The sequence below is a fragment of the Brachycentrus maculatus genome, unplaced genomic scaffold (genome assembly GCF_059751285.1).
Source record: "Brachycentrus maculatus isolate JH-2025_06_01 unplaced genomic scaffold, ASM5975128v1 h1tg000220l, whole genome shotgun sequence".
Lineage (NCBI taxonomy): Eukaryota > Metazoa > Arthropoda > Insecta > Trichoptera > Brachycentridae > Brachycentrus > Brachycentrus maculatus.
In genome coordinates, this window is record NW_028280971.1 from 951,457 (window position 1) to 1,023,545 (window position 72,089).

The 72,089-nt window shown below is 32.6% G+C and overlaps 1 protein-coding gene across 1 annotated transcript; it reads right to left on the reverse strand.

The window, feature by feature from the left end:
* Positions 1–3,832: 3,832 nt before the first annotated feature.
* On the reverse strand, positions 3,833–36,770 carry LOC148306933 (protein APCDD1-like). Its single transcript, XM_088264189.1, has 4 exons — positions 36,497–36,770; positions 27,996–28,152; positions 6,577–6,818; positions 3,833–6,045 (listed from the first exon to the last, which is right to left on the reverse strand). The coding sequence occupies exons 1-4, from the start codon at positions 36,549–36,551 to the stop codon at positions 4,664–4,666; spliced, it is 1,836 nt and encodes a 611-aa protein (XP_088120315.1). The 5' UTR covers positions 36,552–36,770; the 3' UTR covers positions 3,833–4,663.
* Between the last annotated feature and the right edge of the window lie 35,319 nt (positions 36,771–72,089).

The window sequence follows — 72,089 nt, forward strand, 5'->3', positions numbered from 1 at the left end:
TGACGGGGTGGGAGAGGGGTAAAATTTTGAGGTTATATGTTCCGAAAGGCGATTTTTTTTAATCCTTGAAGAAAGAGTGCTTGTTGAGTCCAGTGTCAGTGTTAAAATATTGGAATGTTGGCTTTCCCCATTGATCTACCCTAGATCGCCATTGATTTCTCCTTGCTTTTCAGATACCATCACCAAAAGGTCTGGTGGTGTCGAATAGGGAGAGCTAGGTGGCCATTTCGAGATGACACTTCCCCGATATAAATGACGAAAAATTGTCACAAAGCAATTTAATCATTTCCGCCCTCTTTTTAGCGTATATCGCTTCATTACAAATTGTACTGTCTGTCCTTCACGCACTTTAAAAAATGAAAGCGAATGGAGAAATGTCACGAAATACAAAAATGACTTACGCTTTTATCGTTCACTTAATTTTTGCTCTTCCTGTATTACATCTACCTCTGATTATTCTAGATCCGTCCAGCGCTTCTTAAACTTTGGTATAATACTCAATATTGTCATGTTCTTCGTATAAAACAAGGGCCTATTCAAAAAGGTTCAAAATATCACCTACGAGTGAAAGTTTTGTACCGTCCAAAACTCGACACTTTTTCAGTTTTTTATGTTTTAAATGCGCTTTTCGAATATATGATAATACAGTTCAAAAACTTACAGCAACTTGTGATATCAGTTTAGTTAATCAATTCATTTTTATCAGACGTAGAAAGAAAGTGTCAGTCCAAATTTAAAAGCGCAATTCATTGATCTGCAAAATCACTGTAAAGCCAAAATGATATTCAATTCAATTCAATTCTATTTATTTAATAAAAAAATAATATATACATTACAAACAATATTCAAGGCGTATATATTATAATAAAAGTAAGCAATAAGACTTAAAGGTGTAGAAGAATCCCGCTTCGGAAAACTCCTTCGGACACATGGAACAGATCAATATCCAATGTGATATTGTTCAACATAGCGGTAGCTCTTCCTGCAGGCATAACCATCGGCAGGTTGGTCCTGTGTATAGGAATGTGAAACAATCTATGCCGACGCTGTCTGAGGTAACTATCGGGAACATACAGACCAATGCTCTGGATAATTTCAGGATTATCGATCATACCGCGCAACAATCGATAAAAATGCGTAATCAAATACACTATTTATTATATTAATTATATTAAATACGATATTTAATCAATGTGGTTATATTGATATTTGGATACGTTCTCGTCATCAATACTCTCTTCGGAAGAATTAAAATTACCTATACTTAAAAGCCCTCCATCTTCGTATGTAGTTGAGAAGGGTTTTAGTGCAGTAATGCATGTATATATTTAAAAAATCACAAAATCGATTACAAATAACCGAAAGAGGAGATTTGAGAATGTTCTTAACTAAACTTTAGCCAAACATAACGAAATTGGCGCAATCTCATGAGGCCCAAGGATCTCGTTCACTTTTTTTTTAAATAAAAATATTATTTGTAATTGTTTTATAATACACGTTTTAAAAAAATTAACAAGGTGTTTTATTTTGTACTTCGCAATTTTTTTTTATTTGGAGTAGGAAATCCATTGCATAAAATACATACAGGTAGGTAGGTAGTGGGTATGTAAATACATACATTGAGAAAAGTGTTTTTTTTTTTTTTTTGGGGGGTGCCTTTGATAATTTTACTGTGGAAAAGGGGGCGATTCTTTCAAACGGGTTAAGAATCACTGGTTTACAGCTACAAACTTACTTCTCATTCTTATACACATATATTATATTATCTACTTGCGAATAATTCACATTTGTGAAACTGAATCCAAAAATAAATAAATACACAAAAAAGAGTGCACGCAGGTACCCGGTACAAAAATATGGATGGCTGTTTGCCTTTCAATCTAAAAAAGAAATATGTTTAAATTTGCTTGATGTGACATCTAGCGATTTATGTAGGAACTATAATGTACATGCTCAACAATTACACCTTACTTACTGATTTTGAATAAAGCTTCATAAAAGTGTCGTTAGATGGCATTAGAGCTCAATAGCTTTGTTTTACAACCGATCGAGATCACTTTATTTGATGTAGGTAATATTATTGATGTACCTACCCTTTTTCGCGAGTATTGTTTGCTGGTAAAATTTAATGAAATCTTTTAGTTTTTTTTATTTTAAACTCTTTATTGATATTTCACATGACCCCATTTTTCTACTCGACTGTAAGAAATTACTTAATAAGTTTCTAACCATATTAATAAAACAGTAAATCAGAATTTCTTAATAATTTTTTCTTCATATTTCTAATAAACCTTATCTGCACCCAATGGTGCATAGGGTACTGCATTGTATTCACGCAGAGTTATCTTGATCGTTACTTACATGAAGGCAAGGTGATCACTCTTGCTCTTCAGAGACCAATCCGGGGTAATATTAAATAAATATTATAGTGTAACTTATATTTATTTTCACTCCCCCCTGGGAGTCGAACTCAGGGCCTCCAGCACAGTGGCTAAACACGCTTACCATTATACAACGCAGGTGGACAAAATGGCTTATATATTGTACATTTATGGTATCAAAAATGTTCATATATAAAAGTTTATAATTTTATTGGGATGCAATTAGAAAAAAATATGTAAAAACAAACACAAAAATATTTTTTCTCTTTTATTATAAATAGGATATCTGATATAAGAAGTACATTGCATTTTAAACTAACTAACTAACTAACCATCACGCCGCTTCCCCGCAGGGGTAGGCAGAGAGATTAGAGTGCCACACCACTCTGTCCTTGCAAACATTCTTCGCCTTTTCCACGTTCATGCATCTCCTCATACATACCCGCCGATTGTTACGACTCCTAACCTGACCACTTTCAAGTATTTGGCATACCTGATCGTGCTATGTTTTTCATTGCATTTTAATTGAAGAAAAGAAATAAACAATTTTTTTCTATAGTATGTGTCAGGGAAACATTTTTTTTTTCATTTTAATACGTTACTCAGGAAAAAATAATTGTAATGATATTGTCTGAGACATTTGATCGCTTCAACATTAAATCATAATGTTTTTTAATTGATTTTACGTTTCAAATTTTTAATAATTTAAAGGTTAAGAAGTCCGATATATAAAACATTTATGTCAATTAGATTTAATATAATATAATAATAAACCCTTATCCGCACCCCAATGATGCAAAGGGCACTGTGTCATATAAACGCAGTGTTATCTTGATCGTTTACACATGAAGGAAAGGTGATCAGGCCTCCGCTTCAGGCACCAGTCCAGGGTAATATTGAATAAATACTAGAGTGAAAAAATCACATATATTTATTTGACCCCCCCCCCCCTGGGAATCGAACCCGGGACCTCCAGCACGGGCAGAAAATGTTGTTTTTGTATTTCGATGAAAAGGTATTGTTTAGTTATTTTTAAAAATATAATAAATATTTTTCAAATGGAGAAAAAACCTTCATGTTTTACATAAAAAGATCTGTTGCATAGTAAAAAGTTCAGTAAGTGGCTTCATATTTATTTTTAATACATTGTATTATATTTTTCAACTTTAAAAACGTTTTAATAGATTTATATTATCCACTGACACTTCGTGATGGAATTGCATTTTAATATATTATTATATTAAAACCAATATTTTTAGCTTTTCCACTTTATTTTTATTTGACCAGCGACCGGGTTTCGTCGTTACCGACGTCGTCTGATGATGTCGGTAACGACGAAACCTGGTCGCTGGTCAAATAAAAATAAAGTGGAAAAGCTAAAAATATTGGTTTTAATCTAATAATATATTTAAAAACGTTCTCCTGAAAAATCAAGTTTTTTTTATTTATAACGTTCTTGAAAGGAGTGAGCGATATGTACATTTTTTTAAACTTTGTAACAATTAAAATTTCCGATGACGAAATAAAATATATTTTAATAAATCCTTTAGCAATAAATACATTTTACATTTGCTAATATTAGTTTCTGTACATACATAAATATCAAAATATTTTTACACATTCAATAAAATTTTGCTTAACCTAAAAAATAATTAACTTATGTACAAATATTATATAAATCTACATTGGGTATATGTATTAGGTTTATCACTGGGTATACTTTGCCCTTTTATTATTATATATACAAACTAATTAAAAGATAACATAGTTATAATTTTATTTACAAAGTTGAATCACTGGTTAATTTGCCAAAAATTATAGTAAGGTACTACTTAAGTAAAAAGATCACACGAAAATAATAAAACAAAAGAATCGTTTTAAATGTTTTGAAGACAAAATTTGCAGAATCAGTAACAGAAAATATAAAAAGGCATAATGTTGAAATAAAATCTAGCTTAATTAATTATTTATATAAGGCACAAGATTCACGAAGGGTGGGGATAATTTCGAAGGATTTAGTATCACAAGAACGAATTTATTGGTAAAAACCTTTTGAAAGTAATGAAAAAAAGGCTTGTTATACTATAACCGACGATTTAAAAAGCTATGTTACTTTAAATTTTGTATTCATAATTTACATTTATTAACGGATTTTTAGACAAAATACTTTATAAAAGAAGAGATAGTATTTACAATATTTACAAAATATAGTATTTATTAAACAGTTTCTCATCAAAGTTTCTGAGATCAAGAATTGCTTAAGATTTGACGACTTAGATAATTTACAAAAAGTTAGCCAATAGCATTGTACAAAAGACAGTGAAATGAAAATTTGACAATTTGGTAGCCGAGCTATCGGTATTCATAGCCAATATTCTGAAGTCATAATTACTGTAAGCATCATCGCTATACAAGGGACTACTCAAGATATCTCTCAAGCTTTCTGAATAGGATGGCAAGTCTTGGCATTGAACCAAAGGAGGCTGGTAAGCGGTGGGTCTTTCCTTCGCACTTCTTCTTCTATTGTCCGTGTCAGCTTGTCCCATGTAGAGCAGAGGTGATCCCTGGAAATCTATTTCCATCTTCATGAGTTCGTACTCAATACTTGGGACAACCAATCCCAAGGTTTTACAGCCATGGGTGCTGGACATTTCTCGTGGAATTCCCAATTTCCAGGGACCTAATCCGCAATCTAGGTCTTTTTCCAAGTGGTTCATCATATGAGGATCAAATACTGTGAGGGAAGCTCTTTCTAAATGGAAGTCCACTTCAGAAGCACCGGGTAGGTGAGGGTTTGATTTTCCTTTCTTGAAGTGGCCAGCTGCAGTGACAGAGAAACTTGTACCAGAACAGATGGTGTCAGAATAAAATTTGTATTCTACGATCCAAGTGTTGTCCCCTGAGTAAAATTTGAAATGTCTCGTTAAATATAGCCCCATCGGTCTGTTTTCACAAGTCAGAGAAACCCATTCGCCAGCAAGATATAGCGGTAATGTGGGTTTCGTCATCAAATATGGAGGAGACTTTTCGTTTGCAGCTGAAATTGTTGAGCAAACGGGGCAATGGTGAAAGATATCTAGATTTTTCTTCAGAACCTTTTCACTCATTTCTTCCTTTACGTTCTTGGATGACGCTATGGAGTCTATATGCTCAATTTTTCCTGCATCGAAGTGGCCGACAAAACTCTTTTCAAATACACGTCCCCTCGCGTCTTCCACCCCCTTCGAGTCGAGGTTAAGTAAAGATTCGCTACGGATGAGGGAGTCACTTTCCAATCCGAAGGTATCAGCAAATGATGTATCAACTTTAAGTAAAGGTACTTGGTATGATGTGGGCTTGTATGAAGCTCTTCCGTCAATCCTTGAATGTATATCTCCTAAAAGCAGCTCTTGCCGGTAATGAGAAACTTCGTAGTTACTATCAGTTCCAATTTTGATTTGGACTTTGTAATGTTGCAATTCGTGGAAAACCAACGAAATGGAGTTGAGACAGTTGAAACTAGAAGTATGACCTGCTTTAAACCCTTTTTTGTTGTGCATTTTTTGAGGGAATTCTTGCCCATTGGCTGAGGTAGTAAATGGTCTCAGATTGGGAGTTGTAGATTCATCGGCTAACTTGAGGATAAGGTACTCATGGAAAGGCAGCCATCTTTTTCTAGCAATACCTGAAACAACATATTAAAAATGAGTTATCGCTTATTGTTTTTAATGAACACACTTACAAATCATTTAATAAAATAAGTTAATCAAGCTGATAACCATTCCCTTTTATCAGGTCAAGTGTTAGGGTGTCCTCAGTGTATATATTTTTTTTTAAGTAGTATTACATAAAGTGAACGATGAATTATAAGGAGAGGGTTAAAGTCTAATGAGTCTAGTCTACTCTCCTGTTGTAAGACATGACCCCACAAGAGAAACCTCTAAAATTTTGAGATATAGATCTTGGGAGAATAAAAAAGCGTTGGAAGACCTCAAAAAGATGGTTCGGCGACATAGCCGCTGTGGGAGAGGTAGAAGCTGGTTGCAAACAATAACAGATCGGAAAAAAAATAAGGATATGGGAGAAGCCTATATCCAGCAGTGGAGGTCAGAAGGTTAAAGGAGATTTTTCCATACCACAAAGTTAACAATGGTTTTAAAATACAAAATGTATTATAACAATTTGATTTACATGGTAAAAAGTGACGAAATCTCACCTGGGCAAGTGGAGAATATCTTGGCAGCAAGCTGCTGCGCAACTGCTGCTGTGTGAGGGACCAGCCCAACTCTGTACAAGGAGTATTGTCCTCCTTCGCGGAGACGTCCTCTCGCTACTGCCGTGTACACTGGACTGGAGCAAGACGGATCCGCGTAGTAGTGTTGGACCAGCCTGAATGTGGAGTTGGCGTGGAAGGTGTACGAGCGCAGCAAGAACTCTGGACCAGGGCGGGTCTCGCATCTGAAAAAACAGATAAAATAAATCAGTTTATTATTCACGACATTTTAAGTGTTCAAACACTTGTTCGCAAATCTAAGTTTCTCCACATAGGATATATAAGAAGTAATAATTGGGTATCTATGTATATATGTTTGAACTCGTATGTACCGAGGAATGAATAAAGGGATATGCGGATTTTTCGGCACACGAATTTTGGGCACAGATTTTTGAACATTGATTACTCAGCATTTTTCATGCACAATGTCTAGATTTTTTGCTTAAAACATAATAACGTCAATATTATTGTCCCGTGTTCAATGTAGCATTCTAATTTAATTTAGTCCAAAAGTCGTATTTTTTTCAATTCTGAATATTATGTTTCCAGCAGTACATAAAGTTAGATTTGTTTATTAAATAAAGTATATTTGTGGCCATATTTAAATTATACACATTATGTATGTGCGTAAAAATATTGTGCGCAGTATAATTTGTCCCAAAAAAATGTGTGGAATAATCCCTTGGAGCAAAAAAAAATCACCGAACAGACTATAAAGTGCAAGTGAATACACGTATATTATATTCTTATATGAAGGCGGATTTTTATGTAAATTATGTGAAAAAATATATATTATAGTGCATTATTCATTACAAAACATGAGATGATGTTAAATATTTTGATCATGTATTTACTCTTTACATAAATCGTACGAGTGACTGGAATATACAAAAGGTTCAGAATAATAAGGCATTAACTTAAATATAATAAAATTTTAATAAAATAAAAAATCTCAAATAAAGAAAAAAAAATTATTGGTCAGAAGTTTTGGTATATTATGTTCGAAGGTCTCATAAGAATTTTTAATTTAATATTTTTTTATGTATGATAAAATCAATAGGTAGATACTATGTAACGGTTAAAATAAGTTTTTGGCTTTTTGTTTTTTTTTTTAAATTTAATCGGATTCAACAACCGTCATGCCTAAGGTGATCTTACCAGCTCGCAACTAGCGCACTAAATTTGGCGATCGTGCTTTTGCTGTTGTGTGATCGATGACATGAAATGCCCTTGAATGCTTACTTAATAAATTAGCAAAATAGCGAACCACATGGATAAGACATAATACTGTATAAGACACCCATGCCTGCTTCTTACGATTGCAGAAGGCACAATTTATAGAGATACAGACGAGTGGAGGATAGATATGGGTGGAGACTGACCATGAAAGAAGCAAAACAATCATCACAAAGATTGAAACTTAAGATTTTTTGGTAATTTACGCATATAGCGGCATTTTCGTAAATATAGAAGTTATTTTTCATTTTATTTTTTGTCATCTCAACATAGAAGAACATCTTCTTCATCTATGTTGAGATGTAAAAAAATAATGTAAAAAATAAGTATATTTAGTACAGTGATAAATTTGCAAGTATGTAACAATAATACTATGGTTCGCTGACTTCATATTACCTCAATCGTGCTTAATAACTTATAAATAAAACGATAAAAATAATAATGCACTAATTTATGACTTGGCCTCTTATAGTTCTGGTTCCACGTATTGATTGTCGAGTCTAGACTTTTTCTGGCCATAAAAAACTAGACACGAAGCTCGTTGGTTTTTTGTTATTATTTTTTTTATTATTGAGTTAATACAGCGCTAACTGATTGAAATGACAGGCGGTGCCTAGTCTTGTTAGCATATAAAATATTATGAATGCTCGTACGACTTGACCCTTTGTTGCTGTGTTTACCCACGATTGGTCGAGCTCCATACCACACGTCGTTACACACCGAACCGGTGACCTCCGTATAAACACAATCTTTTGATTGATCACCGATGATTGATTTAGAGCTGTTACAAAAATGATTTTTTAAATTGGATCCGGTCGAAATGATTCTTTTGCATATTTACAATTGTATCGCCGACTCGTAATGGCTTTATTTCCATCGAAGATCATCATGATGAGTGAATGATTTCATGAGAAATATTCGATTAATCCGTTCACTACGGTCAAAGTTGCTAAATACAAGTGATTTCATGAGAAATATTCGATTAATCCGTTCACTAGGGTCAAAGTTGCTAAATACAAGTGATTTCATGAGAAATATTCGATTAATCCGTTCACTAGGGTCAAAGTTGCTAAATACAAGTGATTTCATGAGAAATATTCGATTAATCCGTTCACTAGGGTCAAAGTTGCTAAATACAAGTGATATCATGAGAAATATTCGATCAATCCGTTCACTAGGTCAAAGTTGCTAAATACAAGTGATTTCATGAGAAATATTCGATTAATCCCTTCACTAGGGTCAAAGTTGCTAAATACGTATTTTTTGCGTTATCTCTTAAAAATTGCATACTACAATACAAATATTTATATTCTTAATCTCATCCTTAATGAATCCAAATGGTGCATAGGGCACTGCATTGAATTAATGCAGAGTTACATTGATCACTAATATCTTCGAAGCAAGATGATCGATTCTGAGGTTAAATTATATAAATGCATATGTGCATATACATAGATGCCATTATTAGGAAAGAATGCAAGGCTGAGGTGAGCATTATCGATCAAATTAAGAACAGTGTGTTAAGATGGTTTGGACATGTGGAACAAATGAGTGAGGAAAGAACGGTAAAACAAATTTCTGAGGCGAATGTTATTGGAAAACAGAGCAGAAGAAGACTGAGGAAAACTTAATAATCAGGTATGTCAAATATTTGAAATCCGGCGTGGTCAGGAGACGAAATAATCGGCTAGTATGTAGAGGAGATACATGTGGAAGATGCGACGAATGTTTGCTGCAAAGACAGAGTGGTATGGCGTTCTATTCTCTCTGCCTATTCCTGAAGCTTCGTGAAGGTAAATTAGTTAGTTTTCATAAGTTACATCGACTAATCGGATATCCAAACTCAAAACACAGTAAGAGACATTTTTAAGTAGAACGTTTTTTTTTGCATTTTTGGACTAAGTAGATTCTACTTAGTCCAAAAAATATATATACTGCAAAAAAATGTCCCTTACTGTGTTTTAAGTTTGCACAGCCGTAATCCCATATATACTAGATTTTTTCGTGATTGGTTGGTACCTTGAAATTAATATTTAGAAAATTGTAAGAAAATATCGAGTTACAAATTATCAAGAGAATTTGATATGATCAAAACTACACCGATTTCCGAAAACATCAATCACAAATAAATATTTATAAGTCATCTGTAAAATATACATTCACGTGTCCCCGATATATTCCCAAGATCAGTCCAGATAGGGCAAAGTATGTAAACTAACCCCGTCCCAGATAAAATGAAATAAATATCGCTGCGGAGAACCACACGCCACAAAAAATAAAGATAAATATCGTCCCTTGTCAAAACAAAAAAGTGACAAGTGATTTAGGACCCACGCTCTTAAAGGAAAAGAAAAATGTCATAACGTATTTGGTTAGATGAAAATCCGTCATAAACGAAGTGTAAAGCAAACCGAGGTTCATAAAAGAGCAAGAAACTTGAGACGCTAAAAATAAACACCTATGTGGAACGAAAAGAAGCATATGGCTTTGAAAGGGGTGGAGAGTTTCGTTATTCATTAAAGGATTGAATGGAGCGCAAACAATAATTTATGCCGAGGTGTCGGGTTGTGTATTGGATTGCGACGCCATTTTATTGTCAAGCCTTTTATTTACTCATTTTGGCTTTTGAAGTTCAAAGAATATTACTAAAGCTTTTTTACGTTTTTTTTTTATTTCTGGAATGTGTTCTAGTTGTAGGTATTGAAATGAAGATAGGTGTCGTACGATTTGTCGCATTGTAAATACATAATAATATGTACTTATAATCACGCATAGAATGAGTGCAGAAAGGATAAATATACAAATTTGTGGAGCGAATGTGATTGGTAATAGGAGCAGAAGAAGACCGAGGAAAACTTGGCACGATCGAGTATTACAAATACTTGAATTATTGAAATACTTGAACTTATCGGCGTGTATGTATGAGTGTGGAAGATGCGAAGATTGTGCCCAAAGACAGATCAGTGTGGCGTTCTATTCTCGCTGCCTACTCCTCAGGGAAGCGGCGTGATAGTACGTTAGTTAAAATAATAGTAATAACATTTGGCTAATTTGAATGGGACACATTTTTACAAAAAAATTGCTTCACGGGCGCTTTGCATTTTCTATATCTTATGCTACTTCTACTACTGCCTTCACGCTGTTTTCCTTAAGGGATAGGTAAAGAGGATGAAACGTCAAATTCTTCTATCCTGACGTTTCCTTCACGTCCGTACATCTAGTCATACATGCCTTCCGATTACGTAGACTTTTGACACCACCAGATTTTAGGTTCTGATTGATCTGGTTGTACCAAGTTCAGAAAAATGGAGATATATTTATTGGGGGAAAGGGCTGTAAAATGCAACATTGAATAAAAAAAATGTGATATAAAAATATCCAATCCAAAAGCGTCAGGGAGTATGTAAACAAAACCATTGTCATATGTCCAGTAGCCAATTTTTTCTGATATAATATTATTGAACAAAAAACGCAGGGATTTATTTACATCGCCTTTCTATTGTTGCAAAAGTGGATTCAATTATTTACTGTAAAAAAATGAGATCCACAAATATCTTATCTAAAAGCGTTAGGGAGTATGTAAACAAAACTATTGTTATATGCCCAGTAGCCAATTTTTTCTGATATTATATTATTGAACAAAAAACGCAGGGATTTATTTACATCGCCTCTCTATTGTTGCGAAAGTTGATTCAATTATTTACTGTGACATTGATTTATGTACAGTTATATGTGGAGCTTGTTACAGACAGACCCCACGCAAATAGAAAAAAAATTCAATTGCAAAAGCTTCTACAAAATCCGATTACTTATAATACTCGTGGCGTGATATCTCAGGGATGGCAGATGCCTTCATTGATAGCAAAATTCACAGAATCGTCCCTAATTCCATGGGACAGTTCCATTGTCCTTCTAAACCACGGGTGGCCAACCCGCGGCCCGCGGCCATGTATGAAGAACATATTTTTAAATACACGGTGTGATGCATCAACAAAATTTATGCCCTCAAGTATTCTATGAGCCAAGTCATGCACGTTGTTATAAAAACAGTGGACAATATCCGTTCGCACGCTCTTCAGCATTGCCAATTTGACGCAATCTCAAAAAATCTCGAAAACCAGTTAATGTGTGCATCTTCAACTATTGAAATAGATTTAAAAAATTAAGTAAGCGAAGAGAAACTCAAATCTCAAACTGAGTGGTCACATAAATGAAACAATATTAAAATAACGTTATTATTGTTTCATTTATGTGTTCAAATGTTTGTTACTATACAAATACATTTTTTATTGGTTCATTCTATGTTTTCTACTCACCTTTGGTCGTAGTAATATTTTCTTTCTTCACAATTACCATGATTTTACTTTCTGATTACCTCCGCATTCTATTTATTCATAATATGTACTTACAAAAAATCAATAAGTATGAAATTCGTTGTTATAAAAAAAAATCTATTGTATATATTGATTTGGCGTTTAATTTGTAGAACTCCATTTTAATTTTGTATTAATTTTAAATCAAACACAGATTTTTTGAGTCTACTAAGTTGTATTTTATTAACAAAATCACATAAAAATTATACTGTGACAATTGTTTCGCCTTGTTAGGGCATTATCAAACTAATGTCCTAACAATTGTCACAATATAATTTTTATGTGTTTTCGTTAATAAAATACAATTTAGTAGACTCAAAAAATCTGTGTTTAATTTAAAATTAATAGATAAAAAAATTAATACACAAGTCAAATAGATAATTTTAAAAAAAACTCGCTCGTTGGTGGCCTAACTAAAATATCAAACTAATGTCCTAACAAGGCGAAACAATTGTCACAATATAATTTTTTATGTGTTTTTGTTAATAAAATACAATTTAGTACACTCAAAAAATCTGTGTTTAATTTAAAATTAAAAGATAAAAAAAATTAATACACAAGTCATATAGATAATTTAAAAAAAAAAACTCGCTCGTTGGTGGTAAATGAACGAAAAAATTAACAAAAAATCTGTGTTTGATTTAAAATTAATACATAAAAAAAAATCTATTTTCTGTATGCGGCCCTTGGGAAAATTTTAAGTCATCGATGCGGCCCGGTATGCTATTTGGGTTGGCCAGGCCTGTCCTAAACAAACACGCATTCCCTATCTATTGAAGCGGATTCTGCCCTTGTTGACTTTAGAAAAGTCAAAAAAAGACGAAAAAGGCAGGAAGGTAAACAAATGCGAACGAACAAGGAATTTCGGACGAACCCAAGCTGTGAGGGAAAATGCACAAGGCATTTTGAAATTTCAATTTAGGGTGCCCCGTTGCCTTTTTTAATGGAGAGTCATGGCTGATGTTTTTGTTAAGACGGACGGTAAATTTATAGCTCGGGTTTCAAAGGCAAATCTAGACATGACTACAATTCTTAAAATTGCATCTAGATGACTAACCTTGTACAAAATAATTCACCAACGAATTTCTAGTACACTAACTATATATGTATACTTATGCGTATTTCTTTTTTTCAAACGATAATATCTGTAGTTAAAAAAGAAGCAGAGGAAGAACGAGAAAAACTTGTGGCAAAATCAGGTGTGTCAAATACTTGACGCGGCCGGGCAGGAGTCGAAATAATCGGCGGGTGTGTATGAGGAGTTGCATGAATGTGGAAGAGGCGAAAAATGTTTGCAAAGACAGGGTGGTCTGGTGTTCTATTCTCTCTGCCTACCCTTGCGGGGAAGCAGCGTGATGGGTAGTTAATTAGTTAGTTGACAATAATATCGCCATGGAGCGAATATGTGGAGCGAATGGATAACGAGAGAATGACTAAGAAACTAAATGTGGCGAATGTGAGAGGGAGAACAGAATGAAGAGGGCCGAAAAAGACTTGGCATGATCAGATCAATTGAAATGTAAAATCTAGTGGTGTCTAACGTCTGCGTAATCGGAGGGCACGTATGACTAGACGTATGGATGTGAAGGAAGCGAGGAGTGTTCGTCAGGACAGAAGAGTGTGGCGTTCGACGAAACGCCGTGACAGTAGTCGACGAAACGCCGTGACAGTAGTCGTAGTTTCTATATTAAAATATTGAGACAAAACATTGAGAAATATAATACATATTTACCACAAACAATATATGTTCTTCCAGTTTCAGAAATTTGTGAAGTTTATTGCATATATAGCTTGCTCAAAAAGCCAGCCAAATGCCAGGTCATAAGCCCTAGGATGCCCAGACTCTTTGTATCATATAGACGATGGATTTTTCATCTTAGGATAAGACACCTATTGTATTGATTTTTCATCCGTAGGGTGAAAGCGCCGTGGAGTAAATAATAAATAAAATATATTCTAATAAAATATGTTACATTGGTATCAACACTGACTTGGTTTCCCGTACGTTATTTATTTTAAACGCGCCAGCACTCTATGGATCTTTCAGAATCAAAACTAATGGGTTCCTTTTGAGTAATTTATAATCCCCAAACAAACAGGAATCTATTATCCTCATAGTCAGAACTGAGTCCGGCAGTGTATACAAAGCGATGAAACTAAAAGACGAGTCTAATATCGTAACTCCAAGCCCTCTGAAGACACTGCAGTCACTTTAAAGAAATCACAATGTACTATATATTAAATAACATGTTGTTTTTTATCAGTATTTAAACAAGCGCAATGCGATGGATTCAAACTTGGTCATTTAAACTATTAATATCTTTGTTACATTGGTTACCTTCTGGTTTTAGAAAATTAATTAGGTTAGTAAAAATAACTCAAGCGGAGAAACCCACATTTGTGAAGTATTTAGACACACTCAAAATATTGTAAATAAAATGATCTGATGTTGCGATATCCCTAAAAATCAACGGTTTACTGCATACATTTTGTATGTTAAAAGCATTGTTAACTTTATTCGAATTCGAACCCTTATCCGCAACCCAGTGGTGCATAGGGCACTGCATCATATAAACGCAGTGTTATCTTGATCGTTAACACACGAAGGAAAGGTGATCAGCCCTCCACTTCAGGTACCAGTCCAAGGTAATATTGAATAAATATTAAAGTGAAAAAATCAATAATATTTATTAGACCCCCCTCTGGGAATCGAACCCGGGACCTCCAGAACGGTAGCCGAGCGTGAGGTAGCTGACCATTACACTACGGAGGCGGACTAACTTTATGGTAAGGTAATAAACACTCTCCTTATCATTCATCGTTAACTTCGTGTAATACCACTTAAAAATGGTATTACATGAACAATGAATGATACGGAGAGTGTAGGTTTACTGTTTGTCTAAGGCAGTCGCTTCTGCGGGTGGTTTCTTAGTTCAGCCTGTTTCAAGCTCAGCCCGCGCTTAATGCTCGTAAAATTGCGTGATAATCCACGATGATGGGGCGTGAAATCAATTTGGAAGTCGGTAGAAGATCGCTTTCTGTACGGAGCCGTGCACCTTTCGTTATTCGGTTACGGTACTTCACGGGATTTGATTTATTTTGAGCTCCAAATCTTCTGACGAGATGGTGACACCTGATAGACGTTTGAATAAGCCGGGTTTAACGCTCGGTTCAGCGGATTAAAACGCGGCAAAGTGCAATGGTCGACTTCTTGGAATGGATTTTAAGGAAAGCACAAAAAATGGGTAGAAAAACCACGAAACCAGCTGAATTAATTTCAACTCGTGTAATTATTTAAATATTGAAACCTTCCAACTTAGTAAAAGTGACAAGTTTTACAAAAGTAAAATCGCTAACTTCAATCTGTACGTGATCATTTTTTTATCCATTGATATTCTTACTATGTTCAGCCTCGTATTACTTTGGTTTAGTACCTAAATAGAAAAGAAAGAAAAAATCTCATTTTTTATGTCTAATTCTACAATCTTCATGAAGCATAGATTGAAATCTATAAAACAACAAGACAATCGTAAATGTCTCATGGCGGACAGCGTGCTTCTTGAAAATTCCGTCACTTTGAATTTTCAATATTTAGAATTACATATGCTACGGCTTTTACGTTCAGCAGATGGCGCTGCCATTGAAAATGCCAATTAAAAAATGTTTGCTGAAAAAACATGTAAAAATACCTAAAAACATGTATTTAACCTGTCACAGGTAAAAATATTTGTAAACAACTCCTATATCCAAATTCTGGGAGGTAGGCATATAACCGTGCTTCATTTTATTGAGAATCATTTTAAGAAATATCAAATATTTAATTAAAGTCATATTCTTGGTCAGGGTGCCTTATGCACCAAATGCGTACAGACCATAAGTATGTTTTGTGGTAGAATATAAAAATCAAGTCACTACCTCCAAAAACCAAAAGAAGGCAAGACTTGCTTCAATAAATTTGTCTGTCTTGTAGGGCTCTCCTTATCATCTATTCATTGGTGCCCAGCCGATAATCGATTTCTAATTTCTAATTATGTGACAGAAATGCCGACCGAATGAAATCCCAATTAACTAAAACAAACAGTGAACAAGATGCAATAAACATGGAGAGAGATATAAAGAGCGGAGAATGCTTTTGAGAACATCGGGTCGCGTAATAAAATTAGATAACCCCCAACATCAAGCATCGCCGCTGCGGTCGCTGGACCAAATCTAACTTAGTGATGTAACTAACCGGTTATCAGTTCGACCATTTTTGTGTCTGAATTATTCTCTTATTTTGTTTATTTTAAGTCGTCTCAAGTCTCATACTTATAAGAAGTTATAATTCAGTACGTACATAATGCTTTTCACAGTACCGACCCGGTTCATATGCATTTCATAGTGTGAAAGGGAAAGAACTGCACGTAAACAAAACATTTTTACATTTTTCAAAAAAAATTGTTTTAAATGTGCGAAATAGCGAATTGTGCGAAAGTAGAATATGCGAAAGATGAGGTTCGCCTGTTATTTCGAATTTCGTGGGAATGGCATTCCATGCTTTCAAGCCTGGTACAGCAAATAATAATAATATATTTTTAATAATTAACGAGGCCCCATTGTTGTAAAATAATGATTTGAATGATTTGAAAAATAAATGGGTTTTTAGTTTTTTTCCAAAAAATCATCCTCCTCTCGGTGTTTCGTGAAAGTGGAACTGTTGGTGGAAGAGTATTCCGTTCCATCGGGCTCTCAACGACAAAGGCACGCTTGCTGAATTTATCTCGCTGGTAAAATCGCTTTACCCATTGCAGTTGCTATATTAATTTAATATAACAGTAATTATAATTTAATATAACAGAGTTGATTAAACTTTAGGTTCAAAGTTACAATTTCTCGTATTATAAGTAGAAAAATATAGTGAATAGTATATGGTGTGTGTACAGATACATTAGAGCCAATGTATACGTTCCGATTTATCTAATGTTTCAGCTAATTTGTAATCGCGTGAACTTTGTGAAAGTCGGTTACGCACATCACTAACGGACTCCCGCGGATAAAATCTTGTCCAATCAAAGCGAGGCATTCAAATACCGCCGCGCGCGCTCCAAACAATGTCAGACACTTGTCAAATATTTGAAAAGGCGGGAAGCGCCTCTTTTTTTCAGCTTCTAAATAAACAAATTAAAATCTGGTTACAAACTTTGAATGTTTATAACCTGGGGAAAGAAATGTACAGTTTAAGTAGGTACGTGAACGAAATATTAATATTTTCTAGAAAATTGTGTAGGCATGCGATGGGGATTTCAGAATTTAATGTGTATAATGTGTATACCTAGATATATTTAAACTTGTAGGAAGATTTTTAAATTAAATATTTAAGATTAGAAAGCCTGTGTTATTTGATCGAGACAATATAGTTGGTGTAGCATTTGTACTGATGAAATAAACAAACGTTACCTAACTTATCATTCATTATCTGGCTAACAAAATTTTAACTAGCTAATCATCGTGCTGCTTTCTTCCAGCCGTAGGCAGAGAGAATAAAACGCCACACCGATCTATATTTGCAAACAATATTCGCCTCTTCCACATTCATGCATCCCCCGCATTATCCCGACTCCTGACCTGACCGCATTGAAGTATTTGAAATACTCGATCATGCCAAGCTTTCCTCAGTTTTCCTCTGCTACTCTATTTTCATCTACATTTACTTCATTCATCTGTTTTACTATTCTTTATTGACTCTTTCGATTAACGTGCCCAAACCATCTCATAATTAATCGATAATATTGGGATAGTATTCGTTACTTTTTCTAGGTTATTTTTTCATTCCAGATCATGTTTTTGATAGCAAATTGTCAAAAACAATATCAGGAGCTAGAAAACTGCTTTAAGCTACCAATTTTTTTCACTGGTCAGCGATAACGAATCAAATTTAAAAATCCAATTAAGCAACGATACTTTCAAAAGAAGTCATAACTTAATTCGATCATTGGATGATAGGAATTTATGGGATGATAACGTTCACCAAATATGTGAAAGTGGATCAGTCAGAAGTTGGAAAATCGCCATAGTTGAATGAAAATATTTGAGAATTTTGATGATCTATGTTTTATGTTTACTATTGTTAAAAAATTGTAGTAGTTTTTTTGTAACCTTCATGAAAATTTAGTTCATTTTCGGTTTTGACCTTCTTGGTCATGTCAGAATATGGAGGGCTTATTGTTTTTTAATTTGAACTAATATATTTTCTAACCAACCAATAACAGTACATTATGAATGAACGAGGTTCGTTCCTTTTGAGATGTTATCTTAAAACGTAGATAAACTGTGTCTACTGTGTCTGCGATAATATACGAGTTTACAAACTGTTTTTTTCTTTCTTCCTACTTTTCACTCTGCTTAATATTACTATCTCTGTCTCCTTAACAAACACGAAACAATGACTGAATAATTACGTTTATCTGTCGGTTCTTTTTACTTACTTTGTTGATATTGGTTTATGGCAGCAACGCGATGTTTCGTTTAAAGGGTGCGAGTATTTTTGCCTAGAATTTTCACTCATGAATTACATGAAATTATAGTAACTTCAAACATAAAGAGCAGATCTACTCACGAGTAGACATAGTTGAAGCCTTGAGTAGGGACATGATAAACGGTGTTGCATAAGCCGTAGGTAGATTTCAGAATCACTTGGACGTTAGGAAATAAGAAAAAATCGTTTAAAGGGTTTTTAAGCCAATTCTTCAAACAGTCATTAACATATTATTTTTTTTACTTATCAACAAAGGTGAAGAAGAATTTGGAAGTCTAAGCATTTACGGGGCTTACGACCGTCATAGGCTGGTTTAAGTGATCACTTTACACATGTGTAACATTCACTAATTCAACCTTGATTGACAACCACACTACCCAATTTTCGGAACCCTAGTTATATTGATCAAACTCGTAACACAGTTCATGTGAACTCACTACCGACATCTATGTTGGAATAGGTAAATCTTATATTGAGCAAAGAATCTTTCTATTCATATGTTATGTCCGAATCTTGGATTATATTGATATGATATTACATATGAGCCCCGCCTGAAAACACAATTTTAACTTTTGTATGTAGCTTATAACTTGACCATTTTTTTTTTTACATTTTGAGTGTCCACATACTTGTTCACAAATCTGAGAATCAAGATTTCTGAACAATTATTTGGATACCTTTAAAATGTTGTATGTATGCAATTATCTCGGGTAGGTACTTTTGATACATGTAGGATTTTCATATAGGCCTAGTTAGTTAGGTATCAATTTTATAAACTGGCCAGTAATCAATAATCGCATACCAGGCCATATTTCAAGAAACTGTTTGCAAAACATTCAAACAAACTAAAAAAAAAACATTCATCTATGGTATTTTTTTTTTTTTTTTAAATTACCTAACGTCTAAGTGACTCTGAAATCTAGCTACGGCTTATGCAACACCGCTTATCATGTACCTACTCAGGCTTCAACCTTAAGCTTCATAGCCTATGCCTACTCGTGAGTGGATTTACTCTTTATGTTTAAAGTGACTATAATGTGATGTAATTCATGAGTGAAAATTTTTGGCTAAAACACTCGAAAATTCGATCATACGATGCGTTTAAATTTGAATACTAGGCCATGTTTCAAGATACTGCTTGCAAAACATTCAAACTCAAAACTTTCGTTGTCTTTGGTCTCATTTCAAAATTCGAGCATACAATTCGTTCGAATTTTAAATTCGAGACGACAATTCGTTCGAATTTTAAATTCGAGACGACTCTGTCCCTGACGCCGACTCCCGACCACTCACGACAAAGGAATGCCAACGGTAGCGCTCTCGAGCCCCTAGCTCGTCCGGCATGCCGCGCGCCGCGCGACGTGCAGATATCGCGGGGCGAGTGAGTGATTAAGATTTAAATTTGGAATAAGGATCAAATATAAATTTAGAAGAAAAAAAACTCAGTTTCAGCTTCGAATATTCAAATATACACTGGACACTCTTTTTATGTAGTGGATGCGTTCCATGCAATACCGTATAAAAAGTATACTCAAATAATATAAAGTTATAGTTTAAATTTGGAATAAGGCTTTAATTTAAATTTAGAAGAAAAAAAAACTCCGTTTCAGCTTCGAATATTCAAACATACACTGGACACTCTTTTTATGCAGTGGATGCGTACCATGTAATACCGTAAAAAATATACTCAAATGATATTGCTAACTAACCATCATTCCACTTTCCCGCAGGGGTAGGCAGAAAAATACAACGCCAGACCAATCTGTCTTCTTTAAACAATCTTAGCCTCTTCCATGTTCATGTATTGCCTCATATACACCCTCCAATCTTCAATTCAATTAAATTAAATACAATTTATTTATTTATAATTAACATACAAATTACAAACTTCAAATTTAAAGCGTTTACATTTACATTTAAGTTACTAGAGATGTCATTAGTTTTCAGCGATTATGATTAGTAATTATTTGAGAAATAAAACCGCAATAAACCAGGTTAAAATTTATTCGGTCTTCATCAAAGCAACCGTTCACGAAAGCAATAATTATATATTACATACACATATCCGTGCGGTGAGGTAGAACAAAGCAATATTCTGGGTGATCAACCATGGCTTTTTCATACGATCACAATGATAATTTATTGAATTAACGCCCTGGAGACCTGATCATATTGTGATTTAGGCAATCGCCATGGATCTTCCTTGAAATATATCTTGAGGAAGACCAAAGAATTTATGGATGCTACAGAAAGATAATGATTCGAAAGCATGGCCTAGGTGACGTTGTCTTTGATAGAAGGATCTATAGACTGAAGACGAGGAGAGCTGACCCCAACAATCTACAAAGACGATAAGTTGGGATGGAGCCAGGAGTAAGAAGGAAGTCTAGAGACCTGGTCGTCAAGAATACGCGAAGATAAATGGCGAATCTAACTTATTATATTACTTGTAAGTAATTATGGTAGAAAGAATTCTACCATACCAATAGAAATTTGAATATAAAAAATCGTCAAAAAGAGCAGTAACTATTATCTATTAAAAATTTAGACAAAAAAGGTCTAATTTAGCAAGAAAAAAAAGTACTTAAAGTAAAAGTAAAATACTTTTTCATACTTTGTTGAATCTAAGCAAGCTTTTCTTCCTGGGTACATCCCAACTTATCGTCTTCGTAGACTGCTGGAGCAAGCTCTTCTCGTCTTCAGGTTGTAGGTTCTTCTATCATACACAACGTCACGTAGGCCATGCCATCGAATCATGTTACCTTTCTGTAGCATCTACTTATGTATGTTGAATCTAAAGGAACATATGTTGACATTATTTTGTTCGTAGAGATTTATACCGGTTTATCGGCAAATAAATACTGACTGTCAACTAGTTGTTATGGTCAGCGAAAAGACCGATAAGTCAGTCGGCTTTGTCGAATAATGCTGATTAGTTGACGTATCTCTAAAACTTATTTCTTTAAATATGATAAATTATGTACTAAACGATTTCTCTTGTAATTTTTATGAGAAAGCAAATAGATTATTGATTTTAGAAATGGCGTAATAAAGTTTAAATAATTTGTGTGCAAAAAAAAAATGGATTCTCATAACTAACTGTTACCTATACCAATCATCTCCATGAGTAGAAAAACTTGTTCAGAGCTCGTTGAAGCGGTCGTAAAATCTGTTAAAGTACCTTAACTGAATCATTATTTGTTATACAAGTTTGTTTTTATGTTTATAGCTACGGGCAGTGTTTTTCTGATATGTCAGTCAGGCTTGTTGATGGAGCGTCGACCATCGACAGTAACCCTCCAACGCCCCCGAGATATCGATTATCCTTCGCGTTAAGTTATAAATTAAGAAGACCCCACTGAATAGAAATGTTGATCGACAAAGTAATGACAATGATGATAAATAAGATTTTTTAACAATCAATAAATTACGTTACATGTTTTTTTACGGTTTTTACTCAATGTATGTATTACTTTCATAGTACATATGTTGAATTTGTGTGCGATGATATTTTACATAAAAGAAACTTACATTGTTCAAAGGAAAGATACCATATAGGTATTTTAATAAATATGAACTACAATATTAATAAAGTTTTTTTTCAATATTCTTAATGTATGTATAAAAAACATAAGACGCCTACAAGTTTTGGAAAAAATCTATTTTCACAAGTGATTTTTTCTCCAATTTATTTTAAATTTGTTTTTTTTTATTGTTTCCAGTTTAAAGTCAAGTCAAGTTTTTCAAATAATTTATAAATAATGGAATGAAATTGATTTTTTTAAATAGTTTTTTTTTTTACCATAAGTATATGTAATGGTGGTCCATAGCAACAAAGGAATATCTTTCGGCGAAACAAACTAGTATATTGAAATAATTATACGACTGTGATAGGAAAAATATCATAAAATTAGGATCAGGTAAAGAGTTGAGGGGGAGAAAAAATTATTTGAATGGATAAAATTAAATGGTGCATATTTAGAGTTACAATTATGAATAGTAACGTTTCAGACGTTTTAAGTAGGTGCATGGGTTGTCAAAAAAGTGCATTTTTCAAGAAGAAAAATAATTTATTCCATAGTCTGGCAGCTTGGACAAAAATTAAAAAAAACTGAATGATGAGTTTTGTCAGGTAAAAGATAGTATATTCCTCTAAAATGTTTGTTTATGTCATATTTGGTTGGTGTTTAATAAGTAATTACATTTTGTGTATTTTTACTAAAAACGCCAAAGAAAACTATTTCTCACCCCGTACATCGTATTGTTACACAAAGTACATATACAATAAAATTTACATCTAATTCTAAGCATAAAATTAATCAACATTGGTATGATGACATTTTTATTGAATTAATATCACAAGATGCGGGCGGCGCAGGGTTAAATTGATCGAAATCGGGCAGTAATTTCTAGTTGCGCTTCAAATTCGACCAATCATCTCGTTCGTCCAACTACAATGTGTAGTTAACCGAAATAGATTTCTCCCGAACGAAAGACGATTGTTCTGTTTATTTTTCAATCGTTTAAATACATTACAAAACATACATCCCATATATAATTACATTCAACAGAATGTATGCTTACTATACGGTGTGTATACTGTCTTGTATGCATACATTCACATTTAGTAGGTGTATGGTTTTTTAACTTTATTAAAATTAATGGAAATATTCCCAAACTGGTTTGGGCATGTGATCGAGTGAGTGAAAAAAAGATAGTTTAACAAGACAGGCTAATTTGGTTGAGCAGAAACAGAGGAAGACCGAGGAAAACTTGGCATGATCAAGTATTTCAAACACTTGAAAGCAGTCAGGTCAGAAGTTGGAATAATCAGCGTGTGTGTATGAGATGTGTGAATGTGGAAGAGGCGAAGATTGTGTGCAAAGACATATTGGTGTGGCGTTATATTCTCTCTGCCTATCCCTACGGAGAAGCGGAGTGATGATTACTTAGTTAGTTTATATAGATGTCTTAATATTATTGATTATAAAGCGCCCTTCAGGTCACGAAAGCGGCGATATTTAAATTGGCCATACTTATTTTTGCAATTTTTTTATCATACCGTTTTGTGTGTTTGAAATACATTTTTTCCTTTATTTTCAGAAAAATATTTTCAGAATATTTTTTGAAAAGTAAACATCGTTTCTATGATATTGAATGCCGATTATTATCAATAAAAACACCAAAAAAACAGTAAAAAAATACACTTAAAATATATATTGTAACGTTTAATTCAAGTTTAAAATATTGAAATCGAGTCCTTTATAACAGAATTTAAACGATAATTGAATAAAAATAACAAATACATAATACAATAAATAATTAGCCTGAAAAAATAATGGTTTAGATCTTCAGTACCTACCTGTACAATGATCATTATTTTCCGAAAAACTACTTGAATATACTTGAGTATAAAGACAGAGTGGTGTGGCGTTCGATTCTCTCTGCCTACCCCTGCGGGGAAGCGGCGTGATGGTTAGTTAGTTAGTTTAGTACTTGAATATTATGCATCCCTGTATTCAGAAGTACCTACGTAATCTGAATAAATAAAATATTTGCATCGTTCCAGAAACTTGTTCCACATAAACAATTTAAGAACGTTAAACAAACAGACCGCCCTCGCCTTAAACCGTTCCATTGTTCTTATAAAAAAAAAACGAAAAAAAAACGAACGCTTTTTGTTCCTCATTTAAATTTCGGATTCCGCGCCGGCCGGCCTAACGAAATGCAAATCGGGGATAGTTGGTGGACGTTCGAGTCTTTTCCATTGTCAAGAGGCGATATAAATCTTACCCGAGACATTCGGGCCAAGACTGCGAGCCGAAGATTGACATTCAATGGCCAAAAAAAAAATGAAAAAAAATATCAAAATAGTCGAGAATGGAACGTAACCCTGAAATCTATTTTGTCATGCTGGTTTGTTGGTTTTTTTTTCAACCTTAAAAATATTTTATAAGTAAACATATAAATTCACTTTTTCAGCGTATCTAAATACTTGTACACAGATCTATGTTTTCTCCATTTAAGAGTAATTTTTTTTTATGACATCTCAACATAGATGAAGAAGAATATTGAAGTGTAGGTATTTACAGTGTGCATAAGACCGGTAAATATCCAGACTTCCATACTCTTCTTCATCAAGGTTGATATGTCAAAAAAAATGTAAAAATTACACAAAATAGTGTAACCCCAGATTTGTGAATAAATATATAGACACACTCAAAATGTTGTAAATTAAAATACTGGCCAAATAACAAGCTGCTTAAAAATTAAAAATCATGTTTTCAGACGTTTCTCGGTATGTAAATATAATTCGGGGTTCGGGTCTTGCATTCATCAAAATAAAAGGGTCTTTGATAAATAAAAGCTTTCTCAATCCAACATAGATGGTTGTTGTGAACTCATATGTACTGTGGCATAAGATTGATGGTATTATTGGAATTTAAAAAAATTGAGAAGTGTGGCTGTCAATCATGGGTAGGATGGTGAATATTGCACTATGTAAAGTGATCACGTAACCAGCCTATGACAGGTAAATACCAGGCCTTGTAAATACCCAGATTTCCATATTCTTCTTCACTTATGTTGAGATGTCAAAAAAAGGAAAAATATTAATAGCTGGTTTATGTAAAATATTTAATATTTCTTCCTTATGTTTGTTCACGGGAAATTTTTAGGATTTTTAATACATTAATTAGAATTTGGTTTCCGAACTTTGAAATATATTTAACGACGTAAAGCAGAAACATGTTATTAAAAAGAGGACTCTGATATTGATTTATTAAAATGATAATTTAGAATCATCTTAAAACGTACCTGCTAACAAGGCGAGGCGAAAACCAAAGGCTGTCAAATGTTTTTCGAGATATCGGTTTTTAAAATACAAAAGTAAAACAGAAGTGTTAAGTATATAAATTACCTAGCAGTTTCACTTATTCAATCCGATTTGAAACTTCATAATTACGAAAGAATTTTAATAAATCAAAGTTTTTATCAGCATTTTTAGTAATTAGTTACAACTTCAGGTTATTTCTTGTTATATTTTACGAAGATAAGGCTTTAATATGTAACCCTGATTTTAGAAAAGTAAGAAAAATAAATCATCATGCCTTAAAATATCGGTTTTAAAATACAAAAATAAATTAAATGTGCCACTCAAGATCTTTTTCATTAAAAATATTCATTCTTAAAAACTATCGATATTTAATCTGAGTTAATATTAGATAAATACAATAATCAGAGATGTATTTTATTTAATAAAACCATTGGATTTAAGGTATAAATCTTGCCCATATAAATTTGAACCCTAGATTAATAAAATAACCAACGAAAATAATTGTTAATTGTTGATTAAATAATAAAATCTTAATCGTATTAATGAAAAATGTACATTAGGAAGGTACTTTGAAGTAGGGGGCGCGTAATGACGCTAACATTGTTAACTAACTAACCATCACGCCGCTTCCCCGCAGGGGTAGGCAGAGAGAATAGAGCGCCACACCACTCTGTCCTTGCACGTTCATGCATCTCCTCATACATACCCGCCGATTGTTACGACTCCTAACCTGACCACTTTCAAGTATTTGGCATACCTGATCGTGCCATGTTTTTCTCGGTCTTCCTCTGCTTCTTTTCCCACTAACATTCGCCTCATAAATTTCTTTTACCGTTCTTTCCTCACTCATTCGTTTGACATGTCCAAACCATCTCAACACACCTTTCTTAATTTTAGCCATAATGTTTTTCTCAACTTTGCATTCCTTCCTTATTTCATTACACTATTCGTACATATATCATACATCGTTTTGTCGCACATTCTTTTGAGAGATCGCATTTCGACTGCATTCAGTCTACTTTCATCCTTCTTTTGCCAACTCCATGTTTCACTTCCATACATTAGAGTTGGAACCAGGGATCCGTTGTGCACTGCCAGTTTAGCTTCCGCTGATAGGTTTTTGATAGGAATCGTCATTTTACCGTCTTAAATTTAACGATAGTTCAGTATTCTGGGATTAAAGGCCATATAATGAGAGCACAGAACTAAGCATTGCCTTTTACACCATTGGGTGCTGCCAACAAAATATGTAAGAGAAAATAGGTTGTTTTTACTTTTCGACATTTAAGAACAATATTTTTTCCGAAACAACGTTTGACATTCGCTGGAAAACCCTGTAGACATTCAACGTTCGCGCGCAGGTACGACTTACCCCATCTCTCGTATACAACTTTTTGCCTTATATTACGATTTATATTGGTATAAAGAATATGCATTATTCATCGAGACTGGTTTCGCGAAAGGACAACCCGGTTTGAGAAACAAGTGTCGTTTAACTTATGATTAATTTCATGCAGGAACGGATGAGATGGGAGGGTTTTTCAATCAAAGAACTTCATGAAAGAGGAAATTGAAAGACTTGTTGGCATTTAATGTAACAATCAGACCCTTTCAAGTGAAGAATAATTAATGTTTTGTCATAAATGAAGCTTCTATTTTAATATTTCGTAAATATATTGCGAAAACTGGTCTTTTCAATTTATGAATTTTTGAGATCTGACTGCAAAACGCTGTACGACAGATGTTAGTAAAGTGATATAAGGAAAGAATGCAAGGCTAAGATAAACGTTGTAGATAAAATTTAGAAAGATATTTATAACATTTTGAGTGTGTCTAAGCACTTGTTCACAAATCTGGATTATCTTCAATTACAGGAGTTATTTTTCATATTATTTTTTGACATCTCATCAAAGATAAAGAAGAATATGGAAGTCTAGGCGTTTGCGGGGCTAACGACCGTCATAGGCTGGTTTAAGTGATCGCCTTACACACGTGTAACATGCACCAATTCTATCCATTATTGACAACCACACTACTCAAATTCTTGGAAGTTCTATAAATATGAGCCAATTTTAAAACATTGTTCTTGAATTACTAGAACTTCACAAGAGACATCTATTGGTGAGATGGTTTGAGCATGTGAATCGAATGAGTGAAAAAAGAACGGTTAAACAAATTTATGAGGCTAATTTTTTAGGAAATAGAAGCAGATAAAGACTAAGCAAATATTGGCATGATTGAGTATTTCAATTACTTGGGAGTTGTCGGATCAAGAGGCAGAATAATCGGAGGATATGTATGAGGAGATGCATGAATGTGGAAGAGGCGAATATTGTCTCGAAAGACAGATTAGTCAGACGTTCATAAATACTAATAAATAAATAATTTAAATGCGAAAACTTACCCTTCGGACACCCATTTCCCGTGTATGTTGTCCGGGGAATCTATCACGACTGTGGCCTTTTCCAGCGCAGTTGCCCTTTTCACTGCCTGCTCACACGGGCCACCTCCGTTACTTGTGGCTGTGTTTAACCTGAAGGCATCATTTTGTGCAAAGATTCCTGAAAAATAAGAAAAAAATCTAATTAAAAAAATGGATGGCCTATTTTTATTGGACACACGACGCCATATAATGCGATTCCTTAATATGTTTATACCGAATGGGGAAGAAATTCCAACGCGTTCAAAATGAATAATTTATCTTTTAATTGATGTTTTTTTTAAATAAATTTTCCTAATAGATAATAGAAAACTGAGACGTAAATGCCATGAGTATCATCGAATATTTATGATAAAATAAGAATAAACCTATATTTTATAGATGTCTCAACAGAGACGATTCATCTATTTCTATAAGTTCGAACATCCCAGGGCTTACGACCTGACAGTGGGTGGCTTAAGTGATCACTTAATACATTGTGCGACGTTCTCAACTCTATCCATTATTGATCATGCATAAGTTTTTTCTCTCCTGTTTTAAATTTCATAAGTTGTATATATTTATGCAGTATTCTAACAATCGTATTCATATCTTAATTAGTACTGACAGGTGAAGCCGCCATCTGTTAAAAACTTTATGTAAAAAAAAACATTGTCTACTTGGAGTAAGACGGGAAAATCCCTCAAATTATTTCATATATTAATACATATACTGATATATTGTCCTTAGAATGAAAATCCAGTGATTGATACTACATTTGATTTTATTTTTATAAAGAATAAAGCTGAGGATAGGTCTGAGAATATTTGAGAAATCTAGAATAAGTCTGAGCATATTTCAAAAATATTTGTTAGGTATTGTATTTTATATTTTTATAAGAAAAATTATTAGGTCAACCTTTAAATTTCAACACGGGGATTTTTTAAATAATAATAAAATATTTGTATGTTTGTATTATCACCTATTTTTGAGAACATCTCTAATACTCAAAATAAGTCGTGTTTACATTAATAAACCCAAAAGTAGTATCATAAATTTGTTTTATTTTACAACATTTTGAGTGTGTTCAAATACTTGTTCACAAAATCTGGATTATCTCCAATTACAGGAGTTATTTTCATATTATTTTTTGACATCTCATCAAAGATGAAGAAGAATATGGAAGTCTGGGCATTAATGCCCAGACTTCCATATTCTTCTTCGTCTTTGATGAGATGTCAAAAAAAATGTTTTATTTTACATTTTAATTATCGATTTCTTAATTCGTGCTAGATCTCTATGGCACTGGTAGCCACAAATACAACACACGGATTCATAAACATACCTTTTATAAATGTTTAGTTTTCACCCAGATTGTTACGGACACAGCCGATGATATGCACAGTTCAACATTAGTCTGGTTTATTTAGAACTGAACTATATTTAAAATTTCTCAATGGACCACCATGTGGAGCAATAAAATTAATTCACGACCCCGTTGCAATGTTTTGCTTCGGTGGGAGTCAAACATTTCCTTTGATCGTATGATCACATGCTGACCCCAAACGCGAGTTCACTTATTTCTGACTAAACACGGGTATGTTTAACTGCTGGTTAAACACGGGTAGTATTTGGTTCGGTCGTTTGAATATTGTATATTTGTCTAAGTTTATGGTCGAGTTTACCACAAGCAAAGCAACCTACGTACAGGTAAAAAGTATGAGATCTGTTTTTCAAATATATCAAAGAAAATACAATTTTTTGAGTTATATTTATGTGACCATTATATTACAACACTTTTTGTTGTAAGTTCCTTCATATTTCTTATTTCTGAAAAGAAGTTTTTCTGAAATCGTATAATGGGCATGATATAGAATAATATTACGTCAATTAAAATTTTTTTTTTTGTAATGTCATCAAAAAAGCATTATCAAAATTAAATTGGTAAATATTGACATCCATGCGAAAAAAATTATAAAATAAATCTGGATTATTTGTATGGCGCCGTTTTCGTAAAATGAAGGGTTTATTGTGTTTAACATGTGTTTATTCGTGCAAAATCCTAAATTTCCTAAAGATATTCAAGGATTGCTATGAAATTATAATGTTTTTTTTATAAAAACGTCGAATACGAATGTTTTTTTAAACACTCTTAAAAATATATTTTTTACCGTAATGGCAGCGTCATCTGTTAAATGTAATAGCAATACAAGCAATTCTAAATATTGCTCAAGGCGGATAGCGTGCATCTTGTGAAGTGCTCTAACTCAGCATTTTTAATATTTTCAATTGCATTATTGTTTCATAGATTTTTAATATTTTCATTGCTTCACAAGTATTGTAAAATTAAACATATAAAAAATGTGTGCTTTTTGTTGTCTATCTTTTCTAATTAACTAGTCTGAGTCACGGCAACGCGTCGCTGGGTGTAGCTAGATTTTATAAAACTTGTACACTATTTTCAAAACCTTTTTCTCCAATGCCCATTGTACTACAATCCAGATTTGAGGGATTATTTTCAAATTTTAAAGTGAGAACCCACATAAAGAGATTCTCGTGTGAGATTAACGAGAATGGTCCAATAAACACCTGAGACGGATTGTCGCTCACGAACAATGAGCGCATTGAGAACTGTACCAACTCAATTATCGAGGGTACAAAAGGCCCTTAAAGCGCATATCCACTCATTGTCACGCTCATTCAATCAATAATGGAATAAATTATGAAAAGGCAGGATGGAGAATTGGAAAATATTGTTATTTTTGATGAATTTCTGACAGACTTGACACCTTCTTGTGGAATGGATGATAGAGTATGCCATGAATGATCAAATCGCTCTTTTGGGACAGGAAAAATGTACTTTCAGCATTTTTTGCAGTGAGCTATATTGCAGACAAAGAGTGGTGATCGATTTGATTTTATCAATGTCGATTTTACATAAATAAAGCCTTCAGTGATCACTTTAGAAATATTAGTGCTCCTTATTGAAAAGGTTCACAATCTTTTATGATGTAATATAAGTATTAAGATTTATGTTCCTGCTAATTTTTAGATCGTTTTTATTTGTTGTTGCATGGATATAAACCAATGTTATATCCATTTTTAATTATTGTTTTACTTAGTAAATACCACTATTTCTTAAAATTCAATAATTAAAAATGGATAGATTTTACCACAAAGTGACTGCCGAATCAATTAATGAAATCACTGTTATATTATTTAAAATTAACTAACAAATAAAAACTACTTACATATTTTGTTTACTTATGAAACTTCTTGAACTGAATATATGTACGTACATTTGGGGTTTTGTTGCCAAGGAGCAATATCTTATAACCAACCAAAACAGATTAAAGAAACCTAAAAAAGTTGAAGGTTTGAACCTTATACAGCCGTTCGAAATAGAGAGAAACAAAGATATGAGAAAGGAATGTAAGGCTGAACTAGGGATAATTAAAAAGATACAGAATAATTCTTTAAGGTGGATTTACATGAGGAGCGAATGGATAACGAGAGAATGACTAAGAATCTATTTTTGGCGAAAGTAATCAGGAGAATAGATCTAGGATGTCCGTAAAACACTTGGCACAATCAGATCAATCAGAACCCAAAATCTGGTGATGTAAAAGTTTGCGTAAAAATGAGGGCATGTATAACTACACGCATGGATGTGAAGGAAGCAAGAAGTGTGTGTCAGGAATGGAAAAGTGTGGCATTATATCCTCTCTGCCTACTCTTGCAAGGGAAACGGCGCGATGGCATTAGTAGTAGTAATAGTAGATATGGGATAATATAGGATAAAAATACTTATTTATAAGCGTTTGAAGATAATTTTAATTTCAGAATTTCTTGTAAATGTTAATTAACACCATGTCTAGCCATATTTTAAATGTCACACAACGGAAGAAGGTGACATATTTTGAAATACGACGTATCATAAAACACACGACATTTGTCATACTAAGGTTCAGACGTTTACGCGGAGCAGACAAGAAACCAGATATTTAAAAAATAAATTAAAACCAACTAGTCAAAAAGGTAGCAGTAATCCAAAGCTCACTGATGTATTTATCGGCGCTTTTGTCTAAGTGTGACCTTTACTAATTTAAGACCATCCTGAAAGGATGGGCTTTTTAAGGAGACTGTCATAATTCCGAGATAATTGGTTGCATGGCCATTTGGGAATCTATGAGCGGTGGAGGCAGTGCACGCGAAATTGAGGTTTACGCACAAGGGTATAACTGTACTTTTTGCCTGGCTCGTTTGCACACGGCTGTGAAAGGGAGGCCATAAATTTTGTAAAATAAATGGATTTATTTATTTAAGACTTTAAAAATGTCAAAATTGTGGGTATTTATGGCTGTTTGGTACCCAGTGACGTAGAATGAAATATATAACTTTATTATTAATCTTATAAAAGGAAATATTCAAATTAAATACAAAAATAAAACACTTGTAACATAAAACTTTTTGATCTTATTAAGGGGGGCACTCTCACACGAACAGTGTATTTGCCTAAAATATTCGCTCTCGAATTACATAAAATTTGAGTAATTTTAAACATAAAAAGTAAATCCACTCACGAGTAGATATGGCAATGATAAGCGGTGTTCCATAAGCCGTAGCTAGATTACAGTCACTTAGACGTTTGGTAAAAATAAAAATAAACTCAATACAGTAAGCTATCGGATGCGCTAGTAGCCAGACGTGTTTCCGCGTAAATTTTTTTTTAGGATGTATATTGAATTAAAAAAAAAAATACATATCGCTCACTCCTTTCAAGAACGTCATAAATAGAAAATCGTAAATTTTCAGTTGTGCGTGTTTTCGGAATGCCCAGAAAATTTACTATATCCCAGCAAAAGAGGCATATTTTCAACTTAATATTTACCCGCTACAGGGCAGAAAGTGTTGTTTTTGCATTTTAATAAAATGTGTTGCTTAGTCATTTTTTTTAAATATACCTAATATTTTTCAAATGGAGAAAAAACCTTCAGATTTTATCTAAGAAGATCTGTTGCACAGTAAAAAGTTCAAAAAGTGGCTTGATATTTATTTTTAATACATTGTATTATATTTTTAAACTTTAAAAACGTTTTCCTGAAAAATCAAGTATTTTGATTTATGACGTTCTTGAAAGGAGTGCGCGATATATGTATACTGAAAAAATATTTTCATATTTTTAATTTTCTTTTCCTCTCAACAACAAATTCTTTTCCTTCCAACAATTCTTTTCTTTTCAAAACCATACATTTATTTCGAAGAAAAACTTACTTTTTCAATACAAAAACGATGTTTAAAAAAAATCAATTACTCAAAGAAAAAATAATTTTAGAAGCGTAGTTGTCTATCATGGTTAGAATTAGTGAATGTTACGCGTGTGTAAAGTGATCATTTAAACCAGCCTATGAGGGTCGTAAGCCCCGTAAATGCCCAGACATCTGTATTATTCTTCATCTTTGTTGAGATGTCAAAAAATGATTTAAAACAAATTAATCTGATCTGACACTGGTTGCATGTTTTTTTTAAACATACACACACTCGTGAGGGTTGAGCAAAAGAACGGATCCCATCTAAAAATGGATGTCTGTTGAAAGTGGAAACAGACCCATTATGTGAGATGATTGATGGAGGAATAAAAGGTTCATAATGGATTTCTTAAAGCAAGATCATAACACACTGATCACTGAATACTGAACACATGTGTGCAGATGAAAACCTTTATTGATATGACTTATAGGAGAACTGTTATTGAAAATTATGAATGCCTAAATAAGAATAATACGGTAGTTTAATAGGATGTTTAGATAACAAATAAAATCTAGATCTTACTACTACTACTACTACTACCACCATCACGCTGGATCTCCGCAGGAGTAGGCAGAAAGGATGGAACGCCACACTCTTCTGTCCTTACATACACTCCTCGCCTCCTTCATATCCATACATCTAGTCATACATGTCCTCCGATTACGCAGACTTTTGACACCACCAAATTTTAGATTCTGATTGATCTGATCGTGCCAAGTATTTTTCGGTCGCTCTCGTCCTGTTTTCCCACTCACATTCGCCACATATATTTTCTTAGTCATTCACTCGTTATCCATTTGCTCTACATGTCCATACCACCGTAAAGAACTCTTCCTAATATTTTCAATTATTCCTTGTTCAACCTTACATTCCTTTCTTATATCTTCATTTTATAATCTAGATCTTAAGAAAATAAAACCAAAATTGTGTTTTAACCACTTTTACTATTAGTACATTTATTTTAACCAATTTCGATAAGAACCTTGTCATATTCAGGGTCTGAAGATAACATCCTATGTCTGGACGATGCTTAAATCGAAAGAATTTCTTTAAAGTTGACTGAATTCACGCAATATTATTCGATGATCGAACAAAGCTTCGCCTGAGTTGATGTATAATGTATAATGCATGCAGGGTATCCTCGACTCTTTTGGTAAATTGAAACCAGACCGCTGAAGCGAAAATAAAAAGTTTAAATCATTCGATACTTCTGGGTAGGGGGAGAGATGCCGTCCCGAGAATCAGATATAAACCGATGATTAATTACGAGAGGGGCCATGATGGAGTGGTGTTCAGGTCATCCGAGATTGGTGACATAAAATATTTCGGTAATAAGTGTCACAGCTACATTTTTATGGGTTTGATTAATAATGCAAACTTTTTCTAGATAATTTTAGAGATAATATTAAAAACTGGATGCTTTAAAAAAATATCTTATGTTCAAATGACTGTTTAAAAAAACACATTTCGATTAAATGGCGAATGAAATATTTCTATTTTTAATTAATGTTTTACTTTATATTTTACTAAGCAAATACAATTATTTCTTAAAATCTAATGCTACACACCGTATAAAAATGATGCGGAATGCATCGAAACACGTGTCACAGTAGATTTTCAGGAATAGTGGTATTTACTAAGTAAAACATTAATTAAAAATGGATAGATTTTACCACAAAGTGACTGCCGAATTAATTAATGAAATATATCTATCCTCATCTTCATTTTTTTTTAAATTTGAATGTGCATAGGGTATTGCACCTACGATTACGCTGAAAGTTTGTTTATGTTAAATATCATCTTTCTATCATGATACTGGATTACGTAATATGTTTAAAATTGTATTTTTTTAGATATAATTTATTGCTTTTTTAAAAAGTTTTACGTAGTAAATTTTTTATTTAAGTTTTACTTAGTAAATACTACTATTATTAAAAATAGATAAATTTTGCCACAAAGTAACTGCCGATTCAATCAATAAACTTTATTGTATGTATATTAAATATAAAAAATATATATTTTTATCTAGATTTATAATTTTTATATGATTTATAATTCTATTAGATGATTCTAAACCACATTAATTAAAATGCAATGTATTATTTAGTGTTCATAACAGGCAGAATAAAATAAAATAAATAACATACGTGTGTAACATACATAATATATGAAATATAGGATGTATGTAAATTTTTATAGTATTTTATGTATATGTATATGGAGGCAATTATTCTTAGCTTCTTCAAATTATTGAAAGCATTTATTTTAATGTCGCCATTAAAGTTCGAACATTTCCCGAATCCATAATTTTATTCCTAAAAAAGGTAATTTGTTTGCCTTGAACAGCTGACCCCCTGTTGATTTTAAACGAAGGGACTGTATTTTTTATTATCAGGATAGAAGTAACCTGCATATTAATGACATAATAAATATTATAAACATTTAAAATTAAGTAGGATATTTGTCTTACTAAACCGGGGGGAGTCTTCCCTTAAGTAAATAAATAATTACAATATGAATTAGTAAATTTAGGACTTTTTAATTATTGAAATACCAATAAACTACTAGCCAGAAACAAATTAAATTAGACTGTTACTACTGAGAGTCCAGCTTCTCCCAGTCCACACCAGTCCGGCTTCTCCTGAGGAGTTTTACGTGGTTTCCTTCCAGCAATGAACAAATGCTGAGAAGTTCCTGATTGGCTCACACTAGATTATCCCTCCTGTTCCCAACACAGATTAAAATAAAACTTATTTTTAACTAGAAGAAGCAAAAATTTACTAATTAATCTATAAAGTCACATCTAAAATAAATAAATAAATAAAACTATTCTGTCTTGACATACACTCCTTGTTTCCTTCATATCCATACATCTAGTCATATATGCCCTCCGATTACAATAAAAAATAGACATTATTATAATATGCCGTTCTTGAAAATTATAATCATTGTCTTTAAAAATGATATTCGAACCGAATAAGGTATTTAACTTATTTTATTTAGCAATACATAAAGTGACTTTTAACATATCGGTTGAAAATATTCTAAGATATCGTTTGATTTACTAATAACGATCGATTTCAGATCAAAACACATATTTGACATTCGTAAAAGTCGAGCCCGAAACAATAAAACGGCAGAAATGTAAACAAAAATAACCAGAATTCCATGCTTACCTATTATTAGAACCAAATACACAAGGAACGAGAACTCTGAACAGTTTTTAGACATTTCAAAGCAGCAAAAATCACTAAACACAATAGAAATCTATGGTTTATGGTTCATATTATCGATACACACGGTTTAAAACACAAGTTCACTTTAATCGATGTAAATTAAGTGGTATTTTTGTAAAATCCCGCCAATACTGAAAGGAAAGTTCGAAATCTTGAAAACTTAAAAGCTCTGCGGACGGACACGCGCTTTCGGCGCAGCGGTCGAACTTCGAATGAAGTATGGGAGGATGAATTCGGAACTTGGAACCCGTTTGGCCATATTCGAGGTACCTACCTTCCCACTACTCGGACTGCTAAACAAATAATATTCTCAACAAGGAGGCGTGCTGGGCTTCGGGGTAACGAGACAAAAAGGCCCAAATTCAGACCTTTTCTCGGAATATTCTTATTAAAACAATACGTTTCCATCCCTTTACACGTTTTAATTTTTTTTTGTGTATTCATCGTCGTTGAGTGTTAGAAAGCTTTTGCAATGTAAATTTTCATAAGAACAACGTTTTTATATATCCTGAATATTTTTACATTCTCGATAACATTTAAATTTTTGAGGATAATATATCTCCACGAACAAGATACATATTCTTATTCTTAAATTCATGTTTGCCAACCCTTTAGAAGATCAAAATGTAATTGAATATTTATGGTCTAATTTATTTATTGTGGATATAATTAATTATAAAGTAGTTAAATGTTTGTTTTATTAAAAGAAACTACTTCGCAAATATATAATATTGAAATAAATAAAATAAAAATATTAAAATGAAGAATTGTATTTTTAGTGTGCTTTTTAGGTTTACTTCGCCAGGTGATATCGTTAATTTATGTATTAATTTTAAATCAAACACAGATTTTTTGAGACTACTAAGTTGTATTTTATTAACAAAAACACATAAATTTTCTATGTGTTTTTGTTAATAAAATACAACTTAGTAGACTCAAAAAAATCTGTGTTTGATTTAAAATGAATACATAAATTAAAATGGAGTTCTAAAAATTAAACATCAAATCAATAAATAAAAATAGATATCTTTAATCTTGTCTAATATCTCTAACTAACTAACTAACTAACCATCACGACGCTTCTCCGCAGGGGTAGGCAGAGAGAATCGAACGCCACACCACTCTGTCTTTGCAAACATTCTTCGCCTCTTCTACATTTATGCATCTCCTCATACATACCCAACGATTATTACGACTTCTAACCCGGCCGCTTTCAAGTATTTGACATACCTGATTGTGCCAGGTTTTCCTCGGTCTTTCTCTGCTTCTTTTTCCTACTACATTCGCCTCATAAATTTGTTTAACCGTTCTCTCCTCACTCATACGTTCCACATGTCCAAACAATCTCAACACACCTTTCTTAATTTTATCCATAATACTTATCTCAGCCTTGCATTATTTCCTTATTTCATCATTCGAACATTTATCAAACATCGTTTTGCCACACATTTGTCTGAGGGATCGCATTTCGACTGCATTCAGTCTGCTTTCATCCTTCTTTTGCCAACTCCATGCTTCGCTTCCATACATAAGGGTTGGAACCAGAACTCCGTTGTGTACTGCCAGTTTAGCATTCGCTGGTAGATTGAATAATTGAAGAATTGTATTTTTAGTATGCATTAGTAAAATTGAACAATTATGTTTCAATTATTCCTAGTACAGGTATACTTTGCCAGGTGATATCTTTAAACTTTTCTAATATCTCCAAGTACTTAATTACTATTGAAGAACGAGTATGCAAAATATGTTCAATTTTTGCATTATGTGATTCTGCAGTCGCTTTGTTGTAATACCGGTCTATTTTCATTTTTAATATCCCTCGGTAAATATCACGATATCTTAACTAACTAACCATCGCGCCGCTTCGAGAATCGAACGCCACACCACTCTGTCTTTGCAAACATTCTTTGCCTCTTCTACATTCATGCATCTCCTCATACATACCCGACGATTATTACGACTCCTGACCCGGCCGCTTTCAAGTATTTGACATACCTGATTGTGCCAAGTTTTCCTCGGTCGTCCTCTGCTTCTTTTTCCAACTACATTCGCCCCATAAATTTGTTTAACCGTTCTTTCTTCACTCATACGCTCCACATGTCCAAACCATCTCAACACACCTTTCTTAATTTTATCGATAATGCTTATCTCAGCCTTACATTCTTTCCTTATTTCATCATTCGAACATCTATCAAACATCGTTTTGCCACACATTCGTCTGAGGGATCGCATTTCGACTGCATTCAGTCTGCTTTCATCCTTCTTTTGCCAACTCCATGCTTCGCTTCCATACATAAGGGTTGGAACCAGAACTCCATTGTTTACTGCCAGTTTAGCTTCCGCTGATAGATTTTTATTTGCTAAAACTGATTTTAGTGCACCATTCACTCTGTTCCCAGCATTCACTCTCTTTTCTATGTCTTTATCAATCTTTCCATCCCTAGAAAACATACTACCCAAATAGCATACTACCCAAATATCACGATATCTTAAAATCTAATATTCTTCATATATTTAAATTACACTTTAATTCTATTTTATGAAATAACTTCATACCTTTATATGAGAAAATAATAAATTTGAAGTTTCTTTTTATTATTATTTATTGATTACTTTTGTTATTATGTGATATAGACGAGTTATTCCTTATGATATTGTAGCCAACGCGCGCCTCCGAGCGATTGTTAGTGTTTTTTATCGTCCTTTTTTGAACAGTAACTTTTTTCGTGAGGTAAAAAAGTCGAGAATTGAATGTGTGCTTAAGTGATTTGATATATGGCCACAGTTTGATATGAATTTTAAAATAAACAACCCATACAAAATAAGCCGGCATTAATTTCAATAGTTCCATGCATTATTTCCAGAGATTTTTTGCGCAATTCCGTGTCATAACCCCGATGTTAAATTGTCGATAAAATTAATAAAAGCAATCAAGTATATTTTTTACTAAACACATAGCATGGATTAAATATTGAATCAAGCTGGCATTTTTTGTATCCCATTACTTCAACTGAATTTGCCGGCTACTAATTACAGGCGATTGATTCATCGATTAAAATTTAGATTATTTACATAAATTTATAAAATTTAATTAAATTCTACCCTAAAATTAATCACTGTTTTAATTATACAGTTTACTCTAAGAGCCCTTGAGGTAGTATTTTGGGAAAAAGTTGTATTATCTTATCTGGAAAACTTGGCACAATCAGGTATGTCAAATACTTGAAAGCGGGTCAGGAGTCGTAATAATCGTCGGGTATGTATGAGGAGATGCATTAATGTAGAAGAGGCAAAGAATGTTTGCAAAGACAGAGTGGTGTGGCGTTCGATTCTCTCTGCCTACCCTGCGGGGAAGCGGCGTGATGGTTAGTTAGTTAGTTAGAATATATGTACGTTGGTGGGGTTTTTGACAGGAAGCAATATCTTCCAACTAACCAAAAACGGTGCAGATATACTGTTCAATGTTTGAACTTTATACCTTTTCAAATTAGTGGGCAGATAGTGTTAGTACAAAAAAAAAACAAATTACAATTGATCGCAGTATGAATTATTTTAACTGTAAATTCTTGATGCACAAGGAGGTAAAGGAAGGAGGATCAGGTAATGAGTTGAGGGGGAAAATTAAAGAAGCTGAGGAAGAATGATATGATTGTTAATGTTTCAGACGTTTCTAGAAATTGATCAGAGATATTGCATTTTTCATATGAAGAGATGATTATTAATTTTGTCTAAAAATATATTTTTAATTTCTATTTATGTTAATTATTTTCATCGTAGCTACTTAACGTAGGTTCCAAGTAACAAAATATAAAAAAGGAAGAAAGAAAAAGTGATCTCTTCTTCCTAATTGAAATATCAATATTTTGCGCAGATTGCCACTGGTTCGAATCCCTACACAACCTACAAAAAAAAATACTATTTAAACAATAATAATAAATAATATTTGAAATTTTATAAGCGGCATTTTCGTAAAATACTACCTATAGGCCGCTTCACTGTGAAGCTGATTATCTTATATTCGTATACGATAAATGAGAGATGTCTTAATCGAATGTAATGCCCTATGCATCGGTAGGTACCTATCGGATAAAATTACTTACTAACTAACTAAGTTAAGACGCTAATTAATATGAGAAAAAAATATATTTAATAAATATGTTTTTATTAATTGAATGAACTTTAACGAATTTCGTTTTTCCATGCCATTTTGACATGAGCAAAAAAAGTTTAAAAATCGCTATGGGAGGCAAAATAGTCGGGAGGCGAAAAAAAGTAAACAGTAATTTTACCTTATAAAGGCTCGCCCGTCCGTCTCGCTTTCTCCGTTAAAATTACCGACGGTAAGAGTGAGATAGACTAGAGTAAACATTGGATGAAATAAACATCTTCGACAGCTAACAAGGCAGGTTGTTTAGTTAACAGCGGGAATATGGAATTTAGAGTCTGTCCGTTTTAAGAATGTTATTTCGAAAAAAATGCTCCATTTTTTTAAGTAAATTTTTATAATAAAGTACGTTCATATGTACACATCGCTCACTCCTTTCAAAAACGTCATAAATCAAAAAACTTGATTTTTCAGGAGAACGTTTTTCGAGTTTAAAAATATAACACATTGTATTAAAAATAAATATCAAGCCACTTATTAAACTTTTTACTGTGCAATAGATGTTTTTAGGTAAACCCTGAAGGTTTTTTCCATTTGCAAAATATTTAAAATATAAAAAAAAATCTAATTTCTTCAAAATGCAATAAAAATATTTTCTGCCTTGTAGCGGGTAAATAGTAAGTTAAAAATATGCCTCTTTTGCTGGGATATAGTACATTTTGTGCATTCCGAAAACATGCACAACTAAAAATTTACGATTTTTGATTTATGACGTTCTTGAAAGGAGTGAGCTATATGTAGTAGGTTTAAAGTCAAGGATTTAAAAAAAAATGTATTATTATTCTGTGCCCCTCGAGAAACTCGTGCATATTAGCTAGCAATGCTTAAGTAAGTTCGAAACACGAGTCACGCCAAGTTTTCCTCGGTCTTTCTCTGCTTCTATTACTTACCTAACCTTCTATTAATATTCGCCTTAGATGTTTTTTTTACTATACGTGAAAACTATGTAAATCGTTAAAAAAATTTACAAATAAATGGATATGATAAACTGTTAGAAACAAATTTGAAATACAAGAATGTGTCTTCTTATTGAAAATATACAATACACATTATTATTTATTTATTATTATTTTACACTTTATTTATTATTGTATCTTGCTAATATTTTATTTTATTGGAAATCTAGATAACTTAGAAAAATCGTAAAAAATTAATAAATAAACGAAAATAATAAATGTAAAATAATAATCAGTACAAATATTAGAATATATCTTCTTCCTTTAAATATACGAGTATACAGTACACACATTATTATGTTGATAGTATTTTATATTCCTGAAGTGTCTTATTAAAATATGATTTATATTTCTACTACACTCTATGGCTTCCCTCTTCTACTCTCACATTCTCCGCTCTCTTCATCCGCTACGAACCACGGAGAATTTAAACACACGTGAATAATGATACAGGTTTATCGAGATATTTATTATGTGCACCTCACAGTGTAGAATAAACATAAATTTATTAAATTTGAATGCATCAAAGGAGGCAGAATGTTGAGATCATTCGAAATCATTTTAAAAAGAAACAGGTTATATGATATGTGTATTTGCATTTATTTAATTAATGTTGAAAAATCAATTGATACACAAGATAGGTTTCACTAGGGAGGAATATATAATTTAACATATTTTTAATATATGAAGATTATTGAAGTCAGGATATTTACAGGGCTTGCAACCTGTCATAGCATGGTTAAGTGATCTATTTGCACACGTGTTACATTATTCTAATTATTGACAATATTCTACCCATGATTGACACCCACACTACTCAAATTTTTGGAACTCTTACATAAGTATATTGATCATCTCGTGACATAGTACGCGTGAGTTCACAACAGCCATCTATGTTGGAATGAGGAAAGCTTTTATTAAGCAGATACTCTTTTTATTCGTATACGAGGTCCAAATCCTGGATTATTTTCAAATACTTACGACCCGCCTGTAAACATGATTTTAATTTTTATATATAGCTTGTAATTTGATCAGTTATTTTATTTACAACATTTTGAATGTGTCGAAATACTTTTTCACAAGGATCAAAGTCCATGCAAGTAACTTTTCCTTTAAAAGGTATATAAACGTAATTGCAAATTATTTCTAAATATTAATTTGCAGATGAAATTCCGTATCCATCAGCTTCGAATTTTAAAACAAAGTAATATTGTGAGTAGGTACATGCAAAAAGGGCTAACTCAATGTAAGAGCGGAAATAACAGTGAAGTAGAAATAGTTCGGCTTTTAGGTTGTCTTTTTTCTAAAACTTGTCTTTTCGATCATGCATTCCCTTATTGTAAACATTTTCATGTACTGTTAGTCGTTAAGCCTCCAAATCTGGGGGTTGTTTTATGCCTAAACAAAGGGCTGTATTTTTACAACTAACCCTGCCATAAATCGATCATTACAGTCAAAAGTTTCAAAGACCCTTTTAAGCTTAAAAAAATATTTTCCTAGAATACATTATTAGAAAGCTTTTTCAAGTTTAATTGGCAAGTAGGTACTTGACCACAAACTTAGCATATGAAAATACGGTACTTTCTAAAATAAAAATAAAAATGATCTGTCTTCTTTCAAAAAGAGTTTGTTCGACATTTTTCCATTTTTTTAAAACACTTATACGCACCCCGATGATGCATAGGGCACTGCATCATATAAACGCAGTATTATCTTGATCGTTAACACATGAAGGAAAGGTGATCAGCCCTCCGCTTCAAGTACCAATCCAGGGTAATATTGAATAAATATTAGAGTGAAAAAATCACTCATGTTTATTTGACCCCCCCTGGGAATCGAACCCGGGATCTCCAGTACGGCAGCTAGCGTGCTGACCATTACACTACGGAGGCGGACATTGATCGATATTAATAATAATAAATAATTTTGGATAGTTTATACAATAGCGGAAATAAATTTGGATAATTTATTAAGCGCCATTTTCGTAAAGTAATACTTTAGGGCGCTTACGAGCGACATAGTGATTGAAGAATACATAAGTCTCTGGCTAGTACAGTGGAATACATTAGGGTTGGAACCAGAACTCCATTGTGTTATGCCAGTTTGGGTTTCGCTGATAGTTTTATTTTTTTCACCATTCACTCTGTTCCCAGCATTCACTAACCTTTCTATCCCTAAAAAATACACTTCTTAAATCTTCGACAATAATACGAGACGAATTATCTACCGATTTCATGATTTCCCCATTTACCACTATTTTATATCCAGATCTTTAAAAATTCATGACATTCAAGTCTTTAAAAAACTATGACTTTGGATTCGTCAACATTCATTGGCAAATCATTTTCATTTCACACGTGCCTACATGTCTTTTCCGCTATTGGCAAGATGCACAGCATCCTCAGCACGCAAAAGACAACAGACAATTAAATCGATCATACTTAGCTCCAATATAAACCTTTAAGTTCTTTCATACAATTGTCCGTGTATAGATTAAACAGCCACGATGACATTACACATACCTGTTTAACACCTTAAGAGATGCAAACCAAGCTTATATATGCGGTACTATCCTCATGTACTTTTATATACGTTTACTTCATAAACAAATACAGTAAAACGTTTTGAAATTTCGTTCTATCAACTCGATCATACGCCTTCTACAAATCCACAGAAAAGAGAAAAGTCTTCGATTCTTTACCAAAACTTTACTTTCATATTGCTAAAATTTAAATTTTGATTACAGACAATGATTATAATTATACGCGGTAATTCGATCACCTCACCATTTATTTTATAACTAACTATAACCTAACCTAACCATCAAGCCGCTTCCCCGCAGGGGTAAGAGGAGAGAATAGAACGCCACACCACTCTGTCTTTGCAAACATTCTTCACCCCTTCCGCATTCATGCATCGCCTCATACATACCCGCCGAATATTTCGACTCCTAACCTGACCGCTTTCTTAAGTATTTGACTTACCAGATCAAGCCAAGCTTTCTTCGGTCTTCCTCTGCGTCTTTTTCCAACCATTTTCACCCCATTAATTTGTTCCTCACTCGTGTATTCTCAGCACACCTTTCCTGTTTTTATCATTAATGCTTGTCTCAGCCTTGCATTATTTCCTTATTTCCCCGTTCGGGCATCTATCATATATTGTTTCGCCGCACGTTCGTTTGAGGGATCGCATTTCGACTGAATTCAGTCTTTTTTCATCCTCCTTTCGCCAACTCCATGATTCGGTTCCATACGGGTTGGAACCAAGACGCTATTTTATGAAAACGATGTTATATAAAATAAATTATCCAAAATTACAATTAAAAGAAGATTTGTTTTTCCAGTCAACTTATTGAAATCTGTTGCCACAATATGTGAATCAACACATCCGCTATGTTACGAAACACGTAGACAAATATGTCTTAGAACAGTTTGTTATTTACTACAGGCTGTAAATCAGTATCCTTTGTGTTCCCATACAATGTCCCAGGATCGCTTGCATGCAGCTTTTGTGAGCAGAATGCAGTTTGAGAAAATTGTGAGAAAATAAATTTATTGCTCTGACAGCTTATCAAATAAGTCTATACAATATTTAGGCACTTACTAAAGAAACCAATGCGTTGTGATGTCTTTATGAAAACTTTGAGCATTGTGATCAAGTCGTCTTTTTTGCAATTTCAGAAAAATAGGTTTCTGTTTAAAGAATTATCAATGTATGGAAAGCCAGTAATAGTCAATATACATGTCCTACGATTACGCAGACTTTTGACACCGCCAGATTTTAGGTTCTGATTGATCTGATCGTGCCAAGTCTTTTTCGGTCGTCCTCGTTCTGTTTTCCCTCTCACATTCGCCACAAATATTTTCTTAGTGATTCTTTCGTTCTCCATTCGCTCCACATGTCCATACCACCGTAAAGAAGTCTTCCAAATCTTTTCGATTGTTCCTCGTTCAGCCTTACATTCCTTTCTTATAACTTCGTTTTTAATTCTGTCATACAATGATTTAATTTTTTTTTAATTATGTAGAATGTGAATGGGATTTTGCGAATATTTGGCGAATGTGAATGGGAGAACAGGAGGACGGCCGAAAAACATTTGCCACAACCAGATTAATCAGAACCTAAGATCTGGTGGTGTCAAAGGTCTACATAATCGGAGAGCATGTATGACTAGATGTAATAGAGAATAAAAACCTATCAGTGAAAACTAAACTGGTAGTACACAACGGACTCGATCCCTTAATGTGTGGAAATGTGTTAATTATAAGCAAATAATGCAAGACTGATATAAACATTATTGATAAAATTAAGAAAGGCGTGTTTAGATGGTTTAGACACGTGGAACAAATAAGTGAGGAAAGAACGGTAAAACAAATGTATGATGAGAATGTAGTTTTAATTCTCGTAGAAGCAAAGAAAGATCGAGGGAAACGAGACATGAACAAGTCAAGTGTTTAAATAATCAGCGGATATCGCGAACTCCATTCAACAACGTCATTTATCAAAAATCGTAATTTTTCACTTTTACGTGTTTTCGAAATGCTCAGAAAATGTACTATATCCCAGCAAAAGCGGCATAATCTTAACTTAATATTTACTCGCTACAGGGCAGAAAGTGTTGTTTTTTGCATTTTGAAGAAAAGGTATTGTTTAATTATTTTTTTAATTTTACTAAATATTTTTCTAATGGAGAAAAAACATCCAGGTTTTACCTAAAAAGATCTGTTGCTCTGTTAAAAGTTCAATAATTGGCTTGATATTTATTTTTAATACATTGTATTATACTCGTATTTTTAAACTTTAAAAACGATCTCCTGAAATATCAAGGTTTTGATATATGACGTTGTTGAAAGGAGTGAGTGATATGTGTGAGGAGATGCAAGATGTAGAGGATGCGAAGAAGTTTCCGAAGACCGAGCTTGCGAGTCTCTCTGCCTGCCCCTGTAGTGTAGTGCCGTGATGGTTAGTTAGTTAGTTCAATATCCAATACCTACTAATGCGCATTTATTTATGGCAACCTTAGAATATGCTACCGTATTATATGGCTGTCTGCAAAGTCTCTAAATTTTAGGGTCTGAGAAATTACAGGGATCGCAAACATTCTGTGAGAATAGCCAAACATTGTGCAAACAATGACCATTACAGGACCAGTTTCATCAGCCCTTATTATCGAATAAAAAGATTTTTTTAAGTATTTAAAAGAGTCGTGCATGCAAAAGACGTCTATTAAAAAAAAAAACTTCTTTTTATTGCTACAAAAACATTTTAAACAATTCAATAAAACGCCATACATAATATGTATAAATAGAATAAGAATAACATAACGTTTTTGCCTAGAATTTTCACTCATGAAAATATAGTAACTTCAAACATAAAGAGTAAATCCACTCACTCAGGCATGGCTATGAAACTTATTAAGTTGAAGCCTGAGTAGGGACATGATAAGCGGTGTTGCATAAACCGTAGTTAGATTTCAGAGTCACTTGGACGTTAGGTAATTGGAAAAAAAGACGTCTCACACTTCGATTGGCCATAACAACTGCCATGGGTATGGTGATCTTACCAGCTCGCAACTAGGGCATAAATGTGACGATTGTGGATTTGCTTTTGCGGGCCGATGGAACGGTTAATGAGATGATCTTAAATAACTAAAAGCGTATTTATTTGTTTCATAATTTACATTATGTTCTTTTTCTCAGTTTACTCAAAGTGAAGCGACCTAGAGGCAGCATTTTACGAAAATTATGCTATATAATGTATCAATAATGAAATAATATTAAAAATATTATCGATAATATAATTCTATTATATTATATTGAATTATATTCGATTCATAGAAGAGAATTTTTGCCATCGAAAATAAAAAGAGCCTGAGAATGAAGAGTCAGAAATGCTTATAAAAATAAATAGCAGCATGTGGAACGCGAACCGCGATCTGCCGACCCCTGCCGTAAAAGAGCAAAGCACCTAAAGGAGCTATATGTTATAAATTCTATTTACGTATCTAAAATCTTAAGTTAGGTTAGATTAGGTTATATAAATTTGTAAACAAAGAATATGGGGATTATATATGTTCAACTGTCATTGTCTGGTTTATGTGATCACACGTGTAACATTCACCATTCAACAAATTACATTTTGTAAAGTGATCAATTAAACAGCCTATGACAGTTATTAACCAATGTAAATACCCAGACTTCCACATTCTCCTTCATCTATGACGAGATGTCAAAAAAGGCTAAAACATTTAAAATCTACTATTCCGAAAATTCCAAGATTTGTATCTGTCATGTAATATGTAATCTTGACGTATTTAAAAATGACACGTCAAATTTTCGAAGGTTTTGTATTTTAAGACAATGCATTTTTTCTGCAATTCCTTAAACCCCATGTGACAGTGCTAGATGGCACACGCTTTGACGAATTTTCTTGGTATTTCGGAAGGTAAAATATGGTCATCCCTTTGTACACAATGGGGGTTTGAACACGCAGACCACCTTCACAAAGGTTTTAAGTAGTGTCATAAATCATTTACGTCTTTAAGCTTAAATCTTTTAAGGATCTTCAAATAAATGCTTTGTTTTAAATACCCTGTCAGCCCCTAAAGTATAAAGTAAAAAGTCACATAATGATATTTTTGAAAATCCACGTGAGATAAGCATTATCGATAGTTTATTGATTTGGCATTTAATTTGTGGAACTACATTTTTATTTAAGTAAAAATTATTATATTTAACACAGATTTTTTGAGTCTACTAATTTGTATTTTATTGTTAAAAAAAACACATGAAAAATTAATATTGTGACAATTGTTTCACCTAGTTATGGTATTTTTAAACGAATGTTTTCATTCATTCAATTCATTATTGAAAATGCAATAACTAGGCAAAACAATGCGGCTGTCCAAATTTAAAACACAGTAAGGAACATTTTTTTTGTACTACGTTTTTTTGCATTTTTGGACTAAGTAGAGTCTACTTAGTCCATAAATGCAAAAAAAACATACTACAAAAAAATATTCCTTACTGTGTTTTAAATTTAGACAGCCGAATTGTCACAATATTAATATTTGTGTTTTTTTTTTTTAACAATGAAATACAACAAAGTAGACTCAATATATCGCTCACTCCTTTCAAGAACGTCATAAATCAAAAATCGTCAATTTTCAGTTGGATATGTTTTCGGAATGCCCAGAAAATGTACTTTATCCCAGCAAAAGAGGCATATTTTTAGCATAATATTTACCCAATATAGGGCAGAAAATGTTGTTTTTGCATTTTGAAGAAAAGGCGTTGTTTAATTATTTTTTTTAATGTACTAAATATTTTTCAAATGGAGAAAAAACTTTCAGGTTTTCCTAAAAAGATCTGTTACACGGTAAAAAGTTCAATAAGTGGCTTGATAATTATTTTTAATACATTTTATTATATTTTTAAACTTTAAAAACGTTCTCCTGAAAAATCAAGTTTTTTGATTTATGACGTTCTTGAAAGGAGTGAGCGATATGTGTGTTTGATTTAACAATTTATACATAAATTATCCATAATAAGAGAGATGTGTCGATATGGTTTAGACATGTCGCTCACTCTTTTCAACAACGCCATAATTAAAACAAACTTGATTTTTCATGAGGTCGTTTTTAAAGTTTAAGAATATAATGAAATGCATTAAAAATAAATACTTAGCCACTTTTAGAACTTTTTACTGTGCAACAAATCTTTTAGGCAAACCCTGAAGGTTTTTACTCCATTTGTAAAATATTTAGTATTTTTTAAAAAATAAGTAAAGAATAACTTTTCTTCAAAATGCATAAAAAACACTTTCTGCCATGTAGCGGGTAAATATTATGTTTAAAATATGCCGCTTATGCAGGGATATAGTTAATTTTCTGAGCATTCCGAAAACATGCACAACTAAAAATTGACGATTTTTGATATATGACGTTGTTGAAATGAGTGAGCGATGTGGAACGAATAAAAATATAAAATTATTTTTCAATATCATTTAAAATCAAAATATCATTAAAAAAGACCGAAAGCAGTTAAAATGTTATATTTCAGAGAAATAAAAGTCAAAATGGTATAAACATATAAAAGATGTTCGAATGGCGATATAAGAAAATAATGCATGGCTAAGAGAGACATTATCGATGCTGCAAATTGAAAAAGGTCTGTCGAGATAGTTTGGTAATGTGAATGAGTGAGGGAAGAACGATAAAACAAATTTGGCATGATCAGGGGCCAGGTTAGGAGTCGAAATTATCGGCGAGGGTGTTCATACATATCTCCTCATGGAGATGCATGAATGTGGAAAAGGCGAAGAATGTTTGCAAAGACAGAGTGGTATGGTGTTCTATTCTCTTTGCTTACCCCTACATATGCGGCGTGATGGTTAGTTAGTTATGTAGGTTATTCATGAAACCTTTTCTTCTGAATATAAAAAAAGTTAAGGAAAAATAAATACTCTTTCAAGAACGTCATAATTCAATAAACTTGATTTTTCATGAGAACGTTTTTAAAGTTTAAAAATATAATACAATATATTAAAAATAAATATCAAGCCACTTATTGAACTTTTTACTGTGCAACAGATCTTTTTAGGTAAAACCTGAAGGTTTTTTCTCCATTTGAAAAATATTTAGTACCTATGTTTAAAAAGATAATTAAACAATAACTTTTCTTCAAAATGAAAAAAACAACACTTTCTGCCCTGTAGCGGGTAAATGTTAAGTTAAAAATATGCCGCTTTTGCTGGGATATAGTACATTTTCTGGGCATTCCGAAAACATGCACAACTGAAAATTGTCGATTTTTGATTTATGACGTTCTTGAAAGGAGTGAGCGATATGTGTTTATAGTTGAAATAATGTAGAACCTTCCGATAATCGCTGTAACTTCATTGCTAGTGTGCGCTTCGTGGGTTTTTATTTTATACTGCCATCTATTGACAAAACGTGAAATTATTTTCTCTCCGTTGGTAACGTTTGTATTTCAGTAAGTTGAAATACTTCGATGTAAGAAAATAGTTCGATGCCGGTATCATAGATGTCGGTAATAATTATTAATATTTGTTTTTGTCATAAAAATTCTCCCCTAGCAATAAAAAATATGGTTGTTGGTTTACTGATGGTAACAATTTTAGGGTTAAATTATTGAAGGTTTTAAAAAAAAAATTATGTTTTTAATAATATATTTTGATTATTCTTAATGATAGATTATGTCATAATAAAGACGAATTTAATTTAACTGTAGATCTTTTGAAGCATGGGAAGATTGAATAACGTTACATAAGTGTATCAAATGATCATTTAACTATCCGATGACAGGTCATCAGAGTGTTCGCAATACCCAGATCCGCATATCACCTTCTTACAGGTTATTTCATCTCTGTCGAGACATGCATACGATATATCCCTTTATTTCTATCCTCGCAACTCCTTTCTTGATCCAATTTTTTTTCCTACCTTGTTCTCATCAATTTACAGATTAAATAATACATATACTATTTTTTATTCGTGCTCCAAATAATTGCATTTTAATTTTGTTTGTACTTATGAGTAAGCACTATATGCTCTCTAATTTTAAACAGCTGTGTAAGGTTTAAAGTTTACCAGTATAATTAGTTTGTTTTTGGTTGTTAGGAAGATATTGCTTCTTAGCAATAAGCCCGCCAATGTACGTATTTTCTGTATAAGAAGTAAAATAAATAAATACATTATTAACAAGCCCTCAGAGGTTTAATCTGTGTATATCAATATATTGTAAATGATTATTCTCGTTTTTTTAAAAAAACCCAAATAATAAAAAAAAGTTTTTTTATTGTTTTGAAATAATCAATTCTTTATATACAATAAAAAATAATTAAAATCTGCTTGAGATGCATTGAGTGTTTTAATAAATTAAATAAAAAAAAATCAAACGCGATCCATATTCTGTAATTCAATGTCGATTCCAGAATATCGATAACCCCAAATCAGTGAGCTTTTTTATACAAAACTTTACCTACAGCTGTTCCCATTGAACTTTTCACCCCACGATTTTTTTTGGGTTTGCTATTGAGGGTTGCGAGGTACACCTTTACATTTTTTATATTCTTTATTATATTGCAGTATCGATTTTTATATTCCGATATTTTCGACAAACTAGATCATCCTGCAGTATTGATTTTACCGTATCGCAACGCGGTCGAATTAAAACCGTTAAGTTTATTTTTGATAATATTTTATTTTGTTAATTTATTGTTGTCATAAATATACGATGAACTTCAATCACATTGAAAGTATAAGCTTATATTTTAACTTTGAGAAGAAAAAAAATCATAAAACTACAAACGCTTTTAAAAAAAATACCAGACAAAAGAGTTTCATTGAAGTGCTCACTCTAATATGTATTCAATATTACCCTGGACTGGTACCTGAGCGGAAGGCTGATCACATTTACTTCAAGTGTTAACAATCGAGATAACAGTAAATTTATATGGTGCAGTGCCCTATGCACCAACGGGTGCAGATAAAGGTTTGAAGTTGAAGGAAGTTGAAGTGCTTGAAGTGTTAAAATGTCTAAAATATGGTGCTCTTTTGATCAAAATGATTGTGTTAAAATAATACAAAAGTTAAGTGTATTTTGATTTAAGTTTTTATTGTTTTATTTGTATAACTAATGGAACTGAAATACCTGGTGACAGTGTTTTGATCACTTCTTCTACTCTCCTCGACGCAACATCCAGTGTGAGATTTGGTCTCTTCCTCAAGTGCTTTCCAATAACTCTTATCTCTGCCCAATCTTCCCCAGTTTCATCTTCTACTTGTTCTACTTCAGCCTAAATCCGCAAAGTGTATCCTTCTGAAATAAAATAAGAAAACTAAAAAATGTTTCCTATTAAGAAAATGTATGGATTTTGTTTTGTTTTTTTCGTAATATAGTAAATCAGGTTTACAGATCTTTTTAACACGACGCCTGCCTTCCATTTTAACTGCTCAGCATATCTCCGTCTTCCCTTTATCTCTTTCCTTCTATTTTCCCATCTTACACTGTTGTGATTAAGTCATCAATCTTACCTCTCTTTACAATTGTTTCTAATAAGGATATTTTAATTTAGTTTTTTTTTTCCATCCAACTAATTCTTTTTACCCTTTTCCAATGTAACAACTCTTTCTATATGCATCTTATTGTCATCCAAGTTTAGCTAAAATAGTGTTCTTTTCTTCTTCTTCGTCTTCTTACACTTATTTGTACCCAATTATGCACCGAGCACTATAAAATTAATCTCTAATTATATGAAGGCAAGGTTATAAGTCTCACTCTTCAGATACCAGTCTAGTGTAATATTAAATAAATATTAGCATAAAAAAATACTGATATTTCTTTCGAACTTCTTAGAATCGAACTCGGGATCTCCAGCACGATAGCTAAACTTGGTAACCAGTACACTATGGTAAGATTTGGTACCAGGACTCCATTGTGCACCGCCAGTTTAGCTTTCGCTGATAGGCTTTATGCAATTTTAAAGCACGTACATTTATTTCCTAATAAAAATCCTAATCTGTTCAATTTGTCGATAATTTTATCATCCGTTGCGTCATGCTTACGACATCAAGAAACCCTGATTTCATTATTGAGTAAACGTTTTTTTCTTCGTCTTTAAAAAAGAAAAGAAAATATCTACCTGTAACATAAAATTACATGTGGAGTATTTGTACGCGTCCAAGTTAATGAAGCCATACATTTAGAGAAAATAATTTATCAGTAAAAAAGGAACTATTCACGTTCATGCAAAATATCATTGGATTCTTGAATTATTGAATTGGAAATACGTGTAGGGTGTAACAGTGGGTAGATATTATTCACATATGAGTACCTACGTCAGTATTTTTTCTAAAGGTAAAAAATATTGCTTTCCTTTAACAAAGCTGCCCCTGTAATATTCTTTATTAAAATATTTTTTGAGAGCGTTTATCAGGCTTCGATTAGGGGATGAAATCTTTCATTTTCCTTTTTAGCTTTTCTGTGGCAAAAATAATTTTATTAAATTGGACCTCCCTCTTTTTCACCCGCCTTTCTCGTTTACTGCCTCGTCCATAACTTGTGGCTTCTAGGATACTAAAATAAATTTTACAACCTTATTTTTAAATAAAACATTTTGAGTGTCTCCAAATACTTGTTCACAAATCTGGATTATCTCCAATTATCTCCAATTATTGGAGTTATTTTTCATATTATTTTTTGACATCTCGTCAAAGATGAAGAAGAAAGAATATGGAAGTCTGGGCATTTACGGGAGTGACGACCGTCATATGCTGGTTTAAGTGTTCACTTTACACTCATGTAACATTCACCAATTCTACCCATTATTGACAACCATACTACCTACTCAAATTCTTGGAAGTTTATATGTATGTATATATGAGCCAATGCCAAAACATTGTTCTTGAATCACTAGAATTTCTATTGGTGAGATGATAATATTTTTCATTAATTGATTTAGTAGTCACTTTGTGGTAATATCTATCAAATTTTGATCAAATCAACCTCAAATTTTAAGTCCTGCTTAGTAAATACCACTATTCTTAAAATCCAATGACTAAAGCCTCTCCCCTATTGTCTATATACCGCTAAAGAGTAAATAAAAATACGAAACGGCTCCTACCCCCACTTCATCCTTCAACGTCCCAAGGATACAACTCTAAAATTTAGACTTATTTAGACGCTTCACATACCATGTTTGAAAGTTATGCGGAATACATCGAAACACATGTCACATTAGATTTTACGAAATAGTGGTATTTACCAAGTAAAACTTAAATTTAAAATTACTGTTTTTCCCTGTTTAAAAGATTGATGACTGCTCACTTCTCATTGGAAGACGATCTATATGAATCTGAAGCGAGATAACTATATAATTTTAGTAGGCTTTTCCGAAATCAGAGGTCCGCTGTACGGGCGATTACGTTAAATTACCACGATACGATTACGTTTGACGCATTGTATCTAAAAAACGATCTCTTCAATCGTTAATTCTTATTGAACATACTGTTTATTGTTTCTTTATTAAAATATGATTTTGAAAAATTTAATTGCCAAAAAACTTGGAACGAAATGTTACATATCGCTCACTCCTTTCAAGAACGTCATAAATAAAAAAAACTTGATTTTTCAGGAGAACGTTTAGAGAAAGTTTAAAAATATAATACAATGTATTAAAAATAAATATCAAGCCACTTATTGAACTTTTTACTGTGCAACAAATCTTTTTAGGTAACACCTGAAGGTTTTTTCTCCATTTAAATACTTTTTTTTTTTTAAATAATTAAAAAATAACTTTTCTTCAAAATGCAGAAACAACACTTTCTGCCCTGTAGCAGGTAAATATTAAGTTAAAAATATGCCGCTTTTGCTGGGATATAGTATATTCTCTTGGCATTCTGAAAACATGCAAAACTGAAAATTGACGATTTTTGATTTATGACGTTCTTGAAAGGAGTGAGCGATATGTCGTTTTCTTGTATCGATAATAGAGACTGAATACGTTAATTTACTAACCATTACGCCGCTTACCACAAGGGTAGGTTGAGAGAATAAAACGCCATACCACTCTCATTGTAAACATTCTTCGCCTTTTCCTCATACAGACCTGCGATTGTTTCGACTCCTGACCCTACCGCTATAAAATATTTGACAGCTGATCGTGCCAAGTTTTCCTCGGTCATCCTCTGTTTCTTTTTCCGACTACATTCGCCACATAAATTTGTGCTACCGATCTTTCCTCAATCATACGTTCCGCATGTCCGAATGCTTATATGATCGAATGCTTATCCGATAATGCTTATCTCAGCCTTGCATTTTTTTCGGATTTCACCATTGGAAAATCTATCATACCTACATCGTTTTGCCGCACATTTGTCTGATGGATAGTATTTGACTGCATTCAGTCTAATTTCATCCTTCTTTTGCTTCACTTCCATACATTAGTTTTGGAATCAGAACTTTGTTCTGTACTGCCAGCTTAGCTTCCGCTGATGGGATTTTTTGCTATAACTGGTTTTAGTAAGTGTAATTCATTCATACATTACTTATCTAATGTTATTGTGCCGTATTAAGTAATCTATCAAATTTAATGCCCCGTAATTATGAACAATATAAAAGGTAATTGAATTTCAAGAATATAAGTAATTTTATTAAAAACAACAAACTCAATAAACGGCGTATATCCGCCAGCAGTTAGTAAACATTTCACAATAAACTAGGCGTTTCAACAATATCAAATAACAATAATAATAAAACACTTATATTTATTTTACCCCCCTTGAGAATTGAACCCGGGACCTCCAGAACGGTAGCCGAGCGTGCTGACCATTACACTACGGAGGCGGACAGAGGTATGTATTAATTTTTAAATCAAACACAGATGTTCTGAGTCTACGAAGTTGTATTTTATTGTTAAAAAAACATCTTAGTAGACTCAAATAATTTGTGTTTGATTTTACAATTAATACATAAATTAAAATAGAGTTCTACAAATTAAACGCCAAATCAATACACATATTAAAAGTATTTTAATTCCAAGAATATAAATAAAATTATTATAAAAATATATATCAGTAGTTAGTAAGCATTTGATAATAAAGTAGGTATATCCATAGTTTGCGACCTCCATTTTGTCTTTTCATTTAGCGAATAACACCCTCTCTGGTAATTTCTTCATCCCACCGGAGAAATTTCCCCCGCGCTTGCGCAATCCGTATTCTTCCACCCCCTCCACCCTTCTATAGAGGGTTCTAATTTCTCACATATCTTTATGTAAAAGGGTTCGGTTTACATAACGAGAAACGGAAAGAGGGGTAGATGCGCAAATTACAAAGCACTGCGCATGATCGTAAATTCTCACCCCCTTGTTTATATTGCAAATCCGCACCCCGACATCTAGCGGTCGAAAAACAAAACTATTTCTCCAAAAACGGATTAGAACAATATATTTTTTATATAAAGCTTATTTCTTTAGTTTTTACCAATAGTTTTATCAGTAATACATCAGTTTCACAAAGATAAATTAAAATGGCATCGAGTGTAGTTCTAAAATGAGCTCAATTTCATTCCAAGGCATTATTTTACTAGATCGTAAAAAAGCTCCCGGTTTGCGTCTCGACTAAGCTAAGTAGTTTTTTAAGAGCTTTAAGTTTTTTACGGCTGTGGTTCAAACATTATTTAATAGATGGGACTCAAGACTCGATCTTACAACGTCGGACACCATTTAATAATATTTTTAATGGTAGAATAATTAATGTTGTAATAATTTATGGTGTTTGGAAAGCAAATAAATTTGATTCATCATATCATATTAAAATATTCAAAACTTTGTTAATCATAAGGTTTTATTAACGAAAATAACTAGGCAGAAAATAAGAATGGATACGGTATAAATATATTATACCATAGTAGTTGAATTCCGACTTCATAAAAATAATTTCACTTATTGATTCAGCAATAACTTTGTAGCAAAACCTATTTTTAATTTGGATTTCAATAGGTTAAATAAAACTTTTTCTTCAAATTTATTGCGACACGTGTTTCGATGCATTCCGCATCATTTTCAAAGGTGTCAAAAATGTTAAAAAAATACGCGGAATACATTGAAACACTTGTCACAATAGATTTGTAGGAATACTAGTATTTACCAAGTGAAATAAAAAAAACCATCCAAATATATTGGTATATTTCTGCTTCTTCTCATTATTAATTTTGTATCTACACTCAATACTCAAAAGTGCATTAGGCACTGTATTGTTTTCAAGATGTGTATATATTTTTATAACTCTCTCCCCGAATCTGTGTATACGATTTTATTATATTATTTGATTTATCCATTTAAAATAATTTCTATATTATCAACTTTTGTTATCTTTCATGTTCATTTTCAAAATTATTGTATCCTATCAAGCAGGTCGTAATCTACTATTGTTCGTAATCTATTATATTTAAAAATATTACAAGCAACAAACTCAACAAAAAAAACAGCTCGTATCAGTCAGCAGTTTGAGTCAAGAATTTGATTATAAACTTGGTATTTCCATAGTTTTTGACCTCCATTTTGTCTTTTCATTTAGCGAATAACATCCTCTTCTGTAATTTTGATATTGGAGATTTTCGTCAGCCTATCAAGCACGAATATAGGGAATTTTGGATTTATTAAAATAAAATAAACTATCACGCAGCTTTTCTGCAGAGTTAGGCAGAGAGAATAGAACTCCACACCAACCTGTCTTTGTACACAATTTTCGCCTCTTCCACGTTCGTACGTCTTCTCCTACATATGTAGGTACACGCCGATTATTCCGACTCCTTACCTGACCACTTTCACTTTATTCGGGAAATATTTGGTTTACAAATTACTAAACTTTTAAAATACATGTTTTTTTCAAAGAAAAGACATTCGAAAAATAAATCAAACCTAAGACAATATTCTAGTTTTATTTTTAAAGTTTATAAAATAAAATGGCATTATTTTTCCATCGGAGCTTTTCTTAGTTAGCGCTCCGGACGTATCGGTCGTAGGGGTTGCATTAGGGGTGGTGGTTAAGGCAAGGGAGGGTGGGGGGGTTAGTTAGAGGGCGGAGGGTGTAGGACTTAGCGCAATAATCGAGAGAAATGGCCTGCATTTTGTATGAACCCCGAGAGCGAGACGCCGCGATACGCCGTCCCTTCAACAGAAAGAGAGGGACGAAAGGTAATTTACTTTCTCGTTGTTTCTATGCTTTGTCTCTTCTCCTTTTATTATTTCTGTTTTTTCTCTGCCGGCAATTGACCCCCCGTTATGTCTGTTTTTGGTTATATGTGGATTTAATGCATTATATTATTTTCCTTTACGTTTCCTCCCAGTGTGCCCGCTTTATATGTGAATGGGGGGACTTAGAGGGTTTTAGTTTTTCTTCCTTTTAGCGTTTAGCATTAAGACCCTTAATAAATTACATTTTTTCTTAAAGGAAGAAAGCGGTAATCCCCGGGCATATATTCTGCACCTTTTTTATATGGAAAATCTCCAATTTGTATTTTGTTATAAGAACCTCATTTCAGAGTAAATAAATCATTTGAATTATATCACAATTTGTTAAGCGCATTTGAATTTTAGATAATTTAATAAATTGACTTGGCCGTCACTTTGTAGTAAAATCTATTCATTTTTAATATAAGTTTTACTAAGTAAATACCACCTTTTCTTCAAATCTAATGCGATACATGTTTCGATGCATTCCGCATCATTTTCAAACATCAAAATCACGTGGGATGCATCGAAACAAATTTCACATTAGATTTTAAGAAATAGTGGTGTTTACTAAGTTAAACTTTTATTTAAAATGAAATTTGGATGACAAATTCTGGATTCGCTCTACTTAGTAATTATTTTTTAAGATGTTTTTTTTTGTATATAGCCTAAAATAGATTAATATGTTTCCCAACATACGTTCATTGTACTTGGCTTTGCTGTTATGTACATGTGTATAAAAAAATGTAAGAGAATTAATTCGTTTTTGTGATAGCTATTTCGCCTTGCATAAAATAAACAAAATGGACGAATTTTTTAAGGAATTCGTTTAACCGACAATAAAGATCTGTTATTACAATACCTATGTGGAAGTAAAATTATTTTTCCACGAAAAAAAATAATTTGGAACATTCGTGCAGTATCCATAGTTCGCAAGCTCCAGGCTACAGAAAATGATTTATTACTAACATTTTATTGGTCTTTTTTTACCAGTATCAAATCTTAGTTATTAATTTTTATCAATTGGAATTTTCCCGTAAAATATTGGGCAAATATACAACAGATGAATCAGATTATTATTTATCCGTCGAATTTCGCAAGTGACACGAATTTATTGGAAACCGATCCCGAATAGGCAGTATTGTTTGTGTCATCTCTCGAGTTTAGGGCTCGGCTCGACACTAAAGTCAGTATAAAACGCGCCTTTAACTTTATGAAATGTATACGACGTATAAAAATCCCTTATAAAATCAGTCTAACGGCGATAAAGTGACATCGGGCCAGTGTTTAAATGGCATCTTCGTATACCACTTTCAATATTAAGGACTGTGGTTAAAATTAATCCAATTCGAGTTTTTTTAGAGGGTGTTCAAATTATATTTTTTAGACATCTCAACATAGATGAAGAAGAATATGGAGGTCTAGGTTTTTGCAGAGATTATTACAGGCTGGTTGAGTGATCACTTTACACACGTGTAACATTCACCATTCTACGCAGGATTGACATCCACACAACTTTTTTTTATAAGTCATACATATGTATGTATATGATCAATCTCATGACGTTCACAACAGTCATTATTGGTTGGATTTTGAAAGCTCTTATTTAGCTGACACTTTTTGATTTGAACGCAAGATTCTAACCCGGATTGTTTTGCATACTGGGAAGACTTCCATATTTATCTTCGTCTATGTTGGGATACCCCATTCTACCCACAATTGACAACCACACCGCTCAAATTTTTGGAGACCCTAGATATTATTAAACTCATGATACAGTTAATTTGAGTTAACAACAGAGATCTATGTAGGACTAAGAAAGCATTTTTTATCGGTGACCCTTTTATTAGAATCTATGCAAGATCAAAACCCCGGTTTACTTATACATACAGGGAAATACCTAAAAACATGCCAAAATATGTTTCGATTTACTGTTTAAACATATTCGTTACACCATAAATTATTATTTTACAATAGATACCAGTGCATAGTGATATTAAATAAATGTTAGAGTGAAAAAACGCATGTATTTATTTGGACCCCCCTGGGAATCGAACCTGGGACCTGTAGGAATGGTTATTTCCAGGTAGCCATGAAGTAGTCTTTGTAAGTAGTATTAAACAAAGTGAACGATGATTAAGGAAATTATTATATTTATTATAGAATGTATACAATTTTTTTATTGAAGCAAGAAGCCTTCTTATCACATGGCTTAACGTGCAAACGACTCCAATACGTTTGAAACATCAGGAGGAGTTTTATATAGCTCTCATCTAAAATAATGAATGTAAGTTTCTTTTATGAAAAAAATATAGGGTTGATATAATCTCGATGCAAGGATTTCTTCCTCGTATCCCCTCGACCATCCATCCAAGAGTTCGGCCAGGGCAGCATAAACAAAGCAATGATAAAAGATTTGGATTAAGATGGCCGTCCGTGGGCCTATGAATGATGATTGCGAATCATCGTATATCATACTCAGGCCCCGGGCCACGTATTCATGATGAGATAGCGGCGCCATCTGACACCCACGCTTTAACTATTGCTGCTCTCCTATTCTGAACATCCCAGGAAAACACAAAACCGGGGTAAAATGTCATTTGACATAGATACACACTGGGCTACTTCTAGAAAATTTGGTGATGTACTCACCATCTTGTATTTATTTAGATTGGCAGTGACAGGTATATTGAAAGCTTTTAAATGTAAATTCACAGAAAAATCGGGATACAATTTTATGTTGTTTCACATTTTCAATAAATTTCGCAATTTAGTTTTAAAAAAATGCTTAGAAAGAGCGGATCTGTCAAGAAGCCTAGATGCTTCTGTATCAGATCTGGGCACGCAGTGGGACAGCTTTTAATATATAATTTGACATAGATACATTTTAAATTTTAAGTTAGATGATTTAGAATAAACGACTCACTTCAAGAACGTCATAAATCAAATAACTTCATTTTCAGGAGAACGTTATTAAAGTTTAAAAATATAATACAATGTATTAAAAATAAATATCAAGCCACTTGCTGAACTTTTTACTGTGCAACAGATCTTTTTAGGTAAAACCTGAAGGTTTTTTCTCCATTTAAAAAAATATTTAGTACATTAAAAAAATATATTATTCAAAACCATTTCTTTAAAATCCAAAAACAACACTTTCTGCCCTGTAGCGGGTAAATACTTGCTAGGATGTATACTAGCTGGGATACAGTACATTTTCTGGGCATTCCAAAAACATGAATGAAAACTGAAAATTGACGATATTTGATTTATGACGTTCTTGAAAGGAGTGAGTGAAATATGAATTATAATTATAGCGAGTGTCTTTGTCTAGAATTTTCATAGATGAATTTCATGAAATTGCTGACCATTATACCAAATTTATTTTTAATACAATTTAAAATTTAGGATGGTGTATCAGAAAAAAACGGGCCTCAATTAATAAGAAGCAAAGATTTCAAACACACTGGTATTTTTCTTTGAATGTGACGTCAAATAAGGTTCAGAATAAGACTGGTCGTTAGTTACCACCCCTTCTTATTCTGTATCTTGGACATGGCCCAAGTCTGGGGATGATGGGCGGATTCATTATCACTTATTTCACGAATGAAAAGACAGTTATTTATCTAAAAATAAAATAATTTCCCATGTATAAAAGAAAGTGCCAAGGCGTTTATATTCGATTATACATGTAATTTATTTACACAGAAAAAATATTCAGATTTTATACAGACTTAGTGATTAATGGTTACATATGACGAATTTTATATATCCAAATGGTTTATGTCACTAAATCACATTTAAATTAGTCATGTGAAAAATACTAGGTTTATTTTTCATAATTATTTAATTGTCATCATGGTGAGAGTGGAATGGGAATTTTTTATAAAGAAAAAAAAACTATTTTTTTTTAAGGTCCCTAATAAAACGAACTTCAATGCATCAAAAATAAAAAAAGTTATATATTTTTCAATTCATAAAATTCCAATAGGCCCTGAAAAACTATGAAGGTAAAAAACACTCATTTTGAATATAATTACTATGGCGTATAAATGAAATGATACAGATTTTTTTTACTGAAAAAGCATCAAAATAGATAACATTTCGCTCACTCCTTTCAAAATCAAAAATCGACAATTTTCATTAGATTTATATTATCCACTGACACTTCGTGATGGAATTGCATTTTAAATTTATTATTAGATTGAAACCAATACGAAACCCGGTCGATGGTCAAATAAAAAAGTGGAAAAACGACAATTTTCAGTTGTGCATGTTTTAGGAATGCATAGAAAATGTACTATATCCCAGCAAAAGCGGCATATTTTAACTTAATATTTACCCGCTGCAGAGCAGAAAGTGTTGTTTTTGCATTTTGAAGAAAAGGTATGGTTTAATTATTTTTTGAAATATACTAAATATTTTTAAAATCGAGAAAAAACCTTCAGGTTTTACCTAAAAAAATCTGTTGCACAGTAAAAAAGTTCAATAAGTGGCTTGATATTTATTTCTAATACATTGTGTTATATTTTTAAACTTTAAAAACGTTCTCCTGAAAAATCAAGTATTTTGATTTATGACGTTCTTGAAAGGAGTGAGCGATATATTATTGCTTTACATTATCCTCTTATACCTTTAATAATTTTTTAACTAATTGGAAATTTATCACGTCTACAGCCGATCATTCAAAGCTGTTTTCAAAAGCAGACTCGTAGAATCGCCATCTTTCAAGTACTTCTTGCTTTAGTTCGAAGATATTTTAGGATAAATTTTAAATGTACAGTGGATATTTTAATGGTTTCCAGTGAATTTTCACTATTTTATTACTTGTGTTATTAGCAGAAGTAGGTAATATAATGACTTGAGTGCGTATTTGAATCAGGTCTCGCCGTCAATATTCTCATACTTTATGCCAACTGTAATTTAAGTATGACAAAATATCCCAATTGTCCATCGTATCTTGCATCCTTGACTTCTCTACCTCTTTCCCTTGATTTCCTGGCCTGATCGTGCTTTCTTTACCTTCCCTGTTTTCTTTAATTTACAGTTTTATTAACTTACAACGTTTTCAATCATACTGCAATTAATTATAACTTGAAATCTTATGTTTGTGGTTTTTACATACGTGAGTATGACCATTATCTTTCCCTTTATTTCAAACAACTGTGTAGGGTTTAAACTTTGACCAATATCACAAGTCTGTTTTTGGCTGTTTTAAAGACATTGCTTCCTATTAATAAACCTAACAATACCTACATATATTCTGTACCAGAAGTTTAAAAATAATAATGCTAATGAAATAATTACTTTCTTTTTTATTTGTTAATCTACCTCTGTTTCTGATTTGTTTTTCAATTTCTTCTTCTTACCCTCATTTGAACCCAATGGTGCATAAGGCACTGCATCATATAAACGCAGTGTTACCTTGATTGGTAACATATGAAGAAAAGGTGATCAGCCCTCCGCTTCAGGTACCAGTTCATGATAATAAGTATATTAAATAAATGTTTCAGTGAAAAAATCGTTTATATTAATTTGACCTCCTCTGGGAATCGAACCCGGGACCTCTAGAACGGTAGCTGAGAGTGCTGACCATTACACTATGGAGGTGGACAAAAAGTTTCAATTTACGTAATATAAAGATGGTTGAAGGGTTTTTACATAATCTACATCTGAAAAAATATGAATTCAGTATATTAAGGTAGGGAAAAAAGCCGTTTCATTTTTCCTCAATAAAATAATTTGTATGTTCTTCATAATTGACTTCGAGAACAAACAAAAAAGGCACAATTTGAAATTCTGGTTTCCCAATTTGCAAAAGTCAATACTGACCCACGCAGAAGCCTTAATATTATAAGGATTTATTTTCAATCCCTCAGGTTGGGGTGAAATTTTAAATTAGTTATTAGATATCGGAATATGAGATATCTAAGGCGGTTAGCCCTACGGCTGGGGGTGGGTCGCAGGGGGTCGAGCGGGCGGAAGGGGGGCGGGGGGTGCAATCCGAGGGGACGCATTTTTATGGCACTTTTTTTGCGTCAGGGGTGGAATGAAAATAGTACACATACTCGCCCCTAACGGGTGAGCCGAATGAGTAGTAATTTGAAAGGCGGCAAATGTGTATTTTTAAAATGATTTTTATTATTATGTTTATTATTGGAATATTTATTTGCTAAATACATAAATACATATAAATACACATAAAAATTCGTTTTAAAATTCATAATCATAACTTTAATGTTATTTTTCCACAGAGCCAAGCCAACTTGTGTGTCTTGTTTGTGCAGTTCTTTTTACATACGTTTTTTTATGATTTTAATCTATTTTATCATAATATACACATAAAAATGCTATTAGTAACAATAAAAACAACATATTCTACTTGAACATTTTACATTTTTTTTTAATTGAACACTTGTACGTTTTGAGACCGCTAATTGAGTTTTATTTCACACGACTAGTTTAGAAAACTATAGAAATAATACCAAATCAATAAATAATACAAATGTGGTGTAAAATTATTGAAAAGCTAACAAACATATCGACATATGGTGTTTAATTTAAATTTTTAACATGCAAAACATAAAATTTGATTTTTGATCATTGATTTTTAATTTTTACTTACTAACATTGACTATGAGTTTGTATGTTTTAAACACTCTGTATATAAGCGTGAAATATATGATTAGACTAGGTTCTCTTCAATGGAATTAAGTATATAAATCCCTTTAATTCACGAGAACTGGATAATAAATGAAATGTGGGAGAAGATTAATTGATAAAATTAATGAAATTTGAAATATAATTTTCATTTTTCATTATATAATTTCTCATTAATATAAGTAATATCATTATTGATCACCCGGTATCATCTGCTCGCGCTATTTTAACATCACTTACTAAAATCTATACGCATTCTATCACACAAACACACACAAACATCCACGATACTTTTTTATTGCCAATCACACACACACACACACCCCTGCGACTACCCCAAACTCCCAAACCCCTAAACACACATGACGCCGAATATGAGAAAAATAATTATCAACCTTTCTTCCTCGCACGTGGGTCTTAGCACCAAGAACGAGAGGGACAATGATACACTCGCCGAGTGGGGTAGAATACGGAAGAACGTCATACACACGAAAAAAAAACGCACACTCTTTTGAGTAAGTTTTTTTAAGGGGTGAGGGTGGTTTGAATCTAATAACGCGCAGCCAAAGACACTTTCCTCTCGCGAGAATGAATGTCTTGAATATCGATTTCTCAAAAGTTTCAAACTGTTAATTTTTTGCCAAAATCTCTAAAAAAGGTATAAAACTAAATAAACATAAAAAACCTTATAAGAATAAGGTATTTAAAATATTTTATTTATTAAGAGCATTAACTCTCCTCGTATTTATAACAAGGCATTATGCAAATATATATTATTTAATATAAGCATCCTTAATTTAATTTAATATTTAGTGTATAAAATTGTGATAATATTAAAATAGGAAGAACCAAGAGTGATATTATATTATACATTCTATTATTTGAGGTAAAAACGTTAAACATGTGTCGTTAGATTACTGTTTTGTCAGCCTCAGTAGTGTAGTGATTACAGCGTTTAGTTACCATGCTGGAAAACCTAGGTTCGGTTCCTATGGAGTTTGAAATAATTGGATTATATATTAAAAGACATATGGGTATCATAAATAGGTTTGAATTTTACGTATTATAATTTGATACATAAGGAAACAAGAAATATTCAAAATAATAATAAAACTCTTGTATCCGACTAAGTTTATTTATGTAAATACGACTAATTTCTAAAACATTTAAGTTCTTTAATTCATTTAAGTTAACATAGTTTTTGAAGGAAGCCCCAAAAAAATAATGAAAAAATTAAAAAGCATAACAATTTATACAATTTTTCGTAAATTATCGGTATATTTTACATCAACCTGATTTTTAAAACGATTGCCGTATTAAACGTATTGATTGAACATTTTCGTATATTATACCCAACTCGTACTCCCCACCATATTAAAAAGGTTTTTTCATAAAGAATCCCCGTGCATTACTTAAACATGTATAAGCGAAAATACCCAGATCAACCGCCATGAAATTATGGTAAAACACTTACGGCACGTATAAGAAAGGAGTCCTATCATACTATTACATAGACTTCCTTTCACCATAGTATTTTTAGTTAAATTTAATCACAAAAAATACTTTGTATATATTATATAAATATACCTGACATGTCATGTACGTATTATAAAAGCTTTTCAAAATTGAAAATGAACCAATCATTATCAATAACATTTAGAGTAGGTCCAAATACTTGTTCATTTTTTCTGGCGTTTTTCAATATGTCGAATAATCCGGTTCGGATCTTGCGTACATTTAAATAAAAAAGTTTCTGCTATAATAAATAAAAGCTTTACCAATCCAAACATGATGGCTCCAGTATACCTACTTACATGTCTGTACATTTTTCCAAGTGTCATGAGATGAATGATATATGTGGGCGTTCCAAAAAAAAATGAGTAGTGTGGTTATCTATCATAGGTAGAATGGTGAATTTGCACGTGTGTAAAGTGATCACTTAACAAACTTTTTACAGAACATAAGCCCTGTAAATACCCAGACTTCCATATTCTTCTTGAGCTTTGTTGAGGTGACAACAATGTTCATCTCACTTTTAATCCGTATTTCAAAAAATAACATGTTGACGAGGTTTGGCAATACATTTGGTTTCAGGAAAAAATAAATAGAAATACCCGAGAAGATAGAATAGGGGTGGGTCCTGAAATATGATGTAAATAGGTAGCCATTCCGTGCACAATTTCATACGGAGCACCTGCGCCATCTATATTTTTCCAAGTGTACCCACAACTTACATACACAAGATGGAAATTGACTTTACTGGCGCCATCAGTTAATGGAACCCAACCTGTATGTAAATAGAAGCCCAATTTCCAGAATGGACTTAGTCTAGTTTCACATTTTATAAAAAAAATATATTCTAATATATAAAATATTTATATTATTTTTTGACATCTCATCAAAGCTGAAGAAGAATATGGAAGTCTGGGCATTTACGGGGCTTACGACCGTCATAGGCTGGTTTAAGTGATCACTTTACACACGTGTAACATTCACCAATTCTACCCATTATTGACAACCACACTAACCAAATTCTTGGAAGTTCTATATATATGAACCAATTTAGAAACTTTGTTCTTGAATCACTAGAACTTCACTAGAGACATCTATTGGTGAGATGTAAAGAAGCTTTTTACTAGTATTTGGACACACTCAAAATGTTGTAAATAAAATATTTATATGTATAACTGTCTCCTCATAATTTTATTTTTAAAAACTACATATTTTAACAATTGTTCATTTATTTTTAATGAAACAAATAATAACAAATGACAATTTACAAAAATGTGCCCTCACTTGGTTTTCCTATACCAATTTTATGATACTTAATTAAAAGTTTGTCCGCCTCCATAGTGTAATGGTCAGCACGCTCGGCTACCGTTCTGGAGGTCCCGGGTTCGATTCCCAAGGGGGGTAAAATAAATATAAGTGATTTTTTCACTGTCATATTTATTCAATATTACCCTGGACTGGTACCTGAAGCGGAGGGCTAATCACCTTTCCTTCATGTGTAAACCATCAAGATAACACTGCGTTTATATGACGCAGTGCCCTATGCACCATTGGGGTGCGGATAAGGGTTTTATTATTATTAATTAAAAGTAAATTATTTACGACATGCAATCAAATAAGACTCGGCCAAATAATACGTTTCAAATCTACCCACCTCCATTATCTATTTGTGACTAGCTCTTTTAAACTTGGTTTTGGATTTTATGGATAATGGAAGCAGGTTGTACAACACTATTGTATAATTTGACCAAAAGAGTTATGTCATGTAATTTTTGAGTTTCTATGTTTTGGATATATTTGGATGAGTGTAATAATTGCGATTTGTTTTTTGCTTGATGTGCTTTTTTGTGTTATGTGTAAGTGTTGAAAATGGTAAATTATGTGCTTTGCTACATAAAAAAAAAACAAATATAATAAACCAAAACCTATATAATTACTTTAGTGCATTTAAATGTTAAAATGGTTTGTTAGATCTCCTAATTCATTAAAAAAGTGATAACACCTTCGTACAAATAATGTTAATTTTCTATTACTTGGGAAAAAATATAGAAATAGACCACTTTTTAGTATAAATATAATATTCAAAACCAGAATCATTATGAAATATAAAATTAAAGACTTGAAAAGCTTACGTTTTAGGAGTGGAAGACTATTCAATTTTTAAAAGCTTACATTGACCGGGATTCCATATAAACTTGCTGTTAGGCTCTTTCTGTAAAATAATTTTATGATCAGAACCACGATAAAATCCGGGTAAAAACACTAGTTAAAAAAAATATAAGCCTTAAAAAAATTCATATTTCAAGCTAGGACGCAAAATGCCAAACCATCTCTACCAGTGGAACGGAAGGTCTGTTGATGACAGTCAACAGTCCGGCTTCTTCTGAGAAGTTTTACGTGGTTTCCTCCCAGCAATTAGCAAATGCTGAGAAGTTCCTGATTGGTCCACACTTCCCAACACAGATTAAAATAAAACATTATTTTTAAAAGTTAGATGATGCAAAAATCTACTCAATGATCTAAAAACCTTGCATGTAATAAGCTAGGTAAATAATAAATACAACTCCCATCTAAAAAAAATATATTCATAAAATTAAGTATTTAAAAGTATGGTTAATGTTGGGTTTAAGTCCAAAGTACTGATACCGAAAACTGACAACAAAAATGTAAAAAGCCAATGCAAAGATATTGTTTTAAAATCTTTAAATGTTCATTGTGAACAAAACACCTATTCAAGAGTTCAATGGAAATGCGCCTACATATTATACGATGCATTCAAATAAAGCTGGAAGCACCCCTTCATGTAATATAAAATTAGCATAACATTTGCCTACGCGCGCACTCCCCATAGATGAGGGCCGGTTTTAAACACTGTTCAACAAATTTATGTCTTAATAGGGGTATATCCATGCCTAAGGGCTGTTCACTATCAGTCCCTAAAGAAAAAAGAGAAGAAAAAACCCCCTAGCAATGAAAACTAGTCTCGACCAGTTTTTTATGCATCTTATTTGGACAATTTGATCATAGTGCGTGTAAAATACTGATATTAAAAGCCACTGTGTTGTATATGGTGGTAGTTACAGTGACATTTATTATATTTATAATTGTGGAAGTTACAGTAATTATAGGGTTGAATATTTGAAGGGGATTTTTTTGTTTTAATTGAATAATTAATAAGGTGATTTGGTACGTTAAGGGCGTTTTAATAATTATAATGAATACTTTGATTTATATTAAGATAGATAAGGCTGTTTAAATATATATATTACACGTAGTTTGAAAATTTATATATATAAAAAAATGGCATATCTAGCATTTTTCTAAAAACCTTCAAATAATTTGTTCAAATTTTAAATATGATAAACTAACTATTCGCTGCTTTTCTGTAGAGGTAGTCAGAGAGAATAGAATGTTACACTAATATTTGTTTGCAAACAATCATCACCTTTGCCACATTCATATATCTCCTCATACTTACCGGCCGATTATTCTCTCGACTCCTGACATGACCACTTTAAAGTATTTAAAATACTTGATCATGCCAAGTTTTTTTCGGTTCTCCTCTGCTTCTATTACCATCCAAATAAGTTTGATTCACATGCCAAAACCATTTCAACACACCTTTCTTAATTCAACCGATAATGCTTATCTCAGCCATTCTTCCCTTATGTCACCTTTCGAACATACATAATTTTCCGCACATTCGTCTGAAAGATTGCATTTCAACCGCATTCATTCTACTTTCATCCTTTACATAAGTGTACAAAGTGATCACTTAACTCAGCCAAAAGCCAGGTCGTAAGCCCTGGAATGCTCAGACTTCTACCTTTTTTTATTATCTTAAGGCCGAGATCTCAAACCTTCCAACTCAGAACGCGAGCGGTCGCACTATAGGTCGGACGTCTATTCGCTCACGTATTTTTAAAAAGAATATATATTGATTTTTTTAGAATACTCGTATATTGTATATTAAGAAAATATTTTTGATTATTATTATTAAATAAATATGAGATTGAAAAAAATCACTTATATTTATTTAAACCACCCCCACTCGGAATCGAACCCGGGGCCTCCAGAACGGTAGCCGAGCGTGCGGACCATTATACAATACTAAGCAGCCGGAATGTGTTAGAACGGATAAACACTCTGTTACAAATAAAGGTCAAGTCATGAATAATTTAGAAAGACATAAAAATTTAAATTAAGATAAAACGTTAATTAAAAATATACTTTTTCAAAATATGTAGTAAAAAATGCAAAAAACAAATCTAATGAAGCAGTACTGTCGTTTATCCCCCGCTTCAATAGGGATCCTTGTCATTCGGATATCAGCTCTCCTAGTTCCATTTCCTAATCTCATTGGGTCCACTTTGTTATACAGCATCCGCTCTCTTTGTGGCGACTCCCACTCACCTAGATGAGAAAATGGATCTTTCCAGACGTATGGAGATCTAGATAAACTTACATTATGGAAATTGTACTATTAATACTTTTCTCTCAATGATTTTAATAGTTATCATAACGTAAATGTGGAATTGTTAAATTGGCTTTATTTTTATTAATGTAACTATTTTTGTTAATTTAATGAAATGTTTATTATTGATAATGTAATAATTGTTTATCATATCCTTTTTTTAATTTAAAGTTGTACAATTCCCGAACAAATAAAATAAAAAAAAACGAGAAAATCCTGTGGTAGTGTGCTGAACTTAAGCGTTCGAGGTTTAATAATAATAAAATCGGGTCTCGGATTGTGGTCCCGTGCTTAGTGTCGCGGACTCTTGAGTCAGAGTTTCTGGGTTCCAAATACAATTATACCTATACCTAATTCTAATAATGAGCCGCTTTAGCTCACAAATAATATGAAATTGAAGAATTTTAAAAAAATAATTAACTTTTTAAAATTTAAATTAAATATAATTTATATTTGAGGCACTGACATTGTGATTTTCCATTTTATAATTAAAATGTAGCTTATAATTAAAATAAAAAATCACTACAAACTTAAAGTGATTTTAAAACAAAGTTACATTTTAATTATAAAATTAAATACTCTTACAAAGTATTATCAGCGAAAGCTAAACTAGCAGTACACAGCAGAGTCTTGATTCCAAGACTTATTAATGTTTGCATGTTAAGAATGGAGTTGGCAAAGAAAAATGACTATTCAATGCAGTAAAATTGCGATCTCTCAGACGAATGTGCGGTCGATGTGTGATCGATGTTCTAATGGTGATAAAAGGAAATAATGCAAGGCCGAGATAAGCATTGTCGATAAAAATAAGAGATGTGTGTTGAGATAGTTTGGATATGTGGCATAGATGAATAAAGAAAGAACGGTGAAACAAAATTATGAGGCAAATGTAGATGAACATAGAAACAGAAGAAGATCGAGGAAGGCTTGGATGATAGAGAATTTCAAGTACTTGGGCGCAGTTCATTTTTCATTCATGCGTTCCACATCGCTCACTCCTTTCAAGAACGT

Coding starts and splice junctions, on each gene's coding strand:
- LOC148306933 (XM_088264189.1), bottom strand. CDS start 36,551: ATGTCTAAAAACTGTTCAGAGTTCTCGTTCCTTGTGTATTTGGTTCTA. Junction 6,819..27,995: donor GGGAAATGGGTGTCCGAAGG/GTAAGTTTTCGC, acceptor CTGTTTTTTCAG/ATGCGAGACCCGCCCTGGTC. Junction 6,046..6,576: donor GATATTCTCCACTTGCCCAG/GTGAGATTTCGT, acceptor ATGTTGTTTCAG/GTATTGCTAGAAAAAGATGG.